The 72,089-nt window shown below is 46.6% G+C and overlaps 1 pseudogene across 1 annotated transcript; it reads left to right on the forward strand.

The window, feature by feature from the left end:
• Nucleotides 1-18,644: 18,644 nt before the first annotated feature.
• Nucleotides 18,645-40,231, forward strand: LOC311327310 (tyrosinase-like; annotated as a pseudogene). The gene is made up of 9 exons: nt 18,645-18,738; nt 19,810-20,010; nt 20,120-20,651; nt 21,217-21,433; nt 22,298-22,445; nt 26,300-26,354; nt 27,148-27,274; nt 38,856-39,097; nt 39,857-40,231. The product of its transcript is annotated as a tyrosinase-like (transcript).
• Nucleotides 40,232-72,089: the final 31,858 nt, after the last annotated feature.

The following is a 72,089-nucleotide window of genomic DNA, read 5'->3' on the forward strand; positions in this document are numbered from 1 at the left end:
CCGTCCGACTTTAGAAGGAGGCCTTCCGGGTTATGTTAGCCCGGGAGACCCCAGAAACAGTTGCAGGGTATCGACTGGCCCGGAGGACTGCGGCTTTGGCCGTGACCAAGGCAAAGCTGCGGGTGTGGGAGGAGTTCGGAGAAACCATGGAGAAGGACTTTCGGTCGGCACCAAAGTGTTTCTGGAAGACCATCAGACACCTCAGGAAGGGAAAGCGGGGGACCATCCAAGCTGTATACAGCAAGGAGGGGACACTGCTGACCTCAACTGAGGAGGTTGTTGAGCGTTGGAAGGAGCACTTTGAGGAACTCCTGAACCCGACTAATCCACCCTCTACGATCGAGGCAGAGCCGGAAGATGATGGGGGGTCGTCAATGTCCTTGGAGGAGGTCACTGAGGTAGTCAAACAACTCCACAGTGGCAGAGCCCCAGGGACTGATGAGATCCGTCCAGAAATGCTGAAGGCGCTGGGTGTAGAGGGGCTGTCTTGGTTGACACGCCTCTGTAACATTGCGTGGAAGTCTGGGTCAGTGCTGAAGGAGTGGCAGACTGGGGTGGTGGTCCCAATATTCAAAAAAGGGGACCAGAGGGTGTGTGCGAATTATAGAGGCATCACATTACTCAGCCTCCCAGGGAAAGTTTACTCCAAGGTGCTGGAAAGGAGGGTCCGGCCGATAGTCGAACCTCAGATCGAAGAGGAACAATGCGGATTTCGTCCTGGTCGTGGAACTACCGACCAGCTCTTCACTCTCGCAAGGATCTTGGAGGGGGCTTGGGAGTTTGCCCAACCTGTCTACATGTGTTTTGTGGACTTGGAGAAGGCTTACGACCGGGTCCCCCGAGAGGTCTTGTGGAGGGTTATGCGGGAGTATGGGGTGAGGGGGTCCCTACTTAGGGCCATCCAATCCCTGTACACCCAGAGCGAGAGCTGTGTCCGGGTCCTCGGCAGTAAGTCGTCTTCCTTTCCGGTGGGTGTTGGCCTCCGCCAGGGCTGCGCTTTGTCACCAATCCTGTTTGTGATTTTCATGGACAGGATATCGAGGCGTAGCCGGGGGGAGGTGGGTTTGCAGTAAGGTGAGCTGGGGATCCCGTCACTGCTTTTTGCAGATGATGTGGTCCTGATGGCATCAGCTGCCTGCGACCTCCAGCACTCTCTGGATAGGTTCGCAACTGAGTGTGAAGCGGCTGGGATGAGAATAAGCACTTCTAAATCTGAGGCCATGGTTCTCAGCAGGAAACCGGTGGCCTGTCCGCTCCGAGTAGGAAATGAGTCCTTACCCCAAGTGAAGGAGTTCAAGTATCTGGGGGTCTTGTTCACGAGTGAGGGAACCATGGAGAGGGAGTTTGGCCGGAGAATCGGAGCAGCTGGTGCGGTTCTGCAGTCGCTTTACCGCACTGTTGTGACTAAAAGAGAGCTGAGCCAAAAGGCAAAGCTCTCGATCTACCGGTCTATCTTCGTCCCCACCCTCACCTATGGTCATGAAGGATGGGTCATGACCGAAAGAACGAGATCACGGATACAAGCGGCCGAAATGAGTTTTCTCCGGAGGGTGGCTGGGGTCTCCCTGAGAGATCGGGTGAGAAGAGATCGGGTGAGAAGTTCAGTCATCCGGGAGAGACTCGGAGTAGAGCCGCTGCTCCTTTGCGTCGAAAGGAGCCAGTTGAGGTGGTTCGGGCATCTAGTGAGGATGCCTCCTGGGCGCCTCCCTAGGGAGGTGTTCCAGGCGTGTCCGGCTGGGAGGAGGCCGCGGGGTAGACCCAGGACTAGGTGGCGGGACTACATCTCCGCACTGACCTGTGAGCGGCTAAAGATTCCCCAGGCAGAGCTGGTTGATGCTGCTAGGGAAAAGGATGTCTGGGGCCCTCTGCTGGAGCTGCTGCCTCCGCGACCCGACCCTGGATAAGCGGATGAAGATGATGATGATGATGAACTAAAGTTAACCCTAAGCCGTTAACATTAGCTACTGTTAGCATAGCTCCCTAGCCTATCAATATAGTTGACGTTAATATAAAGAAATGTAACATTAGATAATGTTAGCTAAGTTATTCAACATTGACCCACTTACCCTCAAGATCTTTTCCAACGATGTCCTAAAGTAACCACATGTCATGATCATTTGCATCATAGACATACGTTCATATCTATGATTAGCATGATCATAGCAGCTTCATTGCTAAAAGCATAGCAAATGTTAGCCGACGTCATTGCATGACTTCCTTAAAACTATTCAATCAGAGGCAGAGTAGGGCGGGTCTTCCTATGGTGACGTGTTTTCCGCCGAGTTCGCAGGACTCACGAACGCGCGACCAGCGTCCCCGAGGCTCGTGCACAGCACATGTTTCAAATGGCTCGATACAGGTATTGGTGGCTTCAAAAACAAAAAAAACCCATTGAATTAAAAGTTTATATTGATTAGATTGGTTTCTGATGCTGAATGATACCCAGAAATTTTTTGTTTTCCTTTTCTAGCCCGATCTATCATAATCCACAAACCATGGGAAATAAGGGTCTTGGACCGCATGCCGTCACGTGACTTGCAATACCGCGCTTTGGCCACTACGTCAAATGGCTTCATGCGCCTGTGAGCAACTTTCATTGAAATGAATAGGCAGCCATTTTCAATGCCGTCTCCAGTTATATTATACCTCCATGGATGCAAAGCGTAAGATAATTAAGGGTTTCTCCTTTTGAAAACATGCACACTGATCTCTGGCAAGGTTTGCATATCGTATGCGGGTCAGTCTGTGTAGTTATCCGTACAAAGGGGCCTGGTTTGTGTGTTTGCAATCGCTCTAGCCAAGCTAACCTAGTGCTAGCTAACGTTAGACGACTAGCTAGCAGTTGGCTAAATATATAAATATGTCAGGCTGTTGCTATAGCAAACCATGGCATGCATTTCTTGTCGAAGCAAAACTTTTAAGCCACCATAGTGCTATCTTGTTTCATCCAGTCCATTGTGTTACATTTGATTTGAGACTCTCATGGCTAGCTACGGTAGCAATGCTACCTAAATACCCCGAATAGGATCGAATTGGATGTCAATTATAATGCAGTGGCTGGACATCAGATGCGCCTTTGTGTGTAATGGCAATCACGTATAGCTATATACGGTTTGTTTTTACATCTGGCTTATGTCAGTATTAAAGTCGTGTTGCTATCTCCGCTGACCTCTCTCTTCCGGGGTCGCCCAGCATCAGAGCTGGACGGACGACCTGCCGCTGTGTCAGATGTGCGGTGTCGGATCTGCGCCCAACTGTGTTTACGGCCCGGACGGCAAGGACACCCAGAGCCACCCCAATGAAGACGGGCACCTCCGATTCAGGTGCTAGCTCACCCAGAAACGACCCTCGGCCACACCCGGTGGGGGCTACACGTACTGTGGATATATAATACAGTGTGCAGCAGATTAGAGAACATGGGTTGCAATGCCAGTATAGTGTGACAGTGATGACAGTTCACTGCAATTAGGACTGGGCGGATGTTGAAAGTATTAACACATCCTGTGTGTGTGTGTGTGTGTGTGTGTGTCCGTGTCCGACCAGAGGCGAGGATGGCTGCTTCCTGTATGGGGTGTTTAACGGGTACGATGGCAGCAGGGTGGCCAACTACGTGTCCCAGTGTCTGACGGCAGAGCTGCTGCTGGGACAGCTCAACTCCAGCCACACCGACGCCGACGTCCGCAGGATCCTCACACAGGTGTGTGTGTGTGTGTGTGTGTGTGTGTGTGTGTGTGCGCGTGTGTGTGCGTGAGTGGGCCGATGGGGGGTGTGCGTTGGTTCATTTACGCCGTTAAAAAACCGCCGTGTTCTGAATGTAGCATTAGAAACCAGCAAGACGCAACGTGAATAAATATGAGTCTGACTAAACGCTGGTCAGTAGAGGCTTGAACAGAAGGACCAGATGAGCACACGCTACACCACACCTGCACATTCTGACATCTGAAGAATAGAAGAGAGTTGCAGCATATTGTTTAAATGCTAAAGATTTTATTGAAGTTTTCATTGAAGCTGTGAACTGATGAACGGACCGTAATAGAACGTAGGGATGATGTTTTATGTCTAGTGATATTGAGGGTGATGTTTTATGTGTAGTGATATTGAGGGTGATGTTTTATGTGTAGTGATATTGAGGGTGATGTTTTATGTGTAGTGATATTGAGGGTAATGTTTTATGTGTAGTGATATTGAGGGTGATGTCATGCAGCGGTCCAGCCCTCAGAGAAGCTGCTGTGTTGTTGTTGTAGTTCAGTCAGTGAGCAGGAGTCGCCCTCTGCTGGCCAGTCTTCTTCCTGCAACAGCTGAAGCAGAAAGCCCTGGAGAGCGCGGAGGAGGCCCTTTGGAACCAGCCTCTGCTGGACCTCCTCTTCTCCTCCTCCTCCTCTTCCTCTCTGCTGCTGGAGGACTCAGCAGGCTCTGGACCAGGACAGGAAACACACCATCATGCACAACAGGATATGACATCACAGCAAGTCTCATGAAAACAGAGCTTTGTGTGTGCGTGTGTGTGTGTTGTGTGTGTGTGTGCGCATGTGTCTGTGTGTGTGTGTGTGTGTGTGTGCGCATGTGTATGTGTGTGTGTGTGTGTGAGAGTTATAGTGGAAGAGGAGTTTGGAGAACAGACATGTAGGGGTCTTACCATCGCAGGACAGGGGAGAAACGCTGCTCTTTTTGGTTTTCTTGCTGGTCTTTTTCTTCTTGTCCTCTCTAGATGTCTTCTGTCCATCCTGGGGGACAGCTTCAGCTTCCTGACCACTGATCTGGGAATCAGAGAAAAGAAGACAAGCATATAAATAACTCTATAATAAATATAGAGTTAACGTCTAATAAAAACTCATTATTACTGTATGTATTCATTATGTGGATGTCAATACATTCATATTATATCTGGAGCTATCTATCTACTATCTAATGTATTAATCCTACTACTACTCAGGTCAATTCTAAACACGGCATGTGTGTGTGTGTGTGTGTGTGTGTGTGTGTGTCTGTGTGTATGTGCATGTGTGTGTGTGTGTGTGTGTGTATGTGTGTGTGTGTGTATGTGCACGTGTGTGTGTGTCTGTGTGTGTGTGTGTGTGTGTGTGTGTGTGTTGTCTCCTTACCAACGAGGGGGTGTTTGGAAGGCTCCAGGAAGAGGTGAGGGAGGTGGGGGTCTGGTAGGAGGAGGAGAAGGAGGAGGAGTCTATCTCTCCAGACTGCTCACAGCTCCTCCTCCTCCTGCTCCTCCTCCTGCTACTCCTGTTCTTCTCCATGTTGCCAGTAGTAACACTCATAGCTGTGTTGAAAAATATGCTACTGTTACACAGTAATAACACTCATAACTATCATAACGTTTTAAAACATGCTCAGGTAAAACTATTATTAAGGTGAGAATGACTCTGGTCTACAGTAACATGAAAACACTAGACTGCCTGTAATATCATGATAACATTAGACCGTGTATAATAACATAACATTAGACTGTGTGTAATATCATGATAACATTAGACTGTGTGTAATAACATGATAACATTAGACCGTGTGTAATAACATGATAACAGACTGTGTGTAATAACATGATAACATTAGACCGTGTGTAATAACATAACATTAGACTGTGTGAAATAACATGATCATATTAGACTGTGTAATATCATGATAACATTAGACCGTGTGTAATATCATGATAACATTAGACTGTGTGTAATATCATGATAACATTAGACTGTGTGTAATATCATGATAACATTAGACTGTGTGTAATATCATGATAACATTAGACTGTGTGTAATTACATGATCATATCAGACAGGGTCCAACAATAAGGATTGCCCGACTGCCCAGGGCAAGTAAAACGCCACGTCAGGCTAGTAAATCAAGCAACTCACTTGCCTCGGGAGAGTAGTAACAATAAATGTACTTTTTTTTAACCAATTTCCCCCCCCCCCCCCAAATTTTTATTATCGTCATCGATCATCTTCGTATCATAGCGAATGTTCTCTCTGGCACATAGCATAGCCCCCTCCCCTGGCACTCGCCGTTGGCCAATGAAGAACTCAGTAGGCTAGTAGAGTGACACATGGCTAGTAGGGTGACACATGGCTAGAAGTGTGACACATGGCTAGTAGGATGACACATGGCTAGTAGGGTGACACAAGGCTAGTAGGGTGACACATGGCTAGTAGGGTGACATGCTAGTAGGGTGACACATGGCTAGTAGGGTGACACATGGCTAATAGTGTGACACATGGCTAGTAGGGTGACACATGGCTAGTAGGATGACACATGGCTAGTAGGGTGACAGAAGGCTAGTAGGGTGACACATGGCTAGAATTGTGACACATGGCTAGTAGTGTGACACAAGGCTAGTAGGGTGACACAAGGCTAATAGGGTGACACAAGGTTAGTAGGGTGACACATGGCTAGTAGGGTGACACAAGGCTAGTAGGGTGACACATGGCCAGTAGGGTGGCACAAGGCTAGTACTGTGACACATGGCTGTCAGTCAGACGTCTTTCAAATGGTGCTGGGTAAAGACAAGATGTATGAGCTCAAGTGCGAGCGTTTCAATTCTCTTGGACAGAGGAGTTTAATTGGGTCACTTGGGTGCATTAGAGGATGTGGGCTAAACTCCAACTATGCACAGTTTGAGAGCAGGCTGGATAAAACTGGTTCGTTTTTATAGGGGCAAGTAAAATTTGACTTTGGGCAACGTTCTGATCCACTTGTCCGACCAGGAAAGTGAAGAAAAAACGTACTGTTGGACCCTGCATTAGACCATGTGTAATTACATGATAACATCAGACCATGTGTAATAACATGATAACATCAGACCATGTGTAATAACATGATAACATCAGACCGTGTGTAATAACATGATAACATCAGACCATGTGTAATAACATGATAACATCAGGCCGTGTGTAATAACATGATATCAGGCCGTGTCATGATAACATCAGACCATGTGTAATAACATGATAACATCAGACCATGTGTAATAACATGATAACATCAGACCATGTGTAATAACATGATAACATCAGGCCGTGTGTAATAACATGATAACATCAGGCCATGTGTAATAACATGATAACATCAGGCCGTGTGTAATAACATGATAACATCAGACTGTGTGTAATAACATGATAACATCAGACCATGTGTAATAACATGATAACATCAGGCCGTGTGTAATAACATGATAACATTCGACTGTGTGTAATAACATGATAACATTCGACTGTGTGTAATATCATGCAATAAGAGAGACGTCTGTACCTTTGTCGACGATGACTCTGGCTTCATTGGGGTCATCGCAGGTGTCCTGGAGTTTGGCCAGCGCCCGGGCAGTCAGCACCTCGCATGTGGCGTCCAGCTCGCCCCTCCGGTCACCGCTGCTGTCCCTGCTGCCCCACGACGACTCGCCGGAGGAGTCCCGGCCGCCGTCGTGCGGACGGGTGTTGGCGGCGGCGGCCACGCCCAGGAAGTCTGCCACCAGCTTCCCCACGGCCCGTTGGATGAAGCGGTAGAGCAGCGCCGTGAAGATCTGTCCTTCCAGACGCCGCTCGGTCTCGGGGCTCCGCAGGGCGAGGTCGGGTCCGTAGGCGGGGAGGGGTGTGGCGTGGTTCTTCTGCTCCTCCTCCTCCTCCAGAGCCGCGCTGGGGGAGCGGGGTGGGGGGTCCGAGCCCGGGAGAGAGTCCTGGGGAGAGCCTGCTGGACTGAAACATGAAGGGGTCTTACCATCGCAGGACAGGGGAGTAACGCTGCTCTTTTTGTGTTTCTTGCCGGTCTTTTTCTTCTTGTCCTCTCTAGATGTCTTCTGTCCATCCTGGGGGACAGCTTCAGCTTTCTGACCACTGATCTGGGAATCAGAGAAAAGAAGACAAGCATATAAATACTGTAGAGTTAACGTCTAATAAAAACTCATTATTACTGTATGTATTCATTATGTGGATGTCAATACATTCATATTATATCTGGAGCTATCTATCTACTATCTAATGTATTAATCCTACTACTACTCAGGTCAATTCTAAACACGGCATGTGTGTGTGTGTGTGTGTGTGTGTGTCTGTGTGTATGTGCATGTGTGTGTGTGTGTATGTGTGTGTGTGTGTGTGTGTGTGTGTGTATGTGCACGTGTGTGTGTGTCTGTGTCTGTGTGTGTGTGTGTGTGTTTGTTGTCTCCTTACCAACGAGGGGGTGTTTGGAAGGCTCCAGGAAGAGGTGAGGGAGGTGGGGGTCTGGTAGGAGGAGGAGAAGGAGGAGGAGTCCCGGCCCCTCCGGCCGCCGTCGTGCGGACGGGTGTCGGTGGCGGCCGCCACGCCCAGGAAGTCCGCCACCAGCTTCTCCACGGCCCGTTGGATGAAGCGGTAGAGCAGCGGCGTGAAGATCTGTTCTTCCAGACGCCGCTCGGTCTCGGGGCTCCGCAGGGCGGGCTGGGAGCGGCAGTGGTGGGCGTCCGGCGGCCGGCGCCCCGAGCGCGGGGGGTCCAGTAGCTGCCGGTGGACCCGGCGGATCAGCTCCTTGGAGAAGAAGTGGAGGCCGGGGGACTCTTCGCCGTCGTCGTCGTCGCCGTCGTGATCGGGGCGCTCTCTCGCGATGGCATCGACCATTTTGTGCAGGGCGAGGTCGTCTCCGTCGGGCTCCGTCGTGTCCCGGAGGAGGCCCCCCACCAGCCTGACCAGCTCCAGCTTCTCCTCCGCGGAGAACAGGCCGGGGCTCTGGAACAGGGCGTGGCGGGCCAGGGCGTCCGAGAGGCTCTCCTCGTCCTCCTCCTCCTCCAGGGTTGCGCTGCTGCTGGGGCCGGAGGAGGAGGTGTTCCGGCCGGTCGGACCCACCGCCAGGGTCCCCGGGGCGGCCGACGCGTCCTCCATGGCGCGGACCGCCGACCCGATGTGGCCCATCATCCAGGCGTCCTCCGGCACGCCGCCACTGGCCCCCGAGCCGTCTGAGGAGGAGGAGGAGGAGGTGACGGCGCCACCAATACGCCGCGCCTTCTCCCGGGCGTCCCGCCAGGCGTTCCGGAGCAGCTCCTCGGCGAGCGCGACAAGACGGGGGTCGTCCAGGAAGGCGCCGGGGCGGAAGAGCGCCACCTCCTCCTCCTCAGGCGCCTCCTCTTCCTCTTCTCTCTCCATCCTCCCCTTCACCCTCCGCAGGATCTCTCTCACAGCTACGGACGCCGTGGCCGTGAGCTCCGCCTCCTCCGAGTTCTGGGAGGTGACCCTCAGAGCCGCGCTGGGGGAGCGGGGTGGGGGGTCCGAGCCCGGGAGAGAGGCGCGGTCCTGGGGAGAGCCTGCTGGACTGAAACGCGCCTCCTCGCTCGGACCCGTGCGCCCGTCCCGAGACGGCGGCGGGCGCGGTGCGACGGCGGCGGCCGGCCGGCGGCCAACTTGGTCCGGGTGGAGACGGAGGATCTGGTAGAGGGCCATGGTCACCATGACAACCCACTCCATGATCCCCTCTGCTGAGCACTCGTGCAACTCAGCTACACTCTGGGGAGAGAGAGACAGTGAGAGAGTGAGAGAGAGTGAAAGAGAGAGAGAGAGAGTGAGAGAGAGAGAGAGAGAGAGAGAGAGAGAGAGAGATAAAGAGAGAGAGAGAGTGAAAGAGAGAGAATGAGAGAGAGAGAGAGTGAGAGAGTGAGAGAGTGAGAGAGTGAAAGAGAGAGAGAGTGAGAGAGTGAGTGAGAGAGAGAGAGAGGGAGAAGTAGAGAGAGATAGAGAGAGAGATAGAGACAGAGAGAGAAAGAGACAGAGAGAGAGAGAGAGAGAGAGAGAGAGGGTGAGAGAGAACAGATCAGTATCTCTAGGGTGGTTCTGATGGGGAAATAGAAGCAGTGACACCACAGTAGAAGAGAGACTGGCAGGTTGAGAACAGAGAACAGTACCACCCAAGCTTCTGGATGAATCTCAATTGACTGTAAAACAAAAATGAATAAATAAAGTTAAAAATCACTTTTGACAGAAGATGCAATTGGATTTTGTCCAAGGTGGTAATGGACTTGTGATGTGACCTGATGTAATCCACTAGAGGAAACACTTCCTGGATCTCCTAGCCTGATACATGCTGCATGACAGTAGTAATAGTAAGATAGTAAAATATTTACAGGCCAGAAGAACATAGAACATGTTGTATTTATGACATCATAATCGCAATCTGGCTGTGATGTACCGCGAACCCTCGATCTGCACCTGCAGTCAAGATGACGTTGTATGACTGTGACGGCAGGATCCAAATAGCCAATCGGTAAGCAAGTAAAAATGTAAACAAGGAGGTTGGTCGCCCTTACCCAGCCCTTACCAAGGAGCTTGGGCCGTGTCCCAATGTCCATATTACATACTATATAGTACATACTGCAACACGCCTACTACATGCGATTTAGTACATACCTGTACTACTCCACGAAAACATGTTTAGTATGCGAGATAAATGTAGCATGCTTCACGAGTCATCCAGTGAAAGCGACGGGTTCCGGCTCGCATATGCGATTCATGTTAAACTTGCAACAATATTGAGCTAGCCAGGCATTTGAGTTGGTCATCCAACACAGGCTCGATCCTCACCTTTCTGTATAATCCCAACTGTGAAATGGATGTGATAATAGTCCACTAAATATTCTTCCTTTGCCTCGTTTAGCACCAGCTGCAACACTCTCCTCCAAATTCATTATCTCCGTTAGCAAGGCTAACGTTGCACTCGGTAGCTTGTGCTTATTAGGGGCCAAGCACAAAGTGCGAAGCCCCTATTGTTATTGATGGTATTATTATTATTATTATTATTATTATTATTATTATTCTTTTTTCCGCCATGGGAGTCAATGGCAGCCTATAGAACGGAGTGGTAACTTTTTACCAAAATTTGCATGATGGTAGAGGATGATGTGCTGAGTCCATGGAGCACGACCCAGATCGATAAGCCAATAGGGGGCGCTATAGCAGCCGACTGAAGTTGCGAACTTTGAACAGGCATATCTCAGGCCCCGTTTGACCTACAGACATGACACTTTGCACACATATGTCTCTCCTCATGATGAACAAATTTGCCTCAAGGACCCATAACTTCCGGTTATATAGATTTTCCGCCATCTTGAATTTTTTGAAAAACACTTCAAATGTATCTCCTCCTAGGAATTTTGACCAATCTGCACGAAACTCGGTAGGCACATTCTCTAGACCAATGTCCACATAGGATGTTCAGGGATTTTCAATTTTCGAAAGGGTTCGCCCGCTACAGCCAATCAAATTTGGTGTCCAAGCCGCCAAACAGGAAGTGTGGTCATATCTCCGAAAATTGTTAATGTATTAAAGCCACATTTGGCACACTCATCGGGGACAGTCCCATGACCTCTGGCAGCAAGTGGCATTGCGACAGCTCAAACCCTCTAGCGCCACCACCATGTCAAAGTTGGAAGTGCGTTAATGCACACAACTTTTGACCTGTGTAACCGATTTTGAAAAATGAGGTACCGTTGGAATCCCTCGCTCATGCCGAGTTCATCGCATCCTATGATGTCATTTTCCACCAATTGGATTTCCCGCCATTTTGTATTTTGTGTAAAACACTTAAAATGTATCTTCTCCTAAGGATTTTCACCAATCTGCATGAAACTGGCTGTACACATTCTTTAGACTAATGTCCACAAAACTCCTAGAGGGATTTTCGATTGTCGAAGGTGTTCGCTCGCTACAGCCAATCGAATTTGGTGTCCAAGCCGCCAAACAGGAAGTGTGGTCAAATCTCAGTAAGGTTTTGATGTATCATAACCACATTAGGCACACTCATCGTGGACGGTCCCGAGACCCCTGTCACCAAGTCTATGTCGACACCTCAAAGTCTCTAGCGCCACCAACCTGTCAAAGTTGGAAGTGCGTATATTCTGAACCGTACGCCCGATTTTCAAAACTGCGGTAGCGATTTGAATAGACTCCTATGACGTGTTTCGCTTGTTGTCTTTGATGCGCTGGTCGCATGTCCTGCTTGGCCCCCACATTGCTGCTTGCAGCTATATTTATTATTATTATTATTATTATTATTATTATTATTATTATTGGGGTTGGTGCTTGTGCAGTGGAGGGGTTCTTTTGGGGGAGTTGGAGCCGTTGGATTGTTATGCTTAAATGATCCTAGCCAGCTAGTTTGATAACCTTCTTTGATTCAGACATACCGTGGGCTGCCTGGTACCGTCCACTGACCAGTTGCTGGTTAACTATGAGAGGCAGGATCCCAGCCGACCGTTGCTTCCCCCCAACCCGCAACGGAGGGTTATCAGCTGGGCTGGGACTCCCCTCGCTAACCAGCAACTGAGACCATTGAGCTAAAGGTGCTTAGCTAGCTCGATCGTGACATTACTCAAACTTATTAAATATGACACCAATAAGCACACCGGTGCCAATAGTTAGCTTAATCTTGATATAACTAAGACATCTGCTAAAAAAAAAAAAAATTCCACCGACAGATTTAGCTACAATGTTTCAGCCCACCTCCGTCCTAATAGCAGAGTTGAAGATGCTACTTCCTCGCACTAGTCATCACTTACACCACCTCCCAGGGTGGGTCAATATTTAGTTGTTACTAGGAACTAGTCGTGAGTGGTGCAACCCATTTAAATTGAGTAGTGACCAAATCTCGAGTTAGTCAACACTTAGGCTATGACTAGGCCTAGTACCACTTAGTAACGACTGGTGCAACCGGCTCCTGATTGACTCTGGCTTTATACCCCTGATTGGTTTTTATTTACTGTTTGTAACAAATATAACTGCACTGTCTTTGATCTTGAATCTTTACAAGATGTTTTCTTTGCCACCATGACCAGGTCCTGTTTACATACATCCATGTATGGGTCATGGATGTAATCACAGATTAGATAGATAGATAGATAGATAGATAGATAGATAGATAGATAGATAGATAGATAGATAGATAGATAGATAGATAGATAGATAGATAGATAGATAGATAGATAGGTGGGTGGGTGTCTTTGTTAGGGTAGGGTAGCCTACTCAGCCCTAAGTATAGGGTTGAATCCCAGAGGACCTGACTCGCTCCTCTGCTCCAGGTCTCACCTTAGCAGGTCTTCTGTCTGCTTTCCTGTAAGACCTCTTCTTTCCCTCTGTGTTTAGTTCATCCTGTGAAGTGAACAGTCATCTTGATTAAGCTTTCAACACATCCAGCTAAGTCACATTCATCACTGATCTATTCTGAGTGGAGTGATCAATTATGCAGATTTAATCAGACCTATTGATATTAGGCTATTAAATAAATAATTCCGCTAGATTAATAAGTATCCGCTACATAGCAAATACAGCTAATTATAGATTTGTCTTGAGAAGGCTTAATTCTCGCCTATAATATCCCGAGCATGTGTGGTATGTTCTCCAGGAAAGACCATTCTTAACCGGTAGTTTGGCGACATGCTTTGATCTCCGCCCGTAGGCTGCCAGAGTCACGGGGCCACGGGGTTTCTGAACCGCGGGTGAACCAGAGTCACGGGGCCACGGGGTTTCTGAACCGCGGGTGAACCAGAGTCACGGGGCCACGGGGTTTCTGAACCGCGGGTGAACCATCGGACCTGCAACCGCGCACATCGCCGTCATCTATGAACAAGCCGCTCTGCGCTCTCGTGGTGATGGTGGCAGCCTGATATTCGGGCCTACGGCTACGTGGTGTGAGGCGCTAACCCAGGTCACGCTCTCCTCCGCTCTACGTGTATCACATTATTGTCCAGTTATTACATTATGCCCATCGACTTTTATTAAGCCTATAGGCTACGAATTGAAATAATTTTAGGCTTACGTTATTGGCAGTTAGCTATTGCATTAACGGTAGTTGTTCCATTATTGCTGCTACAAGCCTCCAGGCCTAATGAAGTGGGATACTCCTTGGAGCTGGGCCATATTCCCAATTTTTGCGCAGACTACCCAGACCTTCGAAAATATTGGATTTCTGGTCTCTAGGCCAACAATGACAAACTTCAGGCCACCTAAGCGTATATAGACCTGAGCTACTTTTAGAAACGCATTATGGGTAGACAAATTATACGCAAATAGAATAGACAATTATAATAAAAACCTAAATCAACATCCAGATAATTATGGGGGTGAGGGGAGGGGTATTGTTCTTACCATGATGTCGCTCTTGTAAACCACACACTGAATGATATTTAACAACTTTCATCTTAATAAAGCCATCGAACTGAACTCAGATGGTTACGTCATAATCATACCATAGCCTACATTGTCTTGAGCGTGCGCGCGTGTGTATTGCGTGTGTGTGTGTGCGTGCGCGTGTGTGTGTGTGTGTGTGTGTGTGTGTGTGCGTGTGTGTGCGCGCTGGCGGGACCTGGGACCCCCGTGGACACGGTTATCAAGTGATGTTTATTCCCGCGCGCTCCAGTGAGTTCCTTCACCGGGATCAGGAGAACCTCATGGTCTGAGGTACTACGAACGTGGTTCAACACATCCAGTTCAACTTCTCCCTCGAGTAAACGAGACAACCGCAATCACGGATAAACGGTACCACGAGGGTGGTCATCAACTCGTTAACTCGACCCAGCTGATCTAATCTAGCTATGAGCGCGTGCACATATGAAGAGGCGGTGTTTGCCGGTCTGGCCAATCACAAACATGGAGCGATCTAGACCCGCCCACTTCACACAGAGGAGCAGACGCTCATCATTCAGAAATATCAAGACTACAAACATATTATTATTCTGGACAAGAGTAACACGGTTGTTGCAGCTAAAGCGAGGAAGGAAAGATGGCAAAAAATTGCTGACTGTTTGAATGCGTAAGTTAATAGGCTTATCAATATTAAATGTAATTAATATAGCTGTTTGGTCAATAGCCATATAACTTGCTACATGCCCCGTGATGAACGCTATGCTGGCCTAGATGTGACGTTTGCATGTCTTAACATGAATGAGTTGCATAGATGTGACGTTAGGACTATTCTTATATATACCTTCAGTGCAAACCCTGGCAATGGAAAACGTTCATGGGAGCAAGTGAAGAACAAACATAAAAACATAATCCAAACCGGTAAGTAGCCTAGGCATAGGCCTCCTTGAATTTCTCCAATAAACAGCCTACATGGTTGTAATGTTTAATACAATTTGTTTTAATTTTTGTTGTTATTTAGTGGTAGGGGGTTATTTATTCTAAAGGAACAAAATAGGCTTGGGCAAATTTATAACGCATACTAACCCTTAAACTCCCCAGATATAAAAAAGGCAGGAGAAGCGCAGCAGTAAAATGTAAGTGCTATGAAGAAGGGGCCTCGACATTAACCCATGGCAGGTGGACTACACAGAGGGGGCCAATTCCCAGGTAGGGTTTTGGATGGCTAAACCCCTAAGGTAAGTGATTCCCACTTATGCTATCCATAGTATGGTTTAACATAAGGTCGACATTGTAATCTTGCTTTTCTTTATCCCACAGGCATACCACAGGACCCACTGGAGGAGCTGCCTGGACTAGAAGAGGAGGAACATGAGGTAAGTAAATACATCACACACAAAAAACATCAAAATAATGCTACAGTCATACTGTATAACCAAAATAATAGTGTCCAAAAGTTTTAAAGGTCCACACAGCATGCGTAGCAGGTAAGTGCTTGAGGAGGGAGGGTTAAGTGCTTTTGTTGGGGTACACTCCACACTAACTCAATGTCCTTTGTAACTTGTAACTGTAACTTCAAGTCCATAGGATGGGTATGCTTCAGAGCACTCAAATTCCTTTCAAAGGCTCAGCGGGGAATGTCGAGGGGTTAAGTGCAATATAAAACAACATATACATAAACATACAACAATCATAATACAATACATCAGATAGAAGACAGAGGCTACATCTTCTCAAGACCACCAAAGATAATTTATTGTGAGAACAGGCTGTTAAAGGCCCATTTAAAAGAAGCGCGATGATTTAAAACGGTCACTAGATGGCGCCAAACATCCATTTTTAGAATTTTTCATTAAGGCCCTGGGGATCTATGGTTTTGAGCAGCCTAATCCACGATCGCTCCCTGCTCTGTCTCTGTGTGGTGGTCCAGGCCTGGTTGGACTCGACACCCTCCATGATGAGGTTTTGTACACCGTGGTCAGAGAAGTGCGAGTACAGGACAGAGGAGCGGTCCCCTTTAGCTATGCAGCGCAGGTGTTGCTTGAGGCGATCTGCTAATCTGTTCTTGGTCTCTCCTAAATAGAGCTTGTGGCAGTGGGCGCAGCGGATGACATAGACGGCGTTACTGGAGGAGGGAGACAGATGTTGCCAGACTGGTACCCCCAGGCCAGTACGTTTTTGAGGTACTTTGTAATACTGAAATGTTCAATTGGGGGGGCCTGTTTCTCCTGACGGATGAGATTGGAATGTACCAGCATGTCTTCTAGGTTTTTGTTTCTCCTATAGGCCGAGATCACTCTGAAGTTCTGGAGGGGCTCTAGCTGTTCCTGCGCTCTCTGAAAGTTAGACTTCAAGATGGAATGAAATCTTGACATGGAACAGCTGAACGTAGACACCAGAGGAACTATGCATCGCTCGTCTACGACCGTGACATATCTGCCCTCGCTCTCGAAGGTGTGCTTCACATCCGCCTGGATGTCCCTCAGGAAGCGCTTCGAGTAGCCCCTGGGACGGAGAGCCCTGAACAGAATCCCCGCCGCCACCTGAACGTCGCTAGGGTCTGTGCAGATCCTGTGGAACCTGATCAGTTGCGACTTAATAAGGCCTTTATAAGTGTGCTTGGGGTGATGGCTCGCCTTATGTAACAGTGCGTGGCGGTCGGTGTCTTTAAAATACACTCGGGTCCCTAGTCCCTTAGTCTCGCCCTGGGCGGCAGTAAAAAAAGACCTGCGTATCTAAACTCTATCTTGTCCATCTGCAGATTGTGTGTGATCTTAATGGCTTTGTAGTGATTGTCTAGTATAGACAAGAAGCTCTCGAACTCCTGAACGGAGTGTGTCCACAAGCCAAATATATCGTCTAGATATCTAAGATAGAGTAGGGGCAAACGGCTACACTTCTAAAAAGTGCTCTCCTCCCACTGGCTCATATAGATGTTAGCCAGCGCAGAGGCGAATTTTTTGCCCATAATGGTAGTGTTTACCATTAAAAACAAAGTCGTTCCTGGTCAGGCTCAACTCCAACAAGTCCAAAAGGGCCGCGTCAGGACGGAAGGGGTCCGGGTATCTATCGAAGGCTTCCCTGACCGCTCGCAGGCCTAGCGCCGTGTCTATGTTGGTATACAGGGCTGTGATGTCCACCGAGAACAGGAAGGAGCTGAGGGGAACTCTAATGGCGCGCAGGAGCTCCGCGAAGGCGTACGTGTCCTTGACATAGCTAGCATGCTTCTGTGACAGAGGGTTGAGGTAGAAGTCTAAATACTCCGCTACATTGTATGATTCACTCCCACAGTCACTCACTATGGGCCTACCGCATGGGACCTCGTGGGGGATGGTCCACTTATCGGGGGCTTTGTGAATTTTGGGGAGGAGATATAGAACTCGGGGGCGTGGCTCGTCTGGGCCCCACAGATGGTCTCTCTGTCTAGCGCTAAGGAAGCCGTCTGCGAGGAGCTGTGTTACGATCTGTCGGTTGCGCGCCTGGCTCTCTTCCTGCATGGAGTGATCGAGGGGGGCATAATGGAGGGAATTTGCCAGCTGTCTATCTGCCTCCAACACATACTGTACCCTATCCATCAGTACAATCTGTGACCCTTTGTCTGCTGGTTTAATGACCAGGGTGTTGTTTCTACTCAGACTTTTAAGGGCCTGGCGATGTTCTGGGGATAGGTTCTGCACTTGTGCAGGCCTAGGCCTGTAGCTGGTCAAGGCCTCCAAGTCCTCCCTGATGACCTCTCTAACCCAGGGGGAGACCCTCTCTACCTCTGGCTCCCATCTAGAAGGTGCTGTGAAGGGAGTGAAGGGAAAGTCAGTTTCAAAGGAGAAATGGTCCAACAGTTTGAGTCTGCGGTGGTAAACGTGGAGGTCCCTACGGAGCTGGTCGCGGTCCAGCTGTCCAGGGGTGGGGATGAAGGTTAACCCTCTCTCCAGGACCTCACTCTCTAGTTCCGTCAGGCGGTAGGATTTGGACAAGTTCATTATATTGGATGAGTGGGGAGGTGTAGGTGTACACTCGTCCCCCCCTACATGTTTAACTGGTCCAACCAATGCTTTAGGATGGTCGCCGCCGTCTCCGCGGTCCAATGGACCGGGTCGTGGGGCTCTGTCCGGAACCTGAGAGGACTAATCTCACTGAGAAACTGACACTTCCTCAAGATGGTATCGTTAAGAGTTGCGAGAAGGGCCTGTTGGTTTTTCTCAAGGCGGTCACAGATGTTAATGACAGGGACATGTATATCTCAGCTTTGGGGAAGACTACGCGAGCTATCTTTAAAACCTGCTGCAGCTGTTTCCAGGTAGTGTTCGAATTCTGGAGACGCAGACAGTTGTTTAGACCTGCGGCTATGACTACCTTCTCCACTAGGGGCTGCGGAACTACTGGCCTCAGCAGGGATTGCAGATGATGGTATGTAGCGCCCGGGTAGGCCTCTACCTGCACTCGCGGGTCTCTAAAAGCTGGGATACGTGCCAAGTTGGAATCACCTAAGATGACTATGGGTTTCCTAATCCTCAGCTGCCACTCCGTTAACTTATAGAAGGTGTTAGGATGTCTGTGAGGCTCCAGGGGCCCTCTCTCCGCGACGACCGGCGCTATGTGTCTAGCGGGCGCAGAACCCGAACACGGGACCCCGCCCCGAGGGGTGATGTTGTCCCCAGGGGGGAGGGAGGGGGGTCGGGGGTACGGCTTCGGCCAGACTCCCATTAGACAATCTCCCAGAAGCCCGAGACACAGGGGTCGCTGGGCCAACAGACCGAGAGAGCTCAGGAGGGACAGAGGTCTTTACGTGACGTAAATGAAGGGACCAAATATAAATTATAAATACTCTCGACTTCCTTAGAGACCCTCTAACTATTCGCGCACCGAGCTCCACGGGATCCTCTAAGAAAGGACAAGCCATTTTCCGCATGTATTGACTGGTTGACTACCGGTGTTTTTATAGCGTCGAGCAGTAATCTGGAACTTAACCTGCCACCGAGCAGGTTAGCTCGCCAGCATAAGTTACCATGGCGATATAACGCGGTGAAAAGAGATCCACCTTCGTGATACGGATGAACCAGTCTTGAACCTGAAGTTATCGCGCTAACCCCGTAATCCAGCTTCGTAGTACAGGGCTCTGGTCTGCCACGGTAGCATGTGACCGGGTTATGATCCGGAGGAGCGCGAGCTGACCGGAGAACCCTGCAGTAGAAGCTTCTCCTCCGCACATGATGCGAGAGCGCTTTGTGTTGCGACTAAAATACAGTCTCACACTGCGGAGTGGAATGTGGAGTTGGGTTCTGATATTAGAAGCTGTCATTATACTCAACAACACGTTCCTCTGGCCATGGCAGCCCTACACGGGTCTAGTCTGTAATCACATACACCATCTGGAATAACACAATAATGTCAATAATAAAAGCACTGTAGGCTATTATATTGTTCAGTTGTCTGATTTATTGGTTTGTTTCCAAACTATATGGTTTGTTTTCAATCTATCTTCAATCTCTTGGTCTCTCAAAGGAAAGTCTTCTCATCAACAGGCTTGTGTGGGTGGAGCGTTTACTAGAACATCACACTGGATTTGATTAGACTTGTGTTTGCTGTTATTGACCGCCGTGGGTTACAGTGTGTGTAAGTATAACAAAAGGGGGAAATAAGACTAATAGGTTTTAACTGGTTCATACAGTGTATATAGTTTATTCTATTTCATACTGCACACTTACTGTACAAGTGTCAAGAGGTCGGGGCCAGTTCCCGCGCCCCTGCGCCACGCCCGAGGCGTTGCGGACCAAGCAGCGCTGCCCGGTGTGGGAAGGCGACGGCCCCGCCTGCGGCGCCATGTCTGGGCGGGGCTTCTGCTGGACGAGCCCCACGGGCCCCAGTACCCCCACCGTGGCGTGGACGAGCGCGAGCGCCGGCCCCTGCTCTTCTACGACCGCACGACTGAATGATATTTAACAACTTTCATCTTAATAAAGCCATCGAACTGAACTCAGATGGTTGTTACGTCATAATCATACCATAGCCTACATTGTCTTGAGTGTGCGCGCGTGTGTGTGTGTGGGGGGCGTGGCCTGCGAGGAGTGCGACTTCGGCTTCTCGGGGGAGGGGCTGCGGCGAGCGGACGGCGTCGGTGCGGAAGAACGTCCTGAGCCTGTGGGCCGCAGAGCACCGTCGCTCCTACCTCAACCTGGCCAAGGACACGGTCAGCCCAGACTACGTCATCGCCACGGGGACGCGCGCCCAGATGGGCGTGGACGGCGAGCGGCCCCTGTTCGCCGACGTCAGCGTGTACGACCTGTTCGTGTGGACGCACTACTACGTGTCCCGTGACGCTCTGCTGGGCGGGGCCGGGAACGTGTGGGAGGACATCGACTTCGCCCACGAGGCCGCCGCCTTCCTGCCCTGGCGCCGCGTCTAGCTGCTGCACTGGGAGACCCCACCTTCTCCATCCCCTACCTGGACTGGAGGGACGCCAGCGGCTGCCACGTCTGCACGGACCAGCTGATGGGGGGGCGGAGCCCGCGGCAGCATCACCTCATCAGCCCCGCCTCCGTCTTCTCCTCCTGGAAGGTAAGCATGTGTGTTGTGTGTTGTGTGTGTGTGTGTATACCTGTATGTTTCATGAATGTAAATGGATAATACAGCACAGTGGTAGTCCAGGAAAAGCAGCCAGGCCTTCAGGTTAGGGTTACCTGGCCTCACTGTGTTCAAGATAAGTTCCCCTTTAATAATTCCAGGGGTGGATGGATTTGGGTTGAAACTGTTTTAACGTAGTGCTGTTGCCAGTGGGTGTGGCCAAAATTTTATCACAGACAATCGGACCAACTTCAAATCAATCAGAAAAACCAATCAAATGATGCAAACCAGAGCACCCGCATGTCTGTCAACAGTGCTGGTCATCATGTAGACCCACCCCACACATCATCAGAGGCCTCTGATTGGCCCATTCATAATGTCAAAGGTCAAATACAAGGTGAGAGGCTAGATTGGTCATTGGCGTGAAACAGAATGTAACAATGTATGTGTCTGACCACACAATGACCCCTGGTCTGTGGTAAGTGAAGTACGGTGTCTCTCTGTACAAGAGGGATGAGTTTGTGTGTGTGTGTGTGAGTGAGTGTGTGTGTGTGTGTAGGTAATCTGCACCCAGCCACAGGACTACAACAACAGAGAAGTGTTGTGTAACGGGACAGGGGAGGGGCCACTGCTGCGTAACCCTGGCAACCAGGACCCGTGGCGCGTGCCCCGCCTCCCGACCTCGGCGGAGGAGGAGCAGGTCCTGGGGCTCCGTGACTACGAGACCGGCGCCATGGAGCACAGCGCCAACATGAGCTTTAGAAACACCCTGGAGGGTTAGACGCACACACACACACACATGCACACACACACGCACACACGCACACACACACGCACACACACACGCACACACACACACACACATGGAGCGCAGCGCCAACATGAGCTTCAGAAACGCCTTGGAGGGTGAGACACGCACACACATGCACACACACACGCACACACGCACACACACATGGACCGCAGCGCCAACATGAGCTTCAGAAACGCCTTGGAGGGTGAGACACGCACGCACGCACTCACACTCACACACGCACACTCACACACGCACACTCACACACACACACACACACACACTTACATACACACACATACATACAGTACTGTGCAAAAGTCTTAGACAGCCACTAAAGAAAATCCTGTTTAAAGCTATTTATCAGGGCAGTAAGTGTTTATTTTCTTGTAAAAACACTATAGAAAGCATTGGAATAAACACAAATAAACATGAATACAAAAAAGTATTAGAAATATGTTGAGAATGAAAGCAGGAAACACTGCTGAGTCATGTTAGTAGTCCTGAGGTAAATGAGCTTCCCAAGCTTCCTACAGGACGACATTTTATTATTATTATTATTATTAAATAACACATACTGTACATGCACACACATACATACTCACACACACTCACACACACACTCTCACAAACACACACACACACACTCTCATACATAGACACAGACACACACACACTCTCTCTCTCACACACACACACACAGAGAACATACACACACAGAAGACACACACAAAAACACTCACTCTCTCTAACACACACACGCGCGCGCACACACACACACACACACACAGAAAGTACACAAGCACGTACACCCAGGTGACCCTGGCTCTGACCTCTGACCCCGCAGGCTTCACTGACCCTGTGACGGGGCTGGCGGTGCGGGGGCGGAGCACCATGCACAACGCGCTGCACGTCTTCATGAACGGCTCCATGTCCTCCGTCCAGGGCTCCGCCAACGACCCCGTCTTCCTCCTGCACCACGCCTTCATCCACACACACACACACACACACTCACACATACTCACACACACACACACATACACACACACACACACTCACTCACAACGACCCGGTCTTCCTCCTGCACCACGCCTTCATCGACAGATACACACATACACACACACACACACACTCTCACACACACATACACACACACACACTCACAACGACCCCGTCTTCCTCCTGCACCACGCCTTCATCGACAGATACACACATACATACACACATACTCACACACACACACACACACACACACACACACAACGACCGGGTCTTCCTCCTGCACCACGCCTTCATCGACAGGTACACACACACACACACACACACATACTCACACACACACACACACTCACTCTCACACACACACATACACACACACACACACACTCTCACACACACACATACACACACACACAAACACACTCACACATACTCACACACTAGGGCTGGGAGTCCGAACTTCGGGATTCGAATATAATTCGAATATTGACAGAAATACTGGTATTCGAACGAATATTAGGCAGCCCTTAATATTCGAACCTGTTATAGGCATAATTTTTTGTAAATGTGTTGGCTAGCAAACGTTGCTTTTGATTCAGATTCAGAGGGTTTTTCACGCCTGGTGAAGTTGCAATCGCGAGCTCATTAGCAAGGCTATTGGACACCTGGGCTCCTGTAGGAGGTGACGTTAGTTAGCACGCGTTCCAGGCAACCCGTAACTCGTGTTTTTCCGACCTCCTACACGTGAAAATGCTCTGGAATGGCAGTCAAACCCGTAACTTCCCACCCGTGAACTCGTACAGATCGATGTAGGCTACTGCCATTCCAGAGCATTTTCACGTGTAGGAGGTCGGAAAAACACGAGTTACGGGTTGCCTGGAACGCACCATAAACCCAAGCATGTAGTCATGCCTAAACACTGACTAAACTCTTAGTTGCTACTAGTTAGTCGCATATTAGTTTGGTGTCTAATTTCGGTTGCACCACGGCAATTTAGGCGTTGTCTTAACTAGTAACTACTAACTAGTTACTAAAAAATAGTCGTATGACTGTGACGGCAGGATCCAAATAGCCAATCGGTAAGCAAGTAAAAATGTAAACAAGGAGGTTGATCGCCCTTACCCAGCCCTTACCAAGGAGCTTGGGCCGTGTCCGAATGTCCATATTACATACTATATAGTACATACTGCAACTCGCCTACTACATGCGATTTAGTACATACCTGTACTACTCCACGAAAACATGTTTAGTATGCGAGATAAATGAAGCATGCTTCACGAGTCATCCAGTGAAAGCGACGGGCTCCGGCTCACAACAATATTGAGCTAGCCAGGCATTTGAGTTGGTCATCCAACACAGGCTCGATCCTCACCTTTCTGTATAATCCCAACTGTGAAATGGATGTGATAATAGTCCACAAAATATTCTTCCTTTGCCTCGTTTAGCACCAGCTGCAACTCTCCTCCAAATGCATTATCTCCGTTAGCAAGGCTAACGTTGCACTCGGTAGCTTGTGCTTATTATTATTATTATTATTATTATTGGGGTTGGTGCTTGTGCAGTGGTTCTTTTGGGGGAGTTGGAGCCGTTGGATTGTTATGCTTAAATGATCCTAGCCAGCTAGTTTGATAACCTTCTTTGATTCAGACATAGCGTAGGCTGCCTGGTACCGTCCACTGACCAGTTGCTGGTTAACTATGAGAGGCAGGATCCCAGCCGACCGTTGCTTCCCCCCAACCCGCAACGGAGGGTTATCAGCTGGGCTGGGACTCCCCTCGCAGTTAATCTTGATATAACTAAGACATCTGATAAAAAAATCATTCTGAAAACATCATTGCTTATCGATATTGCCTATGATACAATGCCCACTAGTGGACAGAATGTGCACAACTTTATTTTAAAACCTAGGTAGGTCTTTCTGTAAGAATTTAATGGTAAAAAATATTATTAATAATAATTCGAATATATTCGAATATTATTATTAATAAATAAACGAACTTCGAATATGATTTTTGGGCAAAAGTCCCAGCCCTATCACACACACACACTCTCACACACACACACACACACACACACACTCACAACGACCCCGTCTTCCTCCTGCACCACGCCTTCATCTACAGATACACACACACACTCACTCACACACACACACACACACACACACACACACACTCACACTCACAACGACCCCGTCTTCCTCCTGCACCACGCCTTCATCGACAGGTACACACACACACACACACACACACACACACACACACTCTCACATACACTCACACACACACATACTCACACACACACACTCTCACACACACACACTCTCACACACACACACACACACATACTAACACACACACACTCACAACGACCCCGTCTTCCTCCTGCACCACGCCTTCATCAACAGGTGCACACACACACACACACACGCGCACACGCACACACACGCACGCACGCACACACACACACAAATAAATACAGATATACAGTACACAGACACACACACACACACAGTAGGACAGCTGCACACTTGCATACGTTCCATTCTCCTGCTACCAGGTGTTGTTCCATGTGGCGTGTTGACAATCATCAGCCTCATCTGCACCGTTACAGTAATGAGGTCACTCTGGGGCCACAGCCTCTCTAATGGTCACAACTACCTCAGTCCTCACAAAGCACTCTAGAACAGGAGAACAGAGACGTTACGAGGCTGGAGGTAGGTTTCACAGAGCCTCAGCCCTGTCAACGACAGATTGAACTGTAGACTGTCCCTGTCAATGACAGATAGAACTGTAGACTAGCCCTGTCAACGACAGATAGAACTGTAGACTAGCCCTGTCAACGACAGACAGAACTGTAGACTAGCCCTGTTAATGACAGATAGAACCGTAGACTATCCCAGTCAATGACAGTATTCTGTAGACTTTGCCAGAACAACTTTAATCCTTCGATACAATATCCAACGTACTCTAGTCCTTCTATACATAACTTAAAGGAGTAGTAAAGGGGAAAATCATGTTTAGCCCTGTTTTAAGGTTACTTATGATCATATACAATGGTTCAGATCAAAACGTTGACAAAACTAGCACTTTTGAGAAAGTCTGATAATTGCTCTACCACCGTTTAGGTCATACAATGGATGTGGGTGGGCACTTTGAAAAATCATTCAAAAACATGTTTAACTCTCGATTTCAAAGACAAGAAACTCACCAAGGTGTTAGTTGGCGTTCTGACATAATTTGCCATAAATTAAGATTCTAGTTCATCTGGAAAGGCTTTTTTAAATATTTAGCATAGAACTATTTAGTCGCAGCACATACGTGTGTAAACTTGGGCAAACTAGGTATCCTAGCAACATAAACAATAACAATAGCTACTGTAAGTAGTTCCGCTTCCTGAATCCCCTCTGCGGATTGATCTACACATCTACAACGGTCGCGTCAATACAAGTCAATGGATTTCATAAAATGATCAATAAAACCCTACAGGATTCATACTTTGCGGCGAATTTGATGTCAGAACACCAACGGACACCAATTACACCCTCGGTGAGCTTCTTGTCTTTGAAATCGAGAGTTTAATATGTTTTTGAATGATTTTTCAAGGTGCCCACCCACATCCATTGTATGACCTAAACGGTGGTAGAGCAATTATCAGACTTTCTCAAAAGTGCTAGTTTTGTCAACGTTTTGATCTGAACCGTTGTATATGATCATAAGTAACCTTAAAACAGGGCTAAACATGCATTTTCCCTTTACTACTCCTTTTATGTCCATCTGGGTGTATGAGGAGTGGAATCGGAGCGAGGTGTGGATGACGGGTTAACCGCTCCTCTCTCCCCCCGTCCCAGCATCTACGAGCGCTGGCTGAGGACCCACCAGCCCCCCCAGACCAGCTACCCCCAGGCCAGCTACCCCCAGACCAGCTACCCCCAGACCAGCTACCCCCAGACCAGCTACCCCCAGACCAGCTACCCCCAGACCAGCCCCCCCAGACCAGCTACCCCCAGACCAGCCCCCCCAGACCAGCCCCCCCAGACCAGCCCCCCCAGACCAGCTACGCCCAGACCAGCTACCCCCAGACCAGCCCCCCCAGACCAGCCCCCCCAGACCAGCCCCCCCAGACCAGCTACCCCCAGACCAGCTACCCCCAGACCAGCCCCCCCAGACCAGCTACCCCCAGACCAGCCCCCCCAGACCAGCTACCCCCAGACCAGCTACCCCCAGACCAGCTACCCCCAGACCAGCCCCCCCAGACCAGCTACCCCCAGACCAGCCCCCCCAGACCAGCCCCCCCAGACCAGCTACCCCCAGACCAGCCCCCCCAGACCAGCCCCCCCAGACCAGCCCCCCCAGACCAGCCCCCCCAGACCAGCCCCCCCAGACCAGCTACCCCCAGACCAGCCCCCCCAGACCAGCCCCCCCAGACCAGCCCCCCCAGACCAGCTACGCCCAGACCAGCTACCCCCAGACCAGCCCCCCCAGACCAGCTACCACCAGACCAGCCCCCCCAGACCAGCCCCCCCAGACCAGCTACCCCCAGACCAGCTACCCCCAGACCAGCTACCCCCAGACCAGACCCCCCAGACCAGCCCCCCCAGCCCCCCCAGACCAGCTACCCCCAGACCAGCTACCCCCAGACCAGCTACCCCCAGACCAGCTACGCCCAGACCAGCCCCCCCAGACCAGCTACCCCCAGGCCAACGCCCCCATCGGACACAACCACGGATACCACATGGTGCCCTTCCTGCCCCTCTTCCGCAACGGGGACTACTTCCTGTCCAACAAGGCCCTGGGATACGAGTACGCCTACCTGCTCGACCCTGGTCAGTCTCACACACACACACACACACACACACACACACACACACACACACACACACACACACACACACACACACACATCTGCACTAAGAAACACACCAGTCCAGACACTCTAGATCAGGGACGATTCTAGGATCAACCCTTTAGGGGTGCCCAGCCTCTATGCTCAAACTGCACACGTCTCCCTCTTTGCACTGACAATCACACACAAACATACTCAATGTAGCTGACGCTTTTGTCCGAAGCAACTTACAATAATTGCATTTAACGTAGGAAAAGCCAATGTACTACTACTCACCAGAACTCACACGTGCATCTTCTTTCTAAAACAAGTGACTAAGAACATAATCTAGTGCTGAAGGCAAAGTGCAACAATAGCAATCTCAAATACAATAGGTGTTTAAGAGGGAGGATTGTGGTAGTACTTCTTGAAGAGATGAGTTTTGAGCCTGCAGTGAAAGATGGGCAGTGACTCTGCTGTCCTGACATCAGTGGGCAGTTGGTTCCACCCCTGCGGGGCCAGGACAGAGAAGAGCTGTGACCGTGTCGATCGACCGCAGGGGCCTGGGAGTGATGGGCCAGGGAAACCAGTTACCCCGAGGTAGCACAGCGAATAGTAATCACTCTTTAAACAAACCTACCCCCATATATAATGACTAGGGCTGGGTATCATTTCAAAAATTACGATACCAGTTCCAATACCAGTACCCTTAAAGTGATACCGATACCAACTGAATACTTCAATCGATACTTTGAATTTATTTTTTGCATTTTTTCCATTCCATAACCATCATGTGAATGGAAGCATTCAGTTATGTAAAATGCCATCAATCCTATCACATTCAAATAATTTTTACAAGAATACATTTTGAAAGTGTTTAAAAGAGTATCAAACTGCATTTATTACAATATAACTACTGACAGTGACTACACATTTTGTAGTCATCCGTGACCTTGCAGCTAATGTGAACGGTGTGTCAGGGCTGCTGCTGGGGGTGGTAACATCAGCAGTAGCAGTTGAGGTGCTAGTAGGCCTAGGGGGGTCTTAACATTAAGCATAACATTAGTTAATAACGTTAGCCTAAACACATTTCACTGCTACAGAAGTTAAAATACCACTAAGTAACCAATGCACTAAGCAATGCATTATAGTAGGGTTGCTAATGCTAGCTAGCTAGGTAATGGGGGAAATCCGTGTTTTTATGCATTTATTTTTACCATACGCCATAGGCGTGTAGTATAACCATACCTTTGAGCGTTTTGGTGGCATTATCTCAGCGTGCTAAACTGTGTCTCGTGTCAACAACTCGCAGTTGCAGCATGGGTTGCAGTCGATTTCACCAGACGGATTGTAGCTGTCTGCCGTAATGGGCCAATCACACGTCGCATTAAATTGAAGAACGCTTGCGGTGATTGGACCATATTACAACATCTTTTTTTCCTAGATCTCAATACAAAAAGGATCGAATGAAGTACTGGTTTGACTGAAGACGTTTCGATGCTACTTGGTATCAGTTTGTTTCGATCCAGTTCTACAAGGTATCGAGTAACGATACCCAGCCCTAATAATGACTAAACCCTGTTTACTGTTTAACTTTTTATTTTATATACAATGTATTATATCTATAATTATATTTATACCATGGCCTGGGTTAATACTCTTTCCTGATTGGCCAGCAGACGTGCGTTAAAACCGTGTATACGCACACGTAGTTCGGCTGAAGTTTAATTACCGATCTAAATCAATGCGCCGGCTTTGACAGCAACCCAAATGAGCTCATCCCATAGCCTGCTGGACCATTGCTAGCTAGCCATGAACGAAGTGTTGGATACTACATATTTGCTGTGCAACGCATCCATTGTCCAGTTGTCAAATCTATTTGCCAACAAACTCTTTATGATAGCCAGACACCTCACTGTCCCTAAATCAAAAACTGTTTTTTCACTTTGTGTTATAACGTGGTGGTGCACGTTAGTGGTGTAGTAGCCAGATATGAGTTTGTAACGTCAGTCTAAGAGTTGCAGTAAAAAAAAGCCAGACGTATGGAAAACGGTCTCCGCCTCGTTTATCCAGTAAGGGATAATCAACGAGTAGGTGCGTTAAACGGTTTTAAGGCACGACGTGGAGGCGAAGAACCACCCGACGCTCAGTGCCTCCGCAAAGTGCCTTAAAACCGTTTAACGCACACCTATGAGTTGATTATCCCGCTTATACCATGGCCCCACATGCCAAAGATAAATAAATATATGCCATTTACTCGCATTTTCTACATTAAAATATAAAGAAATTTTATTTATGTGTTGCTCACTGCTGAGTGTCATTATAGTCCCTAACTGCTAAATCACGTTGCTATGGAATTACAAATTAAATATAATATTTCTTGGAGGAACAGCGATGACATCCAATAGTTAACATGGGTTTGGAACCGTAAGTGAAATGGAAAGTGTCCGTTACCTTTTCTTTCAGCAATGTCTCTCAACCCTGGAAACGACCTAGCAACCAATGAGCCTAGCAACCCAAACTAGCTATCCCATAGCCTACTGTACCCATATATCTATGACTGTAGCTACCTGATATTGCTAGATAGCAATGAGCGAAGTGTAGGCTACTGCATATTTGCTGTGAAACATATAAATCGTCCAGCTGTCAAACCTAGTTGCAAACAAACTATGTATGATAGCCAGATTGTCCTCAACTCCAAAAGTATTGTTTTCCTGTCGTGGTATATTGTCAGTCGTATTCAATACATCCATGGTCGTATCGTTCATTGTGAGTTGATTTGCGAGGACGGGATGTGTCGTATCATTATGTGAAGCAGGGTTATTAGAATCCAGCAATTGCCTCTTCACACTGTGATATATTTGGATGCCGTATATACTGTAAATGAACAAACGAGGCGGAGACCGTTTTCCATACGGCTGGCCTCTTTTACTGCAACTCATAGACTGAATCAAATCATATCTGGCTACTACACCACTAATGTGCACTAACGTGTACCACTCACTGTGGAAAGATCTTCTTGCCCCTCCCCATAAGGTTTGTGGAAAGGCGTTCAGATGTGGCTGCATCGGTCCATCAGTTTTATATTTCGATACTTCTGAAATTAGAGTAAAGAAGCAATTAGGGCAATTCATTTACTACTGTATCAGTACTTACTAAACAATTCAACTGTCTTACTCAAATCCCATTCACCCACTCACAGCCTAGTGTGAAGCACCTTGCATTAACTTCAACACCAGCCTAAACCATGCACAATTCTGAACATGTAGGCTACAGTAAGAACCCAACTCCACAGGCTACACTAGCCAATATCCGAGAACATGAAAGCCATGTTGTTATATAGGAATCTGTTAACAGTGAACTAATATACTGTACCATGAGGTCCAGCTGGACTTGTAGTATGGATCTGAGTGCCACTGCTCCTGTCGGTCTGTCCATCATTGTCCTTCTCTTCATCACTGTTCTGCTCCCCCCCTCTTTCTGAGTCACTTTCTTCTCTCTCAGTGGCTCTGTCTCGGTCTCTGATGTTTTGTTCTTCACAGTCATCACTCAGTTCTTCTCCATTGCTCATTCCTCCCTTACTCATGCTTTTCTCTTCTCTTCCTTGACTGTTCTCCTGTCCCTTACTCTGCTCTTCGCCTTTGTCTGACTCCCCTCCTGTCTTTGTTTTTTGGGGTTGAAAAAAGCTGGCTATGCCACCACTTTTCTCCTTTTCATGTTTGCATCTGCTGGACCTACAGTATTCAAGAAAAGGGGGGGTTAGTGAGAGGCTGAGCATGCGTAGCTGAAATAGCTAGCGTTAGCTAGATATACTACACTGAGCTAACAAGCTAGCTACCGGTCCTCCTCTACAGGCTATTGCAGCAGGTAGGCTACGACAAGAAAACAAAATCCAATAACTGTCTCAATAAATCAGTTAACTGGGGACAAAAGCCCTCGGTGCTGCTTACGGTCGTTGCCTGCCTAGTGCCTATATCAGCGCGAACGTGCGCATATCGCTCGCTCATACATATTTGACTGTTCTCCCCCCTCCCGAATATTTTTTTTACAATATTCGTACAAATTTACTATTCGGTTAAAAGCTACTATTTGTACTCATCCGAGTACCGTATTCTTATTCGGGCACACCCCTACACTCCAGTAGATCCCTGGGCTCACGAGAGATGAATGGTGCCTCCACACCTTGGGAGAACAGATGACACAGTGGTCCTGAGACTGATGTGACCTTTTTCAATCCTGACCTGATTCTGGAAGCTGAAGGTTCTTTGTCTTCTTGTGTCTGATCTTTCTGATTATTAAGGAGAAGCTAAGATTCATCAGCAGTGTCGTTTTGGGTTTTTGAGATATGAGTTTTGAGAAAATGACCCAAATTCAGCCACAAACCCCCATACACACAAATGAACTCCCTACAGTACCTCTCTCAGCTTATACATTGTTTATTAAAAAAGGTTTATGAAAAAATATACATCATGATCAAGTTTAAAATGCAGCTGTCCAGACATCCAACCAACAGTCACCAACAAATACATTTCCATCCCAGTGTTTGTTCCATATCTGGGGCACATTTCAAGTCTCGTCGTAATATGCGAGCTATATCGTGAGGGAATGGATGAAGGACTTAAACAAACTGATTGTAAGGACTATATATTGGAGAATTGAGAATATTATTCAAAAAGAAAAGGGCAGGATTGCTCGAAAGTTCAGACTGGTGTGAGGTAGGTACTATTTGGTTAGGAACAAAGAAGATCAGTCCGCTTGGCTGATTAACTATCGTATCCACTAAGATGCTATATATCTCAAACTTGTAAGTCACCTGTCTGATTGTTATAATGTGAACTGAACACAGCATTACAACGTAGGCCTTTTCCTAGTTTTTTCAAAAGCCTCTGGATCTGCCTATTACACTAGAACACAGCTCCAGATTTTGAGTGCCGAAATGTAGCCCCAGCCGTATCCTGAGGCCTCTGGGTTCGAGCTTCATTTTGGCTGCGGTAGAGTCATTGCTACAAATGTAGGCGAAAACGCAGTAGTGTAATCAAGGCCTAAGAAACCAGGTCCATTCCAAATTCCTCGACAGGTCTTTCTCTTTCTCCAACTCCCTTCTCCTTCATCTATCACTTCTTCAATAGCTGGTGGTGAACCTGAGAGGAGAGAGAAAGGGGGAATGAGAAAGAGAGAGAAAGTAGGGAGGGGGGGGGGGGCGGATGTGTGTAAACTCTTCTTGTACTGTTCTGTATGTGTCGTTGTACAGTATGTCTAGTTCCCTTCCAGGGACAATAAAGATGTTCTGAATATAAACAATAAAGATGTTCAGAATATAGACTGATTTTCAGATCCTAAAAGTCAATTTGATATCAAATACACACACATGCACACTATTGCTTACAAAGATGGGGTCCTTTTTGAGGCAGGCTTCAGTGAACTCTGTGCAGCTCTTGGATGAACTGTATGAACACACCGGTGTCTTTTTAAGTGTCCTAAAGAAGTGAAGTTCTTTCCCCACTGGTCACAGTGGTATGGGTTCTCTCCTGTATGAGCACGCTGGTGCATCTTTAATTGTCCTGACTGAGTGAAGGTCTTCCCACACTGGTCACAGTGGTATGGCTTCTCTCCTGTATGAACACGCTGGTGTGTCTTTAACTCTGCTGACGTAGTGAAGTTCTTCCCACACTGGTCACAGTGGTATGGCTTCTCTCCTGTATGAACACGCTGGTGTCTTTTTAAGTGTCCTAAAGAAGTGAAGTTCTTTCCACACTGGTCACAGTGGTATGGCTTCTCTCCTGTATGAGCACGCTGGTGCATCTTTAATTGTCCTGACTGAGTGAAGGTCTTCCCACACTGGTCACAGTGGTATGGCTTCTCTCCTGTATGAACACGCTGGTGTGTCTTTAACTCTGCTGACGTAGTGAAGTTCTTCCCACACTGGTCACAGTGGTATGGCTTCTCTCCTGTATGAACACACTGGTGTCTTTTTAAGTGTCCTAAAGAAGTGAAGTTCTTTCCACACTGACACAATTTCACTGCTGTCTGGCACCATGGGAAAAAGACAGAGGAGAGAGGGAAGGCCGGAAGAGGAGAGCTACTTGGACAGCGGTTACTATTATGACTAGCAGACCTCTGGTTGTTTCAGCTTTAAGGAAAAGAAGTGGATGAGAGAGAGATGGAGGAGAAGACAGAGGGAAGGAGAGTCTAGGACAGCTACCTCTAGTGGTGCTCTTTTTGTCCCAGAAGTAGTCGAAGGAGATGCTCTTGTATCTTTACTCCTGTCCGTACCAGACCAGCAGCTCCTCCCCGACAGCCAGCAGCCGACAGCAGCGATACAGGATCCCTCCACGGTACTGAAACGCTACCAGGTTCTGCTCTTCCTCAGTACGGGCACAGTTCACATACCTAGGAGAAAGGGGGGATGGTTTCTTAAAAACAAACTGGTGAGGGAGGGAGAGATGGAAGGAAGGAAGGATGAAGGAAGAGAGGGAGGGAGAAAACCAAGTGGGTGAGATGTAGGGTCTGACTGTATGGAGGGAGGGAGGGAGGGAGGGAGGGAGGGAGGGAGGGAAACTTTCAAGACTGGAGAGGTGGTTTATTTTGAGTGGGAGCAGCAGAATAGATTCTGGAAATCTGAGAAATTAACATGTGTTCATATTTCTTCACCTGATTGTAATGCCTAATTATTCTACAGTTTACACATGCAAAGATGGGTCCATCCCTGATCTCTAAAAAGTCCTATTCTGCCTATTTTTGTCCTGTTTAATTGTACATGAAATCTTTCCTTTAACATAGCCTGTAAGAGCCAAATTCAGGTTAATTGGGTCAATGCGTTGCTCCTCCCATGTTAATAGGAACTGATGATATTTAGGTAGGAACTCTCCTGTTGTTGGCTAGGTGTTGCTGCACGGAGGGCAAACAGCTTTTGACCACACACGCACTCACAAACATGCGTACCGGATTGTTTGCTGGATTATTGATTATGGAAGGACAATAAATGGACAAAGTGTTCGCACAGCAGTTTATTGTCCGACTACTTTATCAACAAACACGGTAACGTAAAATGTGTCAATTAGATCAATCCGGAGCAGCAGCGCCATAGTGGCTTAAAGCACTAGGCTTAGCCTTCACGTAGCCCTTTTATTTGCATCTGATTGTATATAGGCCTCTGGATTCATTGAGAGTTGCTTCTCTATGAACTTCCTTCTATTAGTTCTATCACACAGTCCCTTATCATGTCTGGATCCTGCTGTTTCTGTCTCTCTAGTGGCATGCTGTTCAGCATTATGCTCATCTCTGGTTGCGTGTGCATCTCTCTCCATCTGTCTCTGCCTAGATGTATGCTTCCTAAGAGCTTCTTTATCTCTGGTTGCTTGTGCGTCTGTATCTACACTCTTAGAAATGATGTGTTGTTTTCTGACACAATTAATGTGTAGATAGCAAAATAACACATTGTGTCAATTACTGCAAATGATGTGTTATTTTCTGTATCCTCTTCAACACACTCGCATGTGTAGATTATTGTCAATCATGTGGTGTGTTGTTTCCTTATACAATTAATATGAAGATAGTGAAATAACACGTTGTGTCAATTTCTGCAAAACAATGTGTAGGTTAGGTATTAATACATCCATGAGGTTAGGCCTATTTTTTCTGTTTCCTCTTTAACACACCCGCATGTGTAAATTACTGGCCAATCACGTAGCAGGTAGCCTCCCGCTCCCGTCTCACACAATCTAGACGACAACGACGAGACAGCAGGACGAATCGATGGTGATGAGAGGAGAATCGGAGCTGAGGTAAAAAATAATTATTGTATATTTTATATGGTTCATTCACAGTCGTGAGATGTTAGGAAATGCAGCATCAACCAAAAATGTCGACTTGTCCGGAGTAATTCGCTAGTTACCCTCAAGATTTGATGGTTAAGAGTGACTTGTGAAACGTGTTAGGCTAGTTAGTGCTAGCTAGCTAACGTAACCCTGTTTCAGTCTGTCGTTTTCATGCAGACTATATCATCGGGTAGCTGGCCGGCTTGCTAACGTTAGATAGCTAGCTACTAACTTTGCCGTGTCAGTTGATTTTTTGGCTAACATGGTACGTTAGTAGTGTTAGCTGTCTGGCCAAGTTGTGCCGATAGAGAACCATAGCTAATGCAACGTCATTTCATGGTTATATGTAGCTAGTCTCGTCCACGAACATTATCCAGCTAGCAAGGTCCTAACGTAAGTTAGCTAGCACCAGCTACCAACTCCCAAGTAGTTAACGTCCGTGGGAGAGATTTTGTTATAGCTCATGTTAGCTAAGACAATCGGACTTCTTAGCCCGGACATATTTTGGCAGCCGGACTATTTGGCGTGACAGAAGCATTTGCATTCGGTCACTTTTTTGTGTGAAAATGTACAACGGTTTGCATTGTTGTTGCAGCGCGAGGGCGGGAAGGCTGTTGAGTTGAGAGAAAGGTACTAGACTAACTATTTTCAGAATGTAACATAACAAGAATGTTGTGTTACATTCACCCTAACCCGGGTCCGTATCCTTTTCCTACCCCACACCCTACCCCAACCCCTGCCTCTATCGGGGCCCAGGCACGCACACACACACACACACATTAGTGCTTGCCACACCTCTCCCATGATGCTCTTAGCCTTTCTTGCTCTGAAAATGCAGTTTGACGTAATGTATTGCTCTATATATGGCTCCGTGTGCTACTAACCCTGTTCTGCCTCCCCTCTCCCTAGTGCGTCTCTCTCTCCCTCCTATCTTCTAACCAGGTCCAGTGGATGCCCCACTGTCACCAGCAGACCACCCTGAGTCCGATAGATACCCCTGTTGTCTGCTGCAGATGTCGTAGCAAATTAGTTAACACACACACACGCACACACAGACATACAACAGTCCACTTCCGGCCTTAGGCCTGGGTCCAGTACCCCCTTCCCCTCACCCTACCCCGGGTCCGTATCCTCTTCCTACCCCCACCCTACCCCTGACCCCTGCCTCTACCTGGACCCAGGCACACTCACACACACACTGACATACACCAGTCCTGGGCTCAGATCCCCTTCCCCTCACCCTAACCCGGGTCCGTATCCTTTTCCTACCCCCCACCCTACCCCAACCCCTGCCTCTATCTGGGCCCAGGCACATTTATGCACACACAGACATACACCAATGTTTGCCATGTCTCTCCTATGATGTTATTAGCCTCTCTTACTCTGAAAATGTAATTTAATGTTATTTATTGCTCTATAAATGTTCTTAGCCGGTAGACAAACATACTCCAGGAGCTTGCTCGATCGCCTCGTTGAGAGGGGTCAGGGAAGAATTTTTACAGCTCACTTATCTGGCCCCCGGGTGATTACTGTTTTTTTTGCTTCCCTCTGGAATACGTAGGGGTGGGATGTCTGCCCACCTCCCTTGTTCTCTGTAAAGCGCATTGTGTTGCCTCTGGGTATGAAATGCGCTATATAAATAAAGCTTTGATTGATTGATTGATTGATTGAAGAATGATTTTCCAATGGTGGATAAGATTATTACTAAGTGAGCCAGGTAGGCAAATGTAGGCGCTTGGTGGCCCGTGGGGCCAGTGGTAATGTTAGTTCATCATCTTTCTGCATGTCACCGTTCAATGCAAAATGGATCCTAGTTTGGGGACATGCTAAAATGCGCCCTAGCTCCGCATAACATGGTGTATATTAACTGAAACCTTTTTTTTTCTTTCTCAGCAAATGGATGAAATGGATGAAAATAAAGTCCTTGCGACAGTTTGGGAGAGATTTTCAAAAGAGTCTTTCAACTCCACAATACTGCACAATTAATTGATGCATGTACATCAGAAATACCTTCAGCTGTAGAGATGGGTATATTTCGCAAGTATCATGCAGACTTTAACGAATTTATAGATACAGATCGAAACAATGACGTCAATGACTTTGATAAATTCAATATATTTTTCAAGTCTGGTTCTGAGATAGTGGATGCACAGACTGAAGTGATATATCAGGTAATGCTCTCAATTAATACAGTTTTGGGACAGACAATTAGGTTGAGAATCATTGTAAACAGTTTCCCTAATTTTTCAAATAATTGTGCAGTCTTGCATCTAACAAAGTTTTTATCAGTTTGGGGATTTTAAACTGCACTGATGTTTTATATATGTTTTATTTTGTTTGTGTTAAATCCAGCTTGCTCTCCTGCCAAACCTCCAGACAGGACGGACAAATTCTGTGCCTGCCCACCATGCGCCAACTCCCCACCATCCTCTCCTACCTGCCCTTGACCAGAGCCTGGGTGGCAGTGGATTAGAGGCACTCAAATCACTGGTCCAAACAAAGGCTCCAGACATCCTCAAAGAATATCAAGAATCTGCCATCATATGCACAAAAACCAGGATGCTTCTTGTTAAGGTTGCGGTCAGCGATCTTGTGGAGAGAAGAGGATTGTAAGTTGTTGTATCAAGTGTTTGTAGAGTTAAAGGTTCAGTGTGTATTTTGCGTCATCTAGTGGTGAAAATAATATTTATGGATTTGGCAGAAATTGAATTTATGTATGTATAATCCCATGAAACTAAATTGCATTTTCCTGACCTTAGAATGAGCCCTTTATATATAGGAGTGGGTCCCTCCATGGAGGCTGCCATGTTGAATTCAATGTAATATTCAGTGTCACCACTAGAAAACACTGCCTACGGCCCTTTACGATGGAATGAAATTGGTTCTCTGCACCATGCGCAATGAGTATTTTATAGTCAATGTCGAGGTTGGAGTTAGCGATAGGATTTATTCATGTTAATTGTCATCAGAAAAGCTTTAGTAAGTTGTCTGTTATTTTCAGTTACCCATCCAGTGATGACAAGATGCATCTTGCCAAGAATATTGTCACCCTCTTCCCGACATTGAGTGTCTTAATCGAGGAACACAATGAAGGATATGTAAGTACATATCAATTGCCCTCAATCCCACATACACACACACACACTACACATACACACACTTTGCAGAGGGGCGATGTACCACATGTTTCTACAATGGTTTCAGAAATTAGTGTCATTGTACTGTTGTCGATCAAGTTGACTGATGTATCATTCCCACTCTACCTTGCCAAGGAACACTACTATGATCCAGTGTCACACAGTGGCTTCATTGAAATGAAACTACGAAACCTCAGAAGGGATTTGGAGGAAAGCCAGAGAAGATATCGGCGGAAGAGAAAGTCAGGGTCAGGAGCAGGGTCCGCACAAGGTACAATAGCCCCTGTTCTTAAAGTCTTTGAAATTCAGAAGAGCCACATAACACAGTCTAATATTTTAGCTTTGAAATTAAGCAGTAAATTAGCTGCCATGTCACGTGTGTGTGTGTGTGGATGGTAGAGCTGATGAATGGCATTTGTTGGTTGTTGAGGTGGCTGTTGGCAGTTAGCTCCGCTTGTTGGCCCCTAGAAGATGCCTATTTGTTGATTTGCTCTGATATGCACTTCTTGCTAGCTGGACTTGTCAGTTTTGCTACATTTAGCACGACTGCTTTATCTGAAGTCCTTGAAAATGAAAGAAATGAAATGTCCTTGAATTTCATTTTGTAATGCCTGTATGAACCCTGCAGGAGGCCCTGTAACTCTGACCAACCCTGCAGGAGGCCCTCTAACTCTGACCATCATAGAGGAGGACGTGAGTGAGTGGGTGACCCTGGCCAAGAGGATGAAGCCCTCACCTGAAAACCTCTCAACAATCAAGCACGCTATGGATCAGACCTACACTCACCCAAGAACATGGATTACAACACAATCTCCAACATTGGCTGAGATATTTGATCAGTATCCACGGTTCATTGACATGCCACACCTGGTAAGCAAATTATTGATGCTATAATCTTAATTCATCTTACTTTTTAACAGTTATCAATTTTCACTCCTTTTGAAGCAATCTCAAAGCATTGATTAATCACGTCCATACCTCACTGAATATAGCCTGTTAAATTCAAACAAACAAATTGGATTGAAATAGACTCAACAGAAATATTGATTTCTTTGTACATCTTAGTTTGATTCCGACTTCGGCAAAGCGTTCAAGGGAAAGGGAGAACTTTTCATTCGCAAATGGGAGACAAACATCATCCCCAGGCTAATGAAGCTTGCTTCGTTGGAAACGTCTGAGGATCTGGCAGATCCTTCATCCACTGGGAACGACACTGATGGTATGTTGGTTTGCATTTAGGAAGATGCACTTATAACTTTTATACAATGAAACCTAAACAAGTAATATTAGTTATCTGAAATACTTGATTCTGATTGTACAATCTAATATTCTGCAATCACATTTTTCCATGTAGATATGCTTTGCTTCAAAGCACTTCAGGTGCTCACGCGCCTTCTTCCGCCAACTGCATCTGGACGAGGGGCAGGATGGAGTCGCTGCAGTGTGAAGTCAGCCATTTCCTACCTCCTGGACATTGTACCAGTATGTTTTTTGTTTCTTAATGGCTTTTTGGTTGCATCACTGTTGAATTCACATCCTTGGTTCCTTCAGTGAAGCTGGTTCTGTGTTAAATGGTCTTCTGTCATTGCTGTTTTCCTAATGTTGTATTTCAAACCTTTTGTGTTACAGGCTGGAACAAGCATCCCATCTTTGCTTGAGAATCCTGATTCAACAGTGAGTGCCAACCAACCTTGCATCGTCTGCCTTGGACACCCAAATGGAGCTTCCCAGCAGTATCTGATCATCGCAAGAAATGACAAGATTGCTGTTCCGCTTGGAGATGAAGGGCTGACCTGTGTAGTCGACAAACTTTTCAAGATGTATTGGGTCTGCAACCTTGTGTACCCTGTCCAACTGCAGTCTGTCTTCTCTTTCCTGGACCATGTATATGAGATGCCCGTTGTAGGTAAGAAAAGATCCAAAGTTGTGGAGCTCATCTCCAAGCTCAAGGCTATAAGTAAACCATGTATGTGTGCCCAAAGTGCAAGCGTGGTGCACCTTTAGAAGTCAAGCTTATGCTACGACATGGTATATGAGGACAAACTGTTTACATTGGAGAAGCTTAACAATAGAATATCCAGCTTTGACTATGGCTACATGAATGAGAAGAACAAGCCATCTGTAATTCTCAATCTTAGGACGAATGAAAATGCAGTCAGACAGACAGCCAGCCAAATGTGGTGTGTCCTCCTCTTTTTGCCACTCCTGATAGGGGACCTAGTTGGTAGGCAAAATCCACATTGGAAACTGTTTCTTCTTTTGCGAGAAATATGCAGTATTATCTTTGCACCTGTAGTCACACCTGGACTAGGTGTGTTTTTAAAACACTTGATAATAGACCACCATGACTTGTTTAAGATGCTCTACCCATACAGGCCACTCATCCCCAAGCACCATTTCATGACTCATTATGGTAGAATGATTGTAATGGTTGGACCGCTTGTCAAGTTATGTGCATGCGCTTTGAAGTTAAACACTGTCCTTTAAAACGGCAAGCTCATGTAGTCTGTAACTTTAAAAACATATCTAAAACACTGGCTTACAAGAACCAAATACAGAGCATGTACAACTGGACATTTGGGAAGCCACTTCAGAGAGAAATATCGGTTCCAAATGCCTTCCCTGTTATTGTGGGATCTTTAGAACTCAGTGAGCTGCTCCTTGAAAAGTTGCATACAAAGAATGAATATGTTGGCATTTTAAGCACTGTCCATGTTGCACACAAAGTTGATGTGTTTGGTCAGTCCTATCGAACAGGGAGTGTAGTCGCACTTAACTATGACACGAGGGGAACGTGTTTTTGGTGAAATAGTTCACATCCTTCCAGAATGTGAGAAGGAAGAGGTATTGTTCTTTGTCAGAATGTTATCAGTTGAATGTTTGGATGTTCATTACCAGGCTTATGTGGTTGAAAAAAAAGATGAATTTGAAATGGTAAGCATAAATCAACTGACAGATGTCAGACCATTAAACCTGTTCTGTGTCCCAAGACAAGTTTTCTTAAATCCCAGGTACAAAATTATCTAAGTCTGAGATGATTCTGTAATCTCGTTTTTACTATTTTTAAAAATATTACTGTAAAGAAATACAACTGTATAATTGAAAACGAAAATGTATTTGAACATATTCATTAAATTATACTTTTTTCTACAGTTGGGTGTTTGTACATTTAATTTCAAATCCTTAGGAACAGAATTAACACATTTTACAGAATTAACACTTTTTTACACACTAATGTGTCTATATAAGGACTACACATTTTGTGTTATATCTGACACAATCACTGTTAGAAAATCCAACACAACTAATGTGTTAAAACTCTCAACACAGTTGTTGTGTTAGCTGTGTTAAAAGTAACACAACTACTGTGTTGAGAGTTTTAACACAATAGTTGTGTTGGATTTAACACAGTGATTGTGTCGGATATAACACAAAATGTGTAGTCCTTATATAGACACATTAGTGTGTTGGGAATTGACACAACTTGTGTTGATATTAACACATCTGTTTTAAGAGTGTATCTGTGTAGCTCTGCTTGCTGGCTGCTCTGCAGCATGTTTAGTTCTGTCTGCTCGTGCGTCCCTCTCTGGGGTTGTTTTGTCCCTCTGCTACTTTCTCTTTTACTGTCTCTTCTCTTTTCTCACTAAATCCATGTCATAGTTGGACTGACAAGTAATGGATTGAGATGCTACGAGGCTGTAATTGATTTCCTTTTCACAAGTTTTGCTAATGTCTTTTACAGTTTGGTTGTGTGCTATTTAGGACATTTAGCCCCATCTGTGGTCCGTCTACCATGAACCTGAATCCTTTCATCGGTCGTTTCAGTATTGAGCTAGCTGCAGTTTTTCTGCAAGCTCTCACTGGGCTACAATGGAAGTCAATGGGCCACCTGTAAATAAGTTGGAAAACTATGATAATTGTGCTTTTCTGAGACAGGGAAGCGCGGGTAGCACAGGGTGTAATCTTACCAGTCTCATTATGCTCTCTTGTGAAATGTATCGCAATCCGAATATTTGTAGGTGTCTGGCATGACTTGCACATAGTCCTCCGTGGGAACAATGAAAACAAGCACCAGGGGAATGCTTATGTCCAAGTCATGCCAAACAAGTAAAAATATTGGGATTACGATACATTTCACAGGAGAGCATATTGAGACTGGTAAGATTACACCCTGTGCTTCCCATCCCAGTAAAGCCCATTTTCACTAACACAAATCCCCATCTATCTATCCATCCATCCAAGTAAGTATGAATGGATAACCATCTGTATGTCTTCTATATTTTACTTCAATTCAAAGGGCTTTATTGGCATGGGAAACATACATTTACAATGCCAAAGCAAACATCCCAAAAGGTCACAGAAATGTTACGGTTGAATGGAATTAATAAGTGTAATATTTACAAATGTATTTAAATTAATTTAAATGGTAACTTTAAAGTTTGTATGTACAGTGTGTATATGAATAGTGATCAGTGTGGTGTGCAGGGATACTGATTCAAGAGTTTCAATCGTGGAACCAAACCAACCAGCTATCTGATCAATCGTGTCCAAATCCAAATTTACTAGAGCACTTTAAAGTGCTCGGGAATAAAAATGCGTGAACCTCCCCCTGACAGAAATATAATAATAAGGATTTTAATAAGGTGTTAAGAAAATAACGCGCTCCGTTTTCGAGTCAGCACAGGTTGTGGCCTCTAGTTTTGCTCATGAATTACGTTATACGGCCATGATCTCCACTTAATGTCACAAGAAGTGAACGCACGCAGCTCCGACCAGCAACAGAGAAATGACCTGAAAACTGACCGCATGTCGGCATGTTCGCTCCACGCGCTTCCCTCTCAACATGGTCATACTAAACAGCTTGCTGAAATCCGAAAAGATGAATAAACTATTCTGTTTTCGATTCAAATGTGTAGCTGTATGACCCTCCCCTGGACTCAAATAAAAGAACAGTAACCCTCTCCTGGACTCAAATTCAAAAACAGTCGTCTAACCCTCCCTTGGACATTCGAATTTCACTTCCTAAACCGAAGCCCCAAACGGCGGCTCTATAATCTTTCAAAAATAAAAAATAACATACAATTTACCGAATTGAGGATTGTCGTAGCCTACAGTGAAAGGCTAGTGAGTTGGTTGTGATGGAAACGTTTGTTTACTCAAAAAGAATAAAGAGATCGTCTCTTGTTTTCTTCAGATGGATAAAAAAATATTTGCAATGGGGAATCTTTACAGGCGTGACAAACAGTGTTCGACAGTGAAAAGTTTTCAAGGTAGAGAGAGAGACAAATTAAGAACACAATTTATACACACATTTAGCCGTGACTGCTAGTCTTTTCAATGCTCTTAACCAATCGGTGAAAGCCGGGAACAATGACGCGTTTCACTGTTCAGATCTGGTCTAGAGCCCGCCTCCTGAGACCGGAAAATACCTGACCCCCTCTTCTGGATATGTAATTGTAATATCTTGCACTATATTACATACGTACTATATATTACAATATTACATAATCAGGGTTGGACAGCGGCGTAACCATTTACTGACGTTCACTGATATACTTTGGAGAAGTGCATTACAGGGCATGGCCATCACTGACTAACTGACACTGCACTGCTATATCTACCTAGGTGATTAACAAGTAGTAGTGCTTAGGTGATCCTCTGTTGCCACCTACTGGACATTGTTAAGAACACATAACCCAACCATAGCATATAGTACAGTAATGGTAGTGACCAGTTCTGACATTACTATGACATTATTATTCTGACATGCATTATGCGTGACCTCTTCATTTATGTAAGGTCTTATATTGAATGTCCAGTGCTGACCATGTTCCTCCTTGTTTTCCACAGATAAAAAGGTGCAGTCTCTTCTTGTTCTTTAGTCCTGGACCTGGATCAGGGCTACTTCGTTCCATTCATTCTAATATGAGAGGTGTGAACGCAAGACTACTGACGACCACTTCAACCAGACAATACGTAGACTAGATGGTTCCCAAGTGTGAATGTGTCTGCTCTCCAACTTCAGCGCTATTGAAAAGCTGAATGCCTCCTCATTCTATAAGTGCAAACTGTCTAAATCGCCAGCAATTGAAACTGTCTTCTTAGGTACCTGGATCTGGAGGAGAAAAGAAGGGAGCAGAGTTCAAGGACTATGCAAACACCTTCCCAGTCCAGTCCGCCTCCCCCTGCTGTTGGCTGTAGCCCTGGTTCTGGACCCGGACTCGGAACTGAATGGTTGATTGATCTTAAAATGACCTCATATTGGTATAATCACTGGTATGTAGACTATGATTGGTTAGTCAAATAAAGGGAATTATTCGTTTTGTTTTTTCTTGGGTGGACTCAATCTTATTTGGGTCCCTAAATTGGGCCTCAGTCATCAAAACTTTGATTATAGCTTTAGGAGAGCATAATCAATCTTGCTAGAGATAAAAGCAATGAATTAAAATGGATTTAATAAGGATTTGTGCCTATTATTATTTCTCTCAGACTCAATACCTGCAGCCCATAGATTACATGTTCTATAGGGTGTGTTAGGGTACTTGTTTTCCAAAGTATGGTAAAATGAGCACTTGGGGCGGGTAAAAGGATCCATGATCCGTTTTCATTTGTGTTTATGGTCTTCTAACGTTAGACTAGTCAAGATCCTGCTGTAGCCTATTCATATCTACCTGGTTAGATTTCTATCTGATGTTGGCTAGCTAATGTAAGCTGGTGGTGTTATTAGCAAGCTGGCTGGATTTGGACCTGATCCAGGGCTCTTGTTCTTGTGCATTCCATTCATTTCAATATGATAGGTGTGAACGGCCTATTGGTGGTATTTGGCGCAGCACTGCGTCATGAGTTCATTTTCATTGATGAAGCTGGATTCAATCTATCTAAAACCAGGCGTCAGGGCCCAGATGGGGGAAATATCACCTTGTGTTCCTGGATGAAGAATCAGTGTTTTTTGGTGTGTGGGAGCAGGTCTGTGAGCTTCAAGAATGTTAAGTTGGGGGAGGGGGGGATCCTTTTCTACTAACCCAGAGAGATAAGGAGGAGGTCTTAAGATGGGGTCATTTTGGCTGAAGTATGAGACTCATTGTTTTCTGACCACACATTTGTACTCTGATATCCCTGCTCTGGAGATCAGACATACCTTGTGAGCTCACAATAAAATCATTTAAACATGCCTTAGTTTACGGAATATAATTACTAGATTGATTATCACCCTGCAAAAACCTAGATATGGCCTTTGAGGGCTGAAAACTTTTTCAAGAGGTTCATAAGTCTGCAAGGAGTTCTCCATCACCATGCCACCATAGGTCCATCCAGTACTGCACACACGATCACGTTCTGAGGGTGCGGCAGCAGCTCAGGAGGTAGACTAGCCGTCTGGGAGCCTCCAGTTCGATTCCAGCTATCTGCTCTGCTTCGTTGAAGTGTTCTTGAGCAAGACGCTAATTTAGCCCAATGAGGAGTGATGAAAATGGTTGAAATGTCTGTTAACCTAATCGTGTTCAGCTGTTTCTAATTATTTGCTGTCTTTCTGTGTAGCTGTCAGGGTTCCTTGAAGGGAATGTTGAAGCAGGGGACATGTCTCCCAATCGATAGATTTACATGTTACGTGGGTCAAGGGTGACATTCTCTAGGTTGTACAAAAACACCAACTGTTGTGGCTTCATGGGCGCAGAGGCGCCTCAGCCCCATCTGTGTTACAAGGCCGCGGAACGGTCCGGAGAGACAGCTCTATCTGAGGAGACAGGGAGAAGTGGAACACCCCCCAGTCCTTAATACGTCCACTCAGTCTCACCTTCTTTGATTTAGGTTGGACAGCCATACAGACAGGCCAGCTGAACACTAGACTATATGCCAACGTCTTTTGTATGCTAAACCTTCTGTAATAAACAGCTTTTGATTGTCGCTCAAATCCCGTGTTGGAGATTCATTTGGAATACATCAGAAAAGGGACACTGGACTGTGTGGTATTTGAGAGACATTGGGTGCTGTCTTTTATTGAAACAAAACACAACGCAGAGCTAGACAAGGACATCATAAAAGACAACGAAAGTCAACAGGAGGCTAATACCAGCCGGTGTGTGAATGGGTGAATGAGAGAAGCCATTGTAAAGCTCTTTGAATAAAAGCGCTATATATGTGCAGTCCATTCACCATGAGATATCTGGTGCAGTTGTCCAGGATGGAGCAGAGCAGCCCAGGTTTGTTGTCATGTGGGATAATGTTAGTTTCCACCGGGCTGCTCTGGCCTGGGACTGGTTCACCAACCACCATACATAACTTCACAGGTGTATACACCGTTACCCCCTTACTCCTAACAGTCCAGGGTTGGATACTGAGGGGGGGGGTCAGTCCAGGATTGGATACTGAGGGGGGGGGCAGTCCAGGATTGGATACTGAGGGGGGGGCAGTCCAGGATTGGATACTGAGGGGGGGGCAGTCCAGGATTGGATACTGAGGGGGGGGTCAGTCCAGGATTGGATACTGAGGGGGGGGCAGTCCAGGATTGGATACTGAGGGGGGGTCAGTCCAGGATTGGATACTGAGGGGGGGGGCAGTCCAGGATTGGATACTGAGGGGGGGGCAGTCCAGGATTGGATACTGAGGGGGGGGTCAGTCCAGGATTGGATACTGAGGGGGGGGGCAGTCCAGGATTGGATACTGAGGGGGGGGTCAGTCCAGGATTGGATACTGAGGGGGGGGTCAGTCCAGGATTGGATACTGAGGGGGGGGTCAGTCCAGGATTGGATACTGAGGCAGGCACACAAATGAACACACTCTCTACAGTACCTCTCTCAGGTTACACAATGTTTATTAAAAAGGTTAATGAAAAAAAAAAAATTCTGAAAAGTTTAAAATGCAGCTGTCCAGCCATCCAACCAACGCCAACAGTCACCAACAAATACATTTCCATCCGAGTTTGTGTTCCATGTCAGGTGCGCATCCACTGCTTTTAAAATAATCTCAAATCCCCCAAAATAGCCTACTTATTCCAATCTCTAATTGTAATCTCAATCTGCGCTTCTGTGATAACAATATTATAGCCTATCATTACTACTGTTCATTTTATATATTCACTGTTCATTTTGTATATTTTATATACAATGTATTATATCTATAATTATATTTATACCATGGTCTGGGTTAATACTCTTTCCTGATTGGCCAGCAGACGTGCGTTAAAACCGTGTATACGCACACGTAGTTCGGCTGAAGTTTAATTACCGATCTAAATCAATGCGCCGGCTTTGACAGCAACCCAAACTAGAAAGTATATTTCCTGGAGAAAATGTGAGGTGGGCTAGCTGCTGCAGCTGTATGTAACAGCTACTGCTAGAACTACTACGGACCAGGCAATCTCCATGCATCCACCGGCGAAGACCGTGCGTCTCTAGCCTACTCAGGGGCTGAGTTGTGGGGTCTGTGGCGTGGACAGTGGCATGGTGGTGAGACTCCACCCCCTCAGGTCAGAGCTGGTCGAGGACAGTGTACCCCTCTCCGGGCCACCTACCCGCCCGCACCGGTGAAGACCATGTGTCTGTAGCCCACTCAAGGGCTGAGTTGTGGGGCCGTGGCGTGGATAGTGGCGTGGGGGTGAGACTCCGCCCCCTCAGGTCAGAGCCAGTCAGGGACAGTGTACCCCTCTCCCTGCCACATACCTGACTCAACCGGTGAAGACCGTGTGCCTCTAGCCCACTCAGGGGCTGAGTTGTGGGGCCCGTGGCGTAGATAGTGGCGTGCTGGTTAGCCCCCGCCCCCTTGGGTCACAGCTAATCGGGGACAGTACAGTGACCTCTGGGCAATTTCCATGCATCCACCAATGAAGACTGTGTCTTTAGCCCACTCAGGGGTTGAGTTGTGGGGTCTGTGGCGTGGATAGTGGCGTGGTTGTGAGACTCCACCCCCTCAGGTCAGAGCCAGTCGGGGACAGTGTACCCCTCTCCGGGCCACCTACCTGACTCCACCATGAAGACCTCCGGGCAGTCTCCTTGCACCCACTGGTGAAGACTGTGTGTCTCTAGCTCAATCAGGGGCTGAGTTGTGGGGTCTGTGGCGTGGTGGTGAGACTCCGCCCGCTTGGGTCAGAGCCGGTCGCGGACAGTGTAGGCCATGCCGGGCTACCCACCTGCCTTCACCAGTGAAGACCGTGTGTCTCTAGTCACCTCAGAGGCTGTGTTGTGAGGTGCGTGGCGTGATGGCGAGACTCCACCCCCTCCGGTCAGAGCAGGTCAGGGGCAGTGCACTGACATCCGGGCAATATCCATGCACCCAACAGTGAAGACCGTGTGTCTATAGCTCACTCAGGGGCTGAGATCTGGGGACAGTGGCGTGAATAGTGGCGTGGTGACGAGACTCCGCCCCCTCGGGTCAGAGGCGGTAGAGGACAGCGTACTGCTCCCCGGACCACCCACATGCACCCAACCGTGAAAACTGCGTCTTTAGCCAACTCAGGGTCTGAGATGTGGGGACGGTGGAGTGGATAGTGGCGTGGTGGCGAGACTCCGCCCCCTCAGGTCAGAGGTTGTGGGGGGCAGGTCAGTGATTGCCAGGCCATCCCCATGCACCCCTCATTGGAGACCATGTGTCTATAGCCCACCCCGGGCGGAGCAGTAGCTGTGGAGGTGTTGCAGTAGGTGTTTGTTATAAGTACTGCTAGTACTACACTCAAAAATAGATAAGACCACTCATCATAACTCATAGTTTTATTGAGTTCAATAGCTGAAAGAGGAGAAAATATATTAATGAGTTTGCAGCCTGAAAAAGAGTGTCATTCTGAATATTTCTTTGAATATATGGAAGGAAGAAAGAAAGAAAGAAAGGAAGGAAGAAAGAAAGAAAGGAAGGAAGAAAGGATGGAAGGATGGAAGGAAGGAAAGGAAGGAAGGAAAGGAAGGAAGGAAGGAAGGAAAGGAAGGAAGGAAGGAAGGAAGGAAGGAAGGAAGGAAGGAAGGATGGAAGGAAGGAAGGATGGAAGGAATGGAAGGAAGGAAGGAAGGAAGGAAGGAAGGAAGGAAGGAAGGAAGGAAGGAAGGAAGGAAGGAAGGAAGGATGGAAGGAAGGAAGGAAGGAAGGAAGGAAAGGAAGGAATGGAAGGAAGGAAGGAAAGAAAGAAAGAAAGAAGGAAGGGAAGGAAGGATGGAAGGAAGGAAAGGAAGGAAAGGAAGGAAGGAAGGAAGGAAGGAAAGAAAGGAAGGGAAGGAAGGATGGAAGGAAAGGAAGGAAAGGAAGGAAGGAAAGGAAGGGAGGAAGGATGAAAGGAAGGAAGGATGGAAGGAAAGAAAGGAAGGAAAGGAAGGAAGGAAGAATGAAAGGAAGGAAAGAAAGAAGGAAGGAAGGATGGAAGGAAGGAAAGAAAGGAGAAAGGATGGAAGGAAGGAAGGAAAGAAGGATGGAAGGAAGGGAAGGAAGGATGGATGGAAGGAAGTTAGGATGGAAGGAAGAAAGGAAAGGAAGGAAGGATGAAAGGAAGGAAGGAAAGAAAGAAGGAAGGAAGGATGGAAGGAAGGAAAGAAAGGAGGAAGGAAGGATGGAAGGAAGGAAGGAAGGATGGAAGGAAGGAAGGAAGGAAAGAAAGAAGGATGGAAGGAAGGGAATGAAGGAAGGATGGATGGAAGGAAGGAAGGAAGGAAGGAAGGAAGGAAGGATGGAAGGAAGGAAAGGAAAGGAAGGAAGGATGAAAGGAAGGAAGGAAAGAAAGAAGGAAGGAAGGATGGAAGGAAAGAAAGGAGGAAGGAAGGATGGAAGGAAGGAAAGAAAGGAGGAAGGAAGGATGGAAGGAAGGAAGGAAGGAAAGAAAGAAGGATGGAAGGAAGGGAAGGAAGGAAGGAAGGATGGATGGAAGGAAGGAAGGATGGAAGGAAGGATGAAAGGAAGGAAAGAAAGAAGGAAGAATGGAAGGAAGGAAGGATGGAAGGAAGGATGAAAGGAAGGAAAGAAAGAAGGATGGAAGGAAGGGAAGGAAAGAAGGATGGATGGAAGGAAGGATGGATCGAAGGAAGGAAAGAAAGGAAAGGAAGGAAGGAAGGATGAAAGGAAGGAAAGAAAGAAGGATGGAAGGAAGGAAGGATGGAAGGAAGGAAGAAAGGAAAGGAAGGATGAAAGGAAGAAAGGAAAGGAAAGGAAGGAAGGAAGGAGGGAAGGAAGGAAAGGAAGGAAAGGAAGAAAGGAAGAAAGGAAGGATGAAAGGAAGGAAAGAAAGAAAGAAGGAAGGAAGGAAGGAAGGAAAGAAAGGAGGAAGGAAGGATGGAAGGAAGGAAGGAAAGAAGGATGGAAGGAAGGGAAGGAAGGATGGATGGAAGGAAGGATGGAAGGAAGGAAAGAAAGGAAAGGAAGGAAGGATGAAAGGAAGGAAAGAAAGGAAAGGAAGGAAGGATGAAAGGAAGGAAAGAAAGAAGGAAGGAAGGAAGGAAGGATGGAAGGAAGGAAGGAAGGAAGGAAGGAAGGAAGGAAAGGAAGGAATGGAAGGAAGGAAGGAAAGAAAGAAAGAAGGAAGGGAAGGAAGGATGGAAGGAAGGAAAGGAAGGAAAGGAAGGAAGGAAGGAAGGAAGGAAGGAAAGAAAGGAAGGGAAGGAAGGATGGAAGGAAAGGAAGGAAAGGAAGGAAAGGAAGGGAGGAAGGATGAAAGGAAGGAAGGATGGAAGGAAAGAAAGGAAGGAAAGGAAGGAAGGAAGAATGAAAGGAAGGAAAGAAAGAAGGAAGGAAGGATGGAAGGAAGGAAAGAAAGGAGAAAGGATGGAAGGAAGGAAGGAAAGAAGGATGGAAGGAAGGGAAGGAAGGATGGATGGAAGGAAGTTAGGATGGAAGGAAGAAAGGAAAGGAAGGAAGGTTGGAAGGAAGGAAAGGAAGGAAGGATGAAAGGAAGGAAGGAAAGAAAGAAGGAAGGAAGGATGGAAGGAAGGAAAGAAAGGAGGAAGGAAGGATGGAAGGAAGGAAGGAAAGAAAGAAGGATGGAAGGAAGGGAATGAAGGAAGGATGGATGGAAGGAAGGAAGGAAGGAAGGAAGGATGGAAGGAAGGAAAGGAAAGGAAGGCAGGATGAAAGGAAGGAAGGAAAGAAAGAAGGAAGGAAGGATGGAAGGAAAGAAAGGAGGAAGGAAGGATGGAAGGAAGGAAAGAAAGGAGGAAGGAAGGATGGAAGGAAGGAAGGAAGGAAAGAAAGAAGGATGGAAGGAAGGGAAGGAAGGAAGGAAGGATGGATGGAAGGAAGGATGGAAGGAAGGATGAAAGGAAGGAAAGAAAGAAGGAAGAATGGAAGGAAGGAAGGATGGAAGGAAGGATGAAAGGAAGGAAAGAAAGAAGGATGGAAGGAAGGGAAGGAAGGAAGGAAGGATGGAAGGAAGGATGGATGGAAGGAAGGAAAGAAAGGAAAGGAAGGAAGGAAGGTTGAAAGGAAGGAAAGAAAGAAGGATGGAAGGAAGGAAGGATGGAAGGAAGGAAGAAAGGAAAGGAAGGATGAAAGGAAGAAAGGAAAGGAAAGGAAGGAAGGAGGGAAGGAAGGAAAGGAAGGAAAGGAAGAAAGGAAGAAAGGAAGGATGAAAGGAAGGAAAGAAAGAAGGAAGGAAGGAAGGAAGGAAAGAAAGGAGGAAGGATGGAAGGAAGGAAGGAAAGAAAGAAGGATGGAAGGAAGGGAAGGAAGGAAGGATGGATGGAAGGAAGGATGGAAGGAAGGAAAGAAAGGAAAGGAAGGAAGGATGAAAGGAAGGAAAGAAAGGAAAGGAAGGAAGGATGAAAGGAAGGAAAGAAAGAAGGAAGGAAGGATGGAAGGAAGGAAAGAAAGGAGGAAGGAAGGAAGGATGGAAGGAAGGAAGGAAGGAAGGAAGGAAAGAAAGAAGGATGGAAGGAAGTAAGGAAGGAAGGAAGGATGGAAGGAAGGAAGAAAGTAAAGGAAGGATGAAAAGAAGAAAGGAAAGGAAGGAAGGATGGAAGGAAGGAAAGGAAGGAAAGGAAGGAAGGATGAAAGGAAGGAAAGAAAGAAGGATGGAAGGATGGAAGGAAAGAAAGGAGGAAGGAAGGATGGAAGGAAGGAAGGAAAAAAAGAAGGATGGAAGGAAGGGAAGGAAGGAAGGATGGATGGAAGGAAGGATGGAAGGAAGGAAGGAAGGAAAGAAAGAAGGAAGGATGGAAGGAAGGATGGAAGGAAGGATGGAAGGAAAGAAGGATGGAAGGAAGGGATGGGAGGAAGGAACGATGGAAGGAAGGAAGGAAGGAAGGAAGGAAGGAAGGAAGGAAGGAAGGAAGGAAGGAAGGAAGGAAGGAAGGAAGGAAGGAAGGAAAGAAGGAAAGAAAGAAAGAAAGAAGGAAGGAAAGGATGGAAGGAAGGAAAGCAAGGAAAGAAAGAAAGCAAAAGGAAGGAAGGAAGGAATGTAAGGAAGGATGGAAGGAAGGATGGAAGGATGGAAGGAAGGAAGGAAGGAAGGAAGGAAGGAAGGAAGGAAGGAAAGAAGGAAGGAAGGAAAGGAGGATGGAAGGAAGGAAAGGAAGGAAAGATGGAAGGAAGGAAGGAAAGGAAGGAAGGAAGGAAGGAAGGAAGGATGGAAGGAAGGAAAGAAAGAAAGAAGGAAGGAAGGGAAGGAAGGATGGAAGGAAGGAAGGATGGAAGGAAGGAAAGGAAGGAAGGATGGAAGGAAGGAAGGAAAGAAAGAAGGAAGGATGGAAGTAAGGGAAGGAAGGAAGGATGGAAGGAAGGATGGAAGGAAGGAAGGAAAGGAAAGGAATGAAGGATCGAAGGAAAGGAAGAAAGAAGGAAGGGAAGGAAGGAAGGATCGAAGGATGGATGGAAGGAAGGAAAGGAAGGAAAGAAAGGAGGAAGGAAGGATGGAAGGAAGGAAGGAAAGAAAGAAGGATGGAAGGGAGGGAAGGAAGGAAGGATGGATGGAAGGAAGGAAGGAAGGAAGGAAGGAAGGAAGGAAGGAAGGAAGGAAGGAAGGAAGGAAAGAAAGAAGGAAGGAAGGATGGAAGGGAAGGATGGAAGGAAGGAAGGATGGAAGGAAGGAAGGAGAGAAGGAAGGATGGAAGGAAGGGAAGGAAGGAAGGAAGGATGGAAGGAAGGAAGGAAGGAAGGAAAGAAAGAAGGAAGGGAAGGAAGGATGGAAGGAAGGAAAGAAAGCAAGAAGGAAGGAAGGAATGGAAGGAAGGATGGAAGGATGGAAGGATGGAAGGAAGGAAGGATGGAAGGAAGGAAAGAAGGAAGGAAGTAAGGAAGGAAAGGAAGGAAGGATGGATGGATGGATGGATGGATGGATGGATGGATGGATGGAAGGAAGGAAGGAAGGAATGAATAATATTATGAATGCTACCACAGTAGTCAATAAAGGGTGCCTGTACAGAGAGCATGCACGTGTCCCCAAATTCAAATCCCAACTGACACTGAGCATCCTCTCATTCACTTCAATGGAAAGGCATGTTGGCTTCAGACAGCTCTCTCTCAAAAAGTATAAAGGTCACAGCCTAGATTTTGACACCGTATGAATCCTGAGAAAATGCTGAACATTTTAGGCTATTATATGTCCGTGTAGCTTAAAAACTGTAGGCATGGCGACGAGTTAGAAAAAGAGTAAAAATGCAAAATTAGCAGCTCAAAAGGTAGAGTGTGGGCCTATACGTTTCAATGGAGAGCGCAGTTGCCAAACAAATCGTCATACAGCGAAAATTATAAGTCACACGGCTTAGATACTTACATTGTACGAATCAGCACAGTTGTGTGAAAGTTTTTATGTATAATACGTGTGTGAGCTTTCAAAACTGTAGGAGTGCCAGCAGTTTACAAAATGTGTAAATATTTTCAAAGCAACAGCTGCCACCACTCTAAAAGCATAATGATACTGACCATTCCACCAGCAGTTTCAATGGCACAAAAATTACTATTAAAAGTTAAATTACTAAAAAACTATAAAAAATATCAAAAATCTGAATACATCCGTTAAAGAGCTAAACATCGTGAACATTTTAAAATTTGAATGAAGTTTCTAGCACAAAGTATGAAGAAGTTATAAAGGAGACAAAAAACGGGGAGAATAAGAAAGAAAGAAAGAAAGAAAGAAATAGTGGGAATATCACAAGTTGGGCTAGCTTTTACAAGCTAGCCCACCTAATAACTAGAAAGTACATTTCCTGGAGAAAATGTGAGGTGGGCTAGCTGCTGCAGCTGTATGTAACAGCTACTGCTAGAACTACTACGGACCAGGCAATCTCCATGCATCCACCGGCGAAGACCGTGCGTCTCTAGCCTACTCAGGGGCTGAGTTGTGGGGTCTGTGGCGTGGACAGTGGCATGGTGGTGAGACTCCACCCCCTCAGGTCAGAGCTGGTCGAGGACAGTGTACCCCTCTCCGGGCCACCTACCCGCCCGCACCGGTGAAGACCATGTGTCTGTAGCCCACTCAAGGGCTGAGTTGTGGGGCCGTGGCGTGGATAGTGGCGTGGGGGTGAGACTCCGCCCCCTCAGGTCAGAGCCAGTCAGGGACAGTGTACCCCTCTCCCTGCCACATACCTGACTCAACCGGTGAAGACCGTGTGCCTCTAGCCCACTCAGGGGCTGAGTTGTGGGGCCCGTGGCGTAGATAGTGGCGTGCTGGTTAGCCCCCGCCCCCTTGGGTCACAGCTAATCGGGGACAGTACAGTGACCTCTGGGCAATTTCCATGCATCCACCAATGAAGACTGTGTCTTTAGCCCACTCAGGGGTTGAGTTGTGGGGTCTGTGGCGTGGATAGTGGCGTGGTTGTGAGACTCCACCCCCTCAGGTCAGAGCCAGTCGGGGACAGTGTACCCCTCTCCGGGCCACCTACCTGACTCCACCATGAAGACCTCCGGGCAGTCTCCTTGCACCCACTGGTGAAGACTGTGTGTCTCTAGCTCAATCAGGGGCTGAGTTGTGGGGTCTGTGGCGTGGTGGTGAGACTCCGCCCGCTTGGGTCAGAGCCGGTCGCGGACAGTGTAGGCCATGCCGGGCTACCCACCTGCCTTCACCAGTGAAGACCGTGTGTCTCTAGTCACCTCAGAGGCTGTGTTGTGAGGTGCGTGGCGTGATGGCGAGACTCCACCCCCTCCGGTCAGAGCAGGTCAGGGGCAGTGCACTGACATCCGGGCAATATCCATGCACCCAACAGTGAAGACCGTGTGTCTATAGCTCACTCAGGGGCTGAGATCTGGGGACAGTGGCGTGAATAGTGGCGTGGTGACGAGACTCCGCCCCCTCGGGTCAGAGGCGGTCGAGGACAGCGTACTGCTCCCCGGACCACCCACATGCACCCAACCGTGAAAACTGCGTCTTTAGCCAACTCAGGGTCTGAGATGTGGGGACGGTGGAGTGGATAGTGGCGTGGTGGCGAGACTCCGCCCCCTCAGGTCAGAGGTTGTGGGGGGCAGGTCAGTGATTGCCAGGCCATCCCCATGCACCCCTCATTGGAGACCATGTGTCTATAGCCCACCCCGGGCGGAGCAGTAGCTGTGGAGGTGTTGCAGTAGGTGTTTGTTATAAGTACTGCTAGTACTACACTCAAAAATAGATAAGACCACTCATCATAACTCATAGTTTTATTGAGTTCAATAGCTGAAAGAGGAGAAAATATATTAATGAGTTTGCAGCCTGAAAAAGAGTGTCATTCTGAATATTTCTTTGAATATATGGAAGGAAGAAAGAAAGAAAGAAAGAAAGAAAGAAAGGAAGGAAGAAAGAAAGGAAGGAAGAAAGGATGGAAGGATGGAAGGAAGGAAAGGAAGGAAGGAAAGGAAGGAAGGAAAGGAAGGAAGGAAGGAAGGATGGAAGGAAGGATGGAAGGAATGGAAGGAAGGAAGGAAGGAAGGAAGGATGGAAGGAAGGAAGGAAGGAAAGGAAGGAATGGAAGGAAGGAAAGAAAGAAAGAAGGGAAGGAAGGATGGAAGGAAAGGAAGGAAAGGAAGGAAGGAAGGAAGGAAGGAAGGAAGGAAGGAAGGAAGGAAGGAAAGAAAGGAAGGGAAGGAAGGAAGGATGGAAGGAAAGGAAGGAAAGGAAGGAAAGGAAGGAAAGGAAGGGAGGAAGGATGAAAGGAAGGAAGGATGGAAGGAAAGAAAGGAAGGAAAGGAAGGAAGGAAGAATGAAAGGAAGGAAAGAAAGAAGGAAGGAAGGATGGAAGGAAGGAAAGAAAGGAGAAAGGATGGAAGGAAGGAAGGAAAGAAGGATGGAAGGAAGGGAAGGAAGGATGGATGGAAGGAAGGAAGTTAGGATGAAGGAAGAAAGGAAAGGAAAGGAAGGAAGGTTGGAAGGAAGGAAAGGAAGGAAGGAAGGATGAAAGGAAGGAAGGAAAGAAAGAAGGAAGGAAGGATGGAAGGAAGGAAAGAAAGGAGGAAGGAAGGATGGAAGGAAGGAAGGAAGGAAAGAAAGAAGGATGGAAGGAAGGGAAGGAAGGATGGATGGATGGAAGGAAGGAAGGAAGGAAGGATGGAAGGAAGGAAAGGAAAGGAAGGAAGGATGAAAGGAAGGAAGGAAAGAAAGAAGGAAGGAAGGATGGAAGGAAAGAAAGGAGGAAGGAAGGATGGAAGGAAGGAAAGAAAGGAGGAAGGAAGGATGGAAGGAAGAAAGGAAAGAAAGAAGGATGGAAGGAAGGGAAGGAAGGATGGATGGAAGGAAGGATGGAAGGAAGGATGAAAGGAAGGAAAGAAAGAAGGAAGGAAGGATGGAAGGAAGGATGGAAGGATGAAAGGAAGGAAAGAAAGAAGGATGGAAGGAAGGGAAGGAAGGAAGGATGGATGGAAGGAAGGAAGGATGGATCGAAGGAAGGAAAGAAAGGAAAGGAAGGAAGGAAGGATGAAAGGAAGGAAAGAAAGAAGGATGGAAGGAAGGAAGGATGGAAGGAAGGAAGAAAGGAAAGGAAGGATGAAAGGAAGAAAGGAAAGGAAGGAAGGAGGGAAGGAAGGAAAGGAAGGAAAGGAAGAAAGGAAGAAAGGAAGGATGAAAGGAAGGAAAGAAAGAAGGAAGGAAGGAAGGAAAGAAAGGAGGAAGGAAGGATGGAAGGAAGGAAGGAAGGAAGGAAAGAAAGAAGGATGGAAGGAAGGGAAGGAAGGAAGGAAGGATGGATGGAAGGAAGGATGGAAGGAAGGAAAGAAAGGAAAGGAAGGATAAAAGGAAGGAAAGAAAGGAAAGGAAGGAAGGATGAAAGGAAGGAAAGAAAGAAGGAAGGAAGGATGGAAGGAAGGAAAGAAAGGAGGAAGGAAGGATGGAAGGAAGGAAGGAAGGAAAGAAAGAAAGAAGGATGGAAGGAAGTAAGGAAGGAAGGAAGGATGGAAGGAAGGAAGAAAGTAAAGGAAGGATGAAAAGAAGAAAGGAAAGGAAGGAAGGATGGAAGGAAGGAAAGGAAGGAAAGGAAGGAAGGATGAAAGGAAGGAAAGAAAGAAGGATGGAAGGATGGAAGGAAAGAAAGGAGGAAGGAAGGATGGAAGGAAGGAAGGAAAAAAAGAAGGATGGAAGGAAGGGAAGGAAGGAAGGATGGATGGAAGGAAGGATGGAAGGAAGGAAAGAAAGAAGGAAGGAAGGATGGAAGGATGGATGGAAGGAAAGAAGGATGGAAGGAAGGGATGGGAGGAAGGAACGATGGAAGGAAGGAAGGAAGGGAAGGAAGGAAGGAAGGAAGGAAGGAAGGAAGGAAGGAAGGAAGGAAGGAAGGAAGGAAGGAAGGAAGGAAAGAAAGAAAGAAAGAAGGAAAGGATGGAAGGAAGGAAAGCAAGGAAAGGAAGAAAGCAAAAGGAAGGAAGGAAGGAATGTAAGGAAGGATGGAAGGAAGGAAGGATGGAAGGATGGAAGGAAGGAAGGAAGGAAAGAAGGAAGGAATGAAGGAAAGGAGGATGGAAGGAAGGAAAGGAAGGAAAGATGGAAGGAAGGAAAGGAAGGAAGGAAGGATGGAAGGAAGGAAGGAAGGAAGGAAGGAAGGAAAGAAAGAAAGAAGGAAGGAAGGGAAGGAAGGAAGGATGGAAGGAAGGAAAGGAAGGAAGGATGGAAGGAAGGAAGGAAAGAAAGAAGGAAGGATGGAAGTAAGGGAAGGAAGGAAGGATGGAAGGAAGGATGGAAGGAAGGAAGGAAAGGAAAGGAATGAAGGATCGAAGGAAAGGAAGAAAGAAGGAAGGGAAGGAAGGAAGGATGGATGGAAGGATGGATGGAAGGAAGGAAAGGAAGGAAAGAAAGGAGGAAGGAAGGATGGAAGGAAGGAAGGAAAGAAAGAAGGATGGAAGGGAGGGAAGGAAGGAAGGAAGGAAGGAAGGAAGGAAGGAAGGAAGGAAGGAAGGAAGGAAGGAAGGAAGGAAAGAAAGAAGGAAGGAAGGATGGAAGGAAGGGAAGGATGGAAGGAAGGATGGAAGGAAGGATGGAAGGAAGGAAGGAAGGAGAGAAGGAAGGATGGAAGGAAGGGAAGGAAGGAAGGATGGAAGGAAGGAAGGAAGGAAGGAAGGAAGGAAGGAAAGAAAGAAGGAAGGGAAGGAAGGATGGAAGGAAGGAAAGAAAGCAAGAAGGAAGGAAGGAATGGAAGGAAGGATGGAAGGATGGAAGGATGGAAGGAAGGAAGGATGGAAGGAAGGAAATAAGGAAGGAAGTAAGGAAGGAAGGAAAGGAAGGATGGATGGATGGATGTATGGATGGATGGAAGGAAGGAATTAATAATATTATGAATGCTACCACAGTAGTCAATAAAGGGTGCCTGTACAGAGAGCATGCACGTGTCCCCAAATTCAAATCCCAACTGACACTGAGCATCCTCTCATTCACTTCAATGGAAAGGCATGTTGGCTTCAGACAGCTCTCTCTCAAAAAGTATAAAGGTCACAGCCTAGATTTTGACACCGTATGAATCCTGAGAAAATGCTGAACATTTTAGGCTATTATATGTCCGTGTAGCTTAAAAACTGTAGGCATGGCGACGAGTTAGAAAAAGAGTAAAAATGCAAAATTAGCAGCTCAAAAGGTAGAGTGTGGGCCTATACGTTTCAATGGAGAGCGCAGTTGCCAAACAAATCGTCATACAGCGAAAATTATAAGTCACACGGCTTAGATACTTACATTGTACGAATCAGCACAGTTGTGTGAACGTTTTTATGTATAATACGTGTGTGAGCTTTCAAAATTGTAGGAGTGCCAGCAGTTTACAAAATGTGTAAATATTTTCAAAGCAACAGCTGCCACCACTCTAAAAGCATAATGATACTGACCATTCCACCAGCAGTTTCAATGGCACAAAAATTACTATTAAAAGTTAAATTACTAAAAAACTATAAAAAATATCAAAAATCTGAATACATCCGTTAAAGAGCTAAACATCGTGAACATTTTAAAATTTGAATGAAGTTTCTAGCACAAAGTATGAAGAAGTTATAAAGGAGACAAAAAACGGGGAGAATAATAAAGAAAGAAAGAAAGAAATAGTGGGAATATCACAAGTTGGGCTAGCTTTTACAAGCTAGCCCACCTAATAACTAGAAAGTACATTTCCTGGAGAAAATGTGAGGTGGGCTAGCTGCTGCAGCTGTATGTAACAGCTACTGCTAGAACTACTACGGACCAGGCAATCTCCATGCACCCACCGGTGAAGACCGTGCGTCTCTAGCCCACTCAGGGGCTGAGTTGTGGGGTCTGTGGCGTGGACAGTGGCATGGTGGTGAGACTCCGCCCCCTCAGGTCAGAGCTGGTCGAGGACAGTGTACCCCTCTCCGCGCCACCTACCCGCCTTCACCAGTGAAGACTGTGTGTCTCTAGCCACCTCAGAGGCTGTGTTGTGAGGTCCGTGGCATGGATAGTGGCGTGATGGCGAGACTCCGCCCCCTACGGTCAGAGCAGGTCGGGGGCAGTGCACTGACATCCGGGCAATCTCCACGCACCCAACAGTGAAGACCGTGTGTCTGTAGCTCACTCAGGGGCTGAGATGTGGGGACAGTGGCGTGGATAGTGGCGTTGTGACGAGACTCCGCCCCCTCGGGTCAGAGCCGGTCTAGGACAGCGTACTGCTCCCCGGACCACCCACATGCACCCAACTGTGAAAACTGCGTCTTTAGCCAACTCAGGGTCTGAGATGTGGGGACCGTGGCGTGGATAGTGGCGTGGTGGCGAGACTCCGCCCCCTCAGGTCAGAGGTTGTGGGGGGCAGGTCAGTGATTGCCAGGCCATCCCAATGCACCCCTCATTGGAGACCATGTGTCTATAGCCCACGCCGGGCGTAGCAGTAGCTGTGGAGGTGTTGCAGTAGGTGTTTGTTATAAGTACTCCTAGTACTACACTCAAAAATAGATTAGACCACTCATCATAACTCATAGTTTTATTGAGTTCAATAGCTGAAAGAGGAGAACATATATTAATATGAGTTTGCAGCCAGAAAAAGTGTCATTCTGAATATTTCTTTGAGGAAGAAAGAAAGAAAGAAAGAAAAAGAATGTCTCTAGCCCACTCAGGGGCTGAGTTGTGGGGCCCGTGGCGTAGATAGAGGCGTGCTGGTTAGGCCCCGCCCCCTTGGGTCACAGCTAATCGGGGACAGTACAGTGACCTCTGGGCAATTTCCATGCATCCACCAATGAAGACTGTGTCTTTAGCCCACTCAGGGGTTGAGTTGTGGGGTCCGTGGCGTAGATAGTGGCGTGGTGGTGAGACTCCACCCCCTCAGGTCAGAGCCAGTCGGGGACAGTGTACCCCTCTCCGGGCCGAAGAGGAGAACATATATTAATATGAGTTTGCTATGACTTTTGCAAGCTAGCCCACCTAATGAGCTCATCCCATAGCCTGCTGTACCATTGCTAGCTAGCCATGAACGAAGTGTTGGATACTGCATATTTGCTGTGCAACGCATCCATTGTCCAGTTGTCAAATCTATTTGCCAACAAACTCTTTATGATACTAAACTCCACAGGCTACACTAGCCAATATCCGAGAACATGAAAGCCATGTTGTTATATAGGAATCTGTTAACAGTGAACTAATATACTGTACCATGAGGTCCAGCTGGACTTGTAGTATGGATCTGAGTGCCACTGCTCCTGTCGGTCTGTCCATCATTGTCCCTCTCTTCATCACTGTTCTGCTCTCCCCCTCTTTCTGAGTCACTTTCTTCTCTCTCAATGGCTCTGTCTCGGTCTCTGATGTTTTGTTCTTCACAGTCATCACTCAGTTCTTCTTCATTGCTCATTCCTCCCTTACTCATGCTTTTCTCTTCTCTTCCTTGACTGTTCTCCTGTCCCTTACTCTGCTCTTCGCCTTTGTCTGACTCCCCTCCTGTCTTTGTTTTTTGGGGTTGAAAAAAGCTGGCTATTCCACCACTTTTCTCCTTCCTTTTCATTTTTGCATCTGCTGGACCTACAGTATTCAAGACAAGGGGGTTAGTGAGAGGCTGAGCATGCGTAGCTGAAATAGCTAGCGTTAGCTAGATATACTACACTGAGCTAACAAGCTAGCTACCGGTCCTCCTCTACAGGCTATTCCAGCAGGTAGGCTACGACAAGAAAACAAAATCCAATAACTGTCTCAATAAATCAGTTAACTGGGGACAAAAGCCCTCGGTGCTGCTTACGTTCGTTGCCTGCCTAGTGCCTATATCAGCGCGAACGTGTGCGTATCGCTCGCTCATACATATTTGACTGTTCTCCCCCCTCCCGAATATTTTTTTTTACAATATTCGTACAAATTTACTATTCGGGAAAAAGCTACTATTTGTACTCATCCGAATACCGTATTCTTATTCGGGCACACCCCTACACTCCAGTAGATCCCTGAGCTCACGAGAGATGAATGGTGCCTCCACACCTTGGGAGAACAGATGACACAGCTGAAGGTTCTTTGTCTTCTTGTGTCTGATCTTGCTGATTATTAAGGAGAAGCTAAGATTCATCAGCAGTGTCATTTTGGGTTTTTGAGATATGAGTTTTGAGTAAATGACCCAAATTCAGCCACAAACCCCCATACACACAAATGAACTCCATACAGTACCTCTCTCAGGTTATACATTGTTTATTAAAAAAGGTTTATGAAAAAATATACATCATGATCAAGTTTAAAATGCAGCTGTCCAGACATCCAACCAACAGTCACCAACAAATAAATTTCCATCCCAGTGTTTGTTCCATATCTGGGGCACATTTCAAGTCTCGTCGTAATATGCGAGCTGTATCGTGAGGGAATGGATGAAGGACTTAAACAAACTGATTGTAAGGACTATATATTGGAGAATTGAGAATATTATTCAAAAAGAAAAGGGCAGGATTGCTCGAAAGTTCAGACTGGTGTGAGGAAGGTACTATTTGGTCGGGAACAAAGAAGATCAGTCCGCTTGGCTGATTAACTATCGTATCCACTAAGATGCTATATAGCTCAAACTCGTAAGTCACCTGTCTGATTGTTATAATGTGAACTGAACACAGCATTACAATGTAGGCCTTTTCCTAGTTTTTTCAAAAGCCTCTGGATCTGCCTATTACACTAGAACACAACTCAGATTTTGAGTGCCGAAATGTAGCCCCAGCCGTATCCTGAGGCCTCTGGGTTCGAGCTTCATTTTGGCTGCGGTAGAGTCATTGCTAGGCACAAATGTAGGCGAAAACGCAGTAGTGTAATCAAGGCCTAAGAAACCAGGTCCATTCCAAATTCCACGACAGGTCTTTCTCTTTCTCCAACTCCCTTCTCCTTCATCTATCGCTTCTTCAATAGCTGGTGGTGAACCTGAGAGGAGAGAGGAAGGGGGAATGAGAAAGAGAGAGAAAGTAGGGAGGGGGGGGGGGGGCGGATGTGTGTAAACTCTTCTTGTACTGTTCTGTATGTGTCGTTGTACAGTATGTCTAGTTGCCTTCCAGGGACAATAAAGATGTTCTGAATATAAACAATAAAGATGTTCAGAATATAGACTGATTTTCAGATCATAAAAGTCAATTTGATATCAAATTGATATCAAACACACACATTCACACTATTGCTTACAAAGATGGGGTCCTTTTTGAGGCAGGCTTCAGTGAACTCTGTGCAGCTCTTGGATGAACTGTATGAACACACTGGTGTCTTTTTAAGTGTCCTAAAGAAGTGAAGTTCTTTCCACACTGGTCACAGTGGTATGGCTTCTCTCCTGTATGAACACGCTGGTGTGTAATTAAGTTTCCTGATTTAGTGAAGTTCTTCCCACACTGGTCACAGTGGTATGGCTTCTCTCCTGTATGAACACGCTGGTGTGTAATTAAGTTTCCTGATTTAGTGAAGTTCTTCCCACACTGGTCACAGTGGTATGGCTTCTCTCCTGTATGAACACGCTGGTGTGTCTTTAACTCTCCTGATGTAGTGAAGTTCTTCCCACACTGGTCACAGTGGTATGGCTTCTCTCCTGTATGAACACGCTGGTGTGTCTTTAACTCTCCTGACGTAGTGAAGTTCTTCCCACACTGGTCACAGTGGTATGGCTTCTCTCCTGTATGAACACGCTGGTGTGTCTTTAACTCTCCTGATGTAGTGAAGTTCTTCCCACACTGGTCACAGTGGTATGGCTTCTCTCCTGTATGAACACGCTGGTGTGTCTTTAACTCTCCTGACGTAGTGGGTATGGCTTCTCTCCTGTATGAACACGCTGGTGTGTCTTTAACTCTCCTGACGTAGTGAAGTTCTTCCCACACTGGTCACAGTGGTATGGCTTCTCTCCTGTATGAACACGCTGGTGTGTCTTTAACTCTCCTGATGTAGTGAAGTTCTTCCCACACTGGTCACAGTGGTATGGCTTCTCTCCTGTATGAACACGCTGGTGTGTCTTTAACTCTCCTGACGTAGTGAAGTTCTTCCCACACTGGTCACAGTGGTATGGCTTCTCTCCTGTATGAACACGCTGGTGTGTAATTAAGTTTCCTGATTTAGTGAAGTTCTTCCCACACTGGTCACAGTGGTATGGCTTCTCTCCTGTATGAACACGCTGGTGTGTCTTTAACTCTCCTGACGTAGTGAAGTTCTTCCCACACTGGTCACAGTGGTATGGCTTCTCTCCTGTATGAACACGCTGGTGGGTCTTTAAGTTTCCTGACATAGTGAAGTTCTTTCCACACTGGTCACAGTGGTATGGCTTCTCTCCTGTATGAGCACGCTGGTGCATCTTTAAGTGTCCTGACTGAGTGAAGGTCTTCCCACACTGGTCACAGTGGTATGGCTTCTCTCCTGTATGACAACGCTGGTGCGTCCTTAACTCTGCTGACGTATTGAAGTTCTTCCCACACTGGTCACAGTGGTATGGCTTCTCTCCTGTATGAACACGCTGGTGTGTCTTTAACTCTCCTGATGTAGTGAAGTTCTTCCCACACTGGTCACAGTGGTATGGCTTCTCTCCTTTATGAACACGCTGGTGTGTCTTTAACTCTCCTGATGTAGTGAAGTTCTTCCCACACTGGTCACAGTGGTATGGCTTCTCTCCTGTATGAACACGCTGGTGGGTCTTTAAGTTTCCTGACTGAGTGAAGGTCTTTCCACACTGGTCACAGTGGTATGGCTTCTCTCCTGTATGTACACGCTGGTGTCTCTTTAAATCTACTGACCCAGTGAAGTTCTTCCCACACTGGTCACAGTGGTATGGCTTCTCTCCTGTATGTACACGCTGGTGTCTCTTTAAGTTTCCTGACATAGTGAAGATCTTCCCACACTGGTCACGGTGGTATGGCTTCTCTCCTGTATGAACACACTGGTGCGTCCTGAGATTAGCCTTTAGACTGAAGTTCTTCCCACACTGGTCACAGTGGTACGATCTTGGCTTGTCAATGTCTCTCTGCCTCTGGCCAGGAGCTGCAGTGAGCGGGGTGTTGGAGGTGGTGAAAGGGAGTGATCAAGAGGAGCAGGATGGGAGAGTCTCTGGTCTGATCTCTCCGTTCCTTAACAGAGAGATGTAGAGGTTGTCACGGCTGCTCTTGATGTGATTGTGGAGGGAGATCTGGGAGTTTTAGGAGAATTGGCACTCGGACCAGGAGCACACCTGGGGCACGTCTGACATCACTTCTGGGATTGAGAGTGAAAGAGAGAGACACAAACATTAAAATGATTATCACACATTTAGTACAAGTTCAAATACTGTATAGGGTGATTATATGTAGCTAGTGAAGGGGGGAGGACACAACCACATGACGACTTCAGATTGTGGACAGGAGAGAGAAAGATATGCAACAGGCTCCTCTGGCTGAGCTCGGAGGGAAAGCGACAGAGGAGAGAGAAAAAGAAGTGACAAAATCTAAATAGGAGAGAGGAGAGAAAACATGTAATACGTTGAAGCCCACGGTGTTAACTTAGATAGCTAGAATAAGCTAGCCAGCACTCCTTAACTTATGTCAAGCTACCATGTTCCATGGCAAATAAGAGCATTCCATTCTGTTCATGGATAGCGTGGCTGCCTAATATTGCCCCAATTGCCCCACAACAGCAATTTGCACAGGCGCCATTGCAGTGCATCACAGACTGTCCCCTGTATCGTTGCATCCATGAGTGTCCTGAATTTCACGCTGTATGCCCACGTCTTGCCTGCTGTCTGGCACCATGGGAAAAAGAAAGAGGAGAGAGGGAAGGCCGGAAGAGGAGAGCTACTTGGACAGCGGTTACCATTATGACTAGCAGACCTCTGGTTGTTTCAGCTTTAAGGAAAAGAAGTGGATGAGAGAGAGATGGAGGATAAGACAGAGGGAAGGAGAGTCTAGGACAGCTACCTCTAGTGGTGCTCTTTTTGTCCCAGAAGTAGTCGAAGGAGATGCTCTTGTATCTGTACTCCTGTCCGTACCAGACCAGCAGCTCCTCCCGACAGCCAGCAGCCGACAGCAGCGATACAGGATCCCTCCACGGTACTGAAACGCTACCAGGTTCTGCTCTTCCTCAGTACAGGCACAGTTCACATACCTAGGAGAAAGGGGGGATGATTTCTTAAAAACAAACTGGTGAGGGAGGGAGAGATGGAAGGAAGGAAGGATGAAGGAAGAGAGGGAGGGAGAAAACCAAGTGGGTGAGATGTAGGGTCTGACTGTATGGAGGGAGGGAGGGAGGGAGGGAGGGAGGGAGGGAGGGAGGGAGGGAGGGAGGGAGGGAAGGAAACTTTCAAGACTGGAGAGGTGGTTTATTTTGAGTGGGAGCAGCAGAATAGATTCTGGAAATCTGAGAACTTAACGTGTTCATATTTCTTCACCTGATTGTAATGCCTAATTATTCTACAGTTTACACATGCAAAGATGGGTCCATCCCTGATCTCTAAAAAGTCCTATTCTGCCTCTTTTTGTCCTGTTTAATTGTACATGAAATCTTTCCTTTAACATAGCCTGTAAGAGCCAAATTCAGGTTAATTGTGTCAATGCGTTGCTCCTCCCATGTTAATAGGAACTGATGATATTTAAGTTAGGAATTCTCCTGTTGTTGGCTAGGTGTTGCTGCACGGAGGGCAAACAGCTTTTGACCACACACGCACTCACAAACATACGTACCGGGTTGTTTGCTGGACTATTGGATTATTGATTATGGAAGGACAATAAATGGACCAAGTGTTCGCACAGCAGTTTATTGTCCGACTACTTTATCAACAAACAAGGTAACGTAAAATGTGTCAATTAGATCAATCCGGAGCAGCAGCGCCATAGTGGCTTAAAGCACTAGGCTTAGCCTTCACGTAGCCTTTTTATTTGCATCCGATTGTATTTAGGCCTCTGGATTCATGAGTGTTGCTTCTCTATGAACTTCCTTCTATTAGTTCTATCACACAGTCCCTTATCATGTCTGGATCCTTCTGTTTCTGTCTCTTTAGTGGCATGCTGTTCAGCATTATGCTGATCTCTGGTTGCGTGTGCATCTCTCTCCATCTGTCTCTGCCTAGACGTATGCTTCTTAAGAGCTTCTTTATCTCTGGTTGCTTGTGCGTCTGTATCTATCTGTGTAGCTCTGCTGGCTGGCTGCTCTGCAGCATGTTTAGTTCTGTCTGCTTGTGCGTCCCTCTCTGAGGTTGTTTTGTCCCTCTGCTACTTTCTCTTTTACTGTCTCTTCTCTTTTCTCACTAAATCCATGTCATAGTTGGACTGACAAGTAATGGACTAATTGAGCTGCTAAATGATTTCCTTTTTACAGGTTTTGCAAATGTCTTTTACAGTTTGGTTAAGGTGTTCAAACGTTTTGGTTTTTGCTTTGGTTGAGTGTGAAGTGACCAAAGTTCTCTTTTTATTCCTGCCGTTAACTTTCATCCATTCTTGGTCTTTAGTATTTTGTATAGATTTTTTAATTTGACTTTTATTTAACGAAGGGAGCCCACTCTGGTCCAGCAAGGTCTCAGAGTTTTCCTGTAGTGTTGGCCCTCATCTTTGAACAGGTTTATGATTTTTAATCCTAATTCTCTTTTGATGTTCATCAGATGTATCTCTTGGCCTGTAGTCTTTATCAGATGTATCTCTTGGCCTGTAGTCTTTATCAGATGCATCTCTTGGCCTGTAGTCTTCATCAGATGTATCTCTTGGCCTGTAGTCTTTATCAGATGTATCTCTTGGCCTGTAGTCTTTATCAGATGTATCTCTTGGCCTGTAGTCTCTTATTAGGCATTCCATAACCTCACACACACCCACATCTCAAGTACAACCCTCAGGCCATGCTGAGCTCAATTTTTCTGTGTGTTTTGTACATTTTCCAGAAGTTTTCTCAATGTCCTTTAATAGTGTTTAATGTTGGCATGCCACAATGGCCAGTGGTGATGGTATATCCATTGTGTTCCTACTTTGTATTTCTGATTCAAACTTCTTAAACTAGAGTTTTTGTTTGAGAGTTTAGTTTTGCTCCAGGTCTGTGTCTGCCCTAGTGAGCAGATAGCACTCCCCAATTTGAAAAGCTCTGCTCTTTTCTGTGGAGAATCACCACTATTTTAGATTAGGTAGGGGACTTATGCTCCGCCTATCCTATAGGCGTACTGGTATTTCCTGGTGGGTCTCAGTTTTTCTCTGAGCTTTCAACAGTATGGTACACTTCTCTGCTCCATTTTTACACTGCACCACTAAATAGCGTGGCAAGTCGCAATAAAATAAAAAAAATTGTTACAATATAAATATACAAGCATTCCAGCTAATTCCAGTGATAGGAAATGCAACTTATACACAATTACACAGACTTTCTCCCAGATGATCTAACATCTACCATTTGATTCATTATTACCATGGATCGGTATTGGGATTGATCAAGGGCGAATGTGAAATAGCAGCCACGAACTCAGCGGGTTATCCGAGATGCGGCCAAAGCTCCTGCTGGTGGGGAGTGAAGCTTTTCAACTCGCCTGTCACTGGCTCCCTGGAGGAATTCAGCCTGGCTGCAATAACGTTATCGCGAACGGAATGAATACCATCTAATGGCAAACAAAACATGTTCAGCTATAATTAACCTGTTAAAACTAAGATGTCTGGATAAAAAATAATGTCTCCAATGGATATATTTGACAAAAACAGGTTAATATGCAAGCCGGTTTTCATTTCATTGCATTTCACATATGTCGTAGCAATTAGTTAACACACACACACACACACACGTACACACAGACATACACCAGTCCACTTCCGGCTTTAGGCCTGGGCCCAGTACCCCCTTTCCCCTCACCCTAAGCCGGGTCCGTATCCTCTTCCTACCCCCACCCTACCCCTGACCCCTGCCTCTACCTGGACCCAGGCACACTAACACACATAGACATACACCAGTCCTGGGCTCAGATCCCCTTCCCCTCACCCTAACCCGGGTGCGTATCCTTTTCCTACCCCGACCCTACCCCTGCCTCCACCTGGACCCAGGCACACTCACACACACACCAGTCCTGGGCTCAGATCCCCTTCCCCTCACCCTAACCCGGGTGCGTATCCTTTTCCTACCCTGACCCTACCCCTGCCTCTATCTGGGCCCAAGCACATTTCTCTCCTATGATGTTATTAGCCTCTCTTACTCTGAAAATGTAATTTAATGTTATTTATTGCTTTTTAAATGTTCTTAGCCGGTAGACAAACATACTCCTGGAGCTTGCTCGATCGCCTTGTTGAGAGGGGTCAGGGAAGAATTTTTCTGGCCCCCGGGTGATACTGTTTTTTTCTTTCTTCCCTCTGGAATATGTAGGGGTGGGACGTCTGCCCACCTCCCTTGTTCTCTGTAAAGCGCATTGTTTTGCCTCTTGGTCTGAAATGCGCTATACAAATAAAGCTTTGATTGATTGATTGATTGATTGACATGAACGTGAACTTGTTCATGGACGCGCGTAGGACAGAAAAGCACAACTGCCCCGGAAATAGCCAAATGACTACAAATTTAGCCAAGATGGCGCGGTTCAATAGGGTTTCACTTTAGATTTCGAATCCTGGGGGCTTGGGCTCCACCCTCCTATGGGCTCGCTCTCGCTGCTCACTGCTCAATCAATCAATCAAAGCTTTATTTGTAAAGCGCTTCGTCCCCACGAGTGGCGAAACCGCAAAATCCGACGCCAAGTGATGTAATCTAAGCAGTAGGTGGCGATATAACTTCAAAAGTTAAGGCCCTTTTAACCAATCAGAAGCCAGAGTCAATACCGGAACAGAAGCGCGGAAAGGCGGGAAATACGGAAACACAAACAACAATGGCGACTCACAGGGCAGAATCTTTTGTTTGGACAGATAGTGAGGTAGAATTGCTCCTTAATGTCACCAATGAATACAATGTAAACACAATAAAAAAAATAATTATTTGCTCGTTCAGGCGCTTCTGTTCGTTGACCAGGTTAAGCAGATGGATGTGACACCCAAAGACTGCCGACAGCATGCTAATAAGTAGCAACAACATTTCTCTTACGTTTACCATTTTACCTCAAACTAGCACATACGCAACCGCTGAAACCGGAATTGTCTCCGGTTCCCGAACACGGTTTCAGGGCCCGAAAGCTTGGTTGCATGTGGACGAACAGAACCGCGAAGACAAAGGCACGGGTGCAAAAGTACACGGGCTCGTGTGGACAATGCATAGGCGACTAAAACCCCCTCCCATGAATTAAGAACGGTCCCTAAGATCACGATTCATCAGCTAGCGTGTTGACTTGGCTCCAGGCTTAAAACCCTTTAATGATTTTAAAGAACGAACCCTAAATGTATGAGAAATTCACTTTCTAAACCGAAGCCCAAAACCGTTGAGCTCTATTCTTAAATATAAAAGTTAACATACAACTTACCGAATTGAAGATTGTTGTAGCCTACAGTGAAAGGTTGGTGAAGAGGTCGTGATGGAAACGTGTGTTTACTCTCTAAAAGAATTAAGAGCGTGTCTCTTGTTTTCTTCAGATGGATAAAAGGATATATTATTCCAAATCGTTACAGGCGTGACAAACGGGGAAAAGGTCCCAAGGTAGAGAGAGACGGATTACAGTCACGGCTACTTGACTACTTCTTTTGAAAGCCCTTAGCCAATCGGTGAAAGCCGGGAACAATGACGCGTTGAAACTCGAGCAGCTGATCTCTGCAGGCCGGAGACTTCGAGGGGGCGGGTCAACTGTCAATCAATTTTTACTTTGGCCAATCAAAGGATTACAATCGAGAAGGGTATCTCTGCAGGCCCGGAGACTTCGAGGGGGCGGGTCCACTGTCATTCAATTTTTACTTTGGCCAATCAGAGGCTGACAATCGTCTTGTCAATCAAAAACACATTTCGCCTGAAACGGTTGTCAATCACTTTTTATTTGGCGAATCGCCTTTCTCTTAGGAGAAGGGGTGTGAGACGCAAAGCTGATTTATCATTAATAAGTGTCAGCTTCAGAGGAGGACGATCAAGCGAACAGATTGGACATCTTTCGAGGTAAGAGAGATTGACACAAGTAACATAACAATAAACAGTTATTTTAATGTATTTTCAATTAGTTATAACATTGACAGTGCCTAAATGCTCACATTTAAGAACGTAGACGAAGATGCTGAGATGCCTAACGTTAGCTAAATAGCTAAGTTAGTGTATACATCCATGATCCTAGCCGTCACAACGTGGCTAGCTAGGTGTAGGCTATTCTTGACCCAAGTTAACATTAGCAAAGCGGTGTACCTGCGCACATGCACAAACAGAGCAGTGCTTCTACAATGAAATCTATCATATTTATTTTCTCATGTAAACACTGGGCGTTTGGTGTTGCCAAGCAATTAGGCTCTTTGCACAAGCTCCACTACTTCCTGAAATTCTACAGGCATCCTTATTTCCTGTCCTATACCATTGGATGGAAGTTATTAATCAGGTGTGCCGCTTATATAGATAAACAAATAGACAGGTAGGTGTGTATATATATACACAGTATGCATGATTATGTTCTGTTAAAAATATATAATTTGTTGACAGGAAACCAAGAGATACAAGAGAGTGGAAGAGAGGGGACAGGAGGAGAGGACATAGAGATGAGAGGTGAGATACCTGATGTTAGCCAAAGAGACACTAGATTAATTAGATCCTGGCAAGTTTAAAAAATAATGTGGATGGATGGGTGGGTGGGGGTGTGTGTGTTTATAGCTTATGTTTATGTTTTGTTAATTTGTGGACAGGAGATGAAAATGGACACCACAGTGGAGGAGAGGTGACAGGAGGAGACCAGCATGGACAAAAGACAGGAGGAGAGGTGACAGGAGGAGACCAACATGGACACCACAGTGGAAGAGAGGTGACAGGAGGAGACCAACATGGACACCACAGTGGAGGAGAGGTGACAGGAGGAGACCAACATGGACATCAGAGTGGAGGAGGCCAGGCTGGGAGAGAGCTGACAGGAGGAGCTAGTCTCATGTTTCTAATAGATGGTGTGTTCTCATCAACATTCACTTAAGTTGTGTCCTCTCTGGATGACCTCCACTGCTCTCAGTTAAAGATGATATTAATCCAATATGATGCGTGTTGTTCTTTATAGATCTATCCTCTTCATTTTGCTCTCAAAGTGCA

The sequence above is a fragment of the Borostomias antarcticus genome (genome assembly GCF_949987555.1).
Source record: "Borostomias antarcticus genome assembly, chromosome: 31".
Classification (NCBI taxonomy): domain Eukaryota; kingdom Metazoa; phylum Chordata; class Actinopteri; order Stomiiformes; family Stomiidae; genus Borostomias; species Borostomias antarcticus.